Source organism: Aedes albopictus, chromosome 3, assembly GCF_035046485.1.
Source record: "Aedes albopictus strain Foshan chromosome 3, AalbF5, whole genome shotgun sequence".
NCBI lineage: Eukaryota > Metazoa > Arthropoda > Insecta > Diptera > Culicidae > Aedes > Aedes albopictus.
Genome location: NC_085138.1, coordinates 297,696,169 through 297,768,257, shown reverse-complemented (window position 1 = coordinate 297,768,257; position 72,089 = coordinate 297,696,169). Strand labels below are relative to the sequence as shown.

The 72,089-nt window shown below is 40.0% G+C and overlaps 3 protein-coding genes and 1 long non-coding RNA gene across 6 annotated transcripts; 1 reads left to right on the top strand and 3 right to left on the bottom strand.

Moving 5' to 3' along the window:
• Positions 1 to 21,644: 21,644 nt before the first annotated feature.
• LOC115260213 (superoxide dismutase [Mn], mitochondrial) lies at positions 21,645 to 22,890 on the bottom strand. 2 transcript variants are annotated; one of them, XM_029861145.2, is made up of 5 exons: positions 22,801 to 22,890; positions 22,661 to 22,725; positions 22,395 to 22,497; positions 21,954 to 22,329; positions 21,645 to 21,894 (listed from the first exon to the last, which is right to left on the bottom strand). In XM_029861145.2, the coding sequence occupies exons 2-5, from the start codon at positions 22,696 to 22,698 to the stop codon at positions 21,752 to 21,754; spliced, it is 660 nt and encodes a 219-aa protein (XP_029717005.2). In that variant the 5' UTR covers positions 22,699 to 22,725; positions 22,801 to 22,890; the 3' UTR covers positions 21,645 to 21,751. The 2 variants fall into 2 exon arrangements, with proteins under 2 accessions (XP_029717005.2, XP_062698192.1); XM_062842208.1 differs by lacking the exon at positions 22,801 to 22,890 and having other exon boundaries at positions 22,661 to 22,800.
• A 142-nt stretch (positions 22,891 to 23,032) lies between these two features.
• On the top strand, positions 23,033 to 45,934 carry LOC115260212 (zinc finger protein 664-like). The gene is made up of 3 exons (XM_029861144.2): positions 23,033 to 24,127; positions 24,194 to 24,230; positions 45,365 to 45,934. Exons 1-3 carry the CDS (start codon positions 23,155 to 23,157, stop codon positions 45,816 to 45,818), a joined length of 1,464 nt encoding a protein of 487 aa, XP_029717004.2. The 5' UTR covers positions 23,033 to 23,154; the 3' UTR covers positions 45,819 to 45,934.
• A 298-nt stretch (positions 45,935 to 46,232) lies between these two features.
• LOC109414791 (protein Son) lies at positions 46,233 to 49,434 on the bottom strand. The gene is made up of 3 exons (XM_029861143.2): positions 49,281 to 49,434; positions 48,467 to 49,221; positions 46,233 to 48,404 (listed from the first exon to the last, which is right to left on the bottom strand). Exons 2-3 carry the CDS (start codon positions 49,219 to 49,221, stop codon positions 46,430 to 46,432), a joined length of 2,730 nt encoding a protein of 909 aa, XP_029717003.1. The 5' UTR covers positions 49,281 to 49,434; the 3' UTR covers positions 46,233 to 46,429.
• Positions 49,435 to 61,256: 11,822 nt separating this feature from the next.
• On the bottom strand, positions 61,257 to 63,745 carry LOC134291386 (uncharacterized). Of its 2 annotated transcripts, XR_009999064.1 has the most exons (4): positions 63,309 to 63,349; positions 63,003 to 63,173; positions 62,829 to 62,946; positions 61,257 to 62,773 (listed from the first exon to the last, which is right to left on the bottom strand). It is a non-coding gene; the product is annotated as an uncharacterized LOC134291386 (long non-coding RNA). The 2 variants fall into 2 exon arrangements; XR_009999063.1 differs by having other exon boundaries at positions 63,003 to 63,745.
• Between the last annotated feature and the right edge of the window lie 8,344 nt (positions 63,746 to 72,089).

Here is a 72,089-nt window from a genome sequence, read left to right as displayed (position 1 = left end):
TAGTTCCACTTATGCTCCACCTGTGGGTTGAAACCATAAAAGCGAACCGGTTCAAACTGCTTGAAAACGAACGGTCACTCGAACATGACAGATTGCCGTGAGAGTGGAGATGCACTTTCTCAAACATCAAGTCACTGTATGAGTGCCGCTAACTCCATTGTTTTAGTGACTTATTTGGGATTTTGGCGTATTAGATTCGGGAGTGGGGAATCATGGATTTGTGGTGGAGCCACAAGCTAAATATGGAACCGACGGTTACAATACCCCGTCGTCCCACTTGAAAAATGAAAGAATTTTCATTTTTAGTCAAAGTCAAATCGGGTGAATTTACGAACTTATTAACAAAAATATAATTTTTGAACTATTTATCTTGAATAGGCCCTTTTGATATGGCTTGCACATCTTCTTCGCTCATGCGAGGAAGCAAAGCACTCATAAAGGTAACTCATTCTCTATTATGGACTGAACAAAATCGTCGACTCTCAACTATTGTTTACGTTTCGACACTGAACTAACGGCTCGCGATACCGCAATTCGTGTTTACTCGGAGCTATCGCGGACAATTTTCGGTTGGAAATCCGGCGCAAACTGGGACAAAATCGTGTCCGCCCGTAGGAAGTTCCCGGGATGTTAACGGGTCATCGATTCGCGGGTCACTTTTCGGTCGTACTTCACTCGGACTGTTATTGAATCGGATGGGTGAACTTTCTCCAGGGGAGGCAATTATGCATACCAGGTAAGAGTAATACATAATTTTGTAAACAAAAGTCTCGAAGTACTAAATTTGTTATTCTATTTTTAGCATCGTCACACCATTGATGGACATCCGCGTCCGGACATCTGAATGGGTGAGTAAATATTCAATTAACGACTGACTTGAAGAAATTTCATAATCAGTTTCGGTTTTAGGATCGGTCAATCAGCCGTCCACCGAATGAGGGCATCTACGATGGGATATTTTTCATCGCCAACTCACTTCGCTGAGCTGGTCCCGATCGCCGATGTGAATCGCCGGACATGACCGCTACTCGTCTTGAGTTTGGGCTGTCGGCTGCAAAGAAACTGGACGATTGACTCGTCTTGAAGGATAACTCTCAGGCCATTCGGGTGACCCGAGAAAAACTGAATCGTTTGATTACTCTCGCTGTTACGCTCAGGAGACAATGATTCAAAATAAAGAAGGGTTGGTCGGGGGTACTTTTATTGCTTTTCGGGAAGAAATTTTCCCAAGATTACGGGGGTGGTTGTGCCTCGGGGCTACAAATTATCAATGAGATAAGATGCTGTCGTAAAATCGCTTGAATGCTGAGGCAAAGGTTTGTATCGAGGTTTGTATGGACATTTCTATTCTGGTTCATTACCGATCGCGGTAATTGAACTTTCGCGAACCTTTATTCGGTATTCGATCCTTTTATCGTATCGTGATTGATTCGATCCTGCGATTGGATCTCTATTTCGCGTCTTTTCGGATCACTTACCAACGAATACGGGCGGGTTGATCATTCGGCCGCGGTTGCCGGACGATCGGTCTTCTACGAATTGAAGACTGGCAAATTACGATTTGTTCGGGTTTTCAACGGGTCGCGTTTTCTGCTGGTTTGAACCAACGAACCGGATCGTTGTCGGTCATTTCGATCAATCTTGCCGAGGAACGAACGAATCGATCTCGGGATTGCATTAGACTCCGACAGCGTTTCTCAATGGGTTCTATTACTGATCATTTCAATTTCGTAGACTATTCAAGATGACATGGGCAGACCGGAACTACCTTTAACTACGCGTACGCGGCGATTTTCTAAAATTTGTTATCCTAAACGGCGATTATCGAACAGAACTCGAAACGAAAATAAATTAAAAGCGACTATTTGTTGCAAGCGCATTTGAAAATTCCTACTATGAGCTCCAGCATTTCGTAATGCAAAATTTGTTATTCTAGGACAGGCTACGAACAGGCCTGGATGTTCAAAATCCAGTTCTGGACACATTCAAAGAAAATCTTCGTTAGGAGAACGAAGCAAATTACTAAAACAGGCCACTGTTTTTCTCGTTCCCTCCGGGGGGAAATGAAAGCTTTCTGTCATTTTTCGTTGGGCGCCAATTTGTAACTCGGTGGCTCAGGGATTGTGGATCTTAGGGTCGTTTATTATGACTTGGCTCTCACATCCTTCACTGAGGACGAACGTCTCAGCAGGACCGGTATAAATAGATAAACTTACTCACCAGTGTTTCACAAATGAACATACTACAGACATCAAATACCAGAAGCATTACTAAAAACACATATTTGGGTAAAATTCCAGAAAGGCGAGGCTTGGCAGCTCCTTTCGAGCCCGACAAAGCGGAAAATAACGAAAAGTGGTGGAAACGTTTCAACCCAGGGCAGTGCTCCATAAATAAGCTACCACTGTGTTTCTAACTACATTACAAGTTTATTCTTAGACGTCACATTTTCAAGGGGTCTACTTGCGGTTTTGTTTGGGGAACCTCTGGTTCTTTTAAGGATGAATCGTCCAGCGGATGCCGAACTTCCGTGCTGCAGTTTGAGGGAGATCTAATCGCGAAGATCACGACTGACGGTTGGATGCTCGGGGAAAGGATTCTGATCGCCAAGTACGAGCCGGAACGATGATGACGGAGCCACCCATATCGGTGGCCAAGATGGCGGCATCACACGTTCACTTGACGGTATCGTTTGGCCGTTTGCGATAGGATGCTTACGACCGGCTTGGTAACGGTGATTTGTCTTGGACACGGTGATTCACCCACAAAGGGGGGGGGGGGGGGGGGGTGCGCTGGCGATTGTGGCTGATTTCTCGGGAGAGGTACAATACCGTCTCGGTAGCCGTCGAGTGCCTGTTATTGGAGAAATTATCCAAATAAAAAGAAAAAGGCCCAATTCTCGGACCTAACCACTGATTAGCCCCTGTGACGTCACCTAACCACTACTTTAACTGCTTTGTTCACAATGTTACAATAATTTTACCTTTTTCTTGTAGCTTTTTACTTGTTTGTCGTCTAGTAGCATTTAAGTTCGGGTTTTTCGTTTTTATCTGTCGATTTTAACAATTAGTTTTAGGACAATTTTAACACCAACTAATATTGTACATACTTTTGCATGACTTCTAACCACTACTAACCACTTTTATCTTCGTACTAACAAAAACACATATAGTACGCCGAACTAACTTTTATCCTATTTTATAGAGAAAAAACACTGAATTAAAACAATTACACCACATGAGGTTTCTACAAACTCTAACCTCTAACAATTAACATAGAAACTATACACGCGCGCACTACTATTCCGTTCTGGAATCACCAGTCAAAGAGAGCTTCTGGGAGTCAGTTTTACCTTTTATAGAAAAATCTGAACTAATACTATAAAGGGATTTTATACTTTTTTGGAATGTAAAAACGAACCATGCCTGTACTAGTTCCACTTATGCTCCACCTGTGGGTTGAAACCATAAAAGCGAACCGGTTCAAACTGCTTGAAAACGAACGGTCACTCGAACATGACAGATTGCCGTGAGAGTGGAGATGCACTTTCTCAAACATCAAGTCACTGTATGAGTGCCGCTAACTCCATTGTTTAGTGACTTATTTGGGATTTTGGCGTATTAGATTCGGGAGTGGGGAATCATGGATTTGTGGTGGAGCCACAAGCTAAATATGGAACCGACGGTTACATTCTTGATTGGTAACATTGAGCTTGAAAACCTCAATCCAAGAGAGTTTTAAAATCGGAGATTGTGAATGGATGAATCTGAGTCAAGGAATTCAGAGCGATGCGAAGGTATATATTCTGCTTTTGATTCTTGATTGGTAACATTGAGCTTGAAAACCTCAATCCAAGAGAGTTTTAAAATCGGAGATTGTGAATGGATGAATCTGTGTCAAGGAATACAGAGCGATGCTATGGAATATTTTCTGGTTTTGGTTCTTGATTGGTAACATTGAGCTTGAAAACCTCAATCCAAGAAAGTTTTAAGATCGGAGATTATGAATGGATGAATTTGTGTCAAGGAATTCAGAGCGATGCGAAGGTTCTGGTTTTGATTCTTGATTGGTAACATTGAGCTTGAAAACCTCAATCCAAGAGAGTTTTAAGATCGGAGATTATGAATGGATGAATCTGTGTCAAGGAATTCAGAGCGATGCGAAGGTATATATTCTGGTTTTGATTCTTGATTGGTAACATTGAGCTTGAAAACCTCAATCCAAGAAAGTTTTTTAATCGGAGATTGTGAATGGATGAATCTGTGACAAGGAATTCAGAGCGATGCTATGGAATACTTTCTGGTTTTGATTCTTGATTGGTAACATTGAGCTTGAAAACCTCAATCCAAGAGAGTTTTAAGATCGGAGATTATGAATGGATGAATCTGTGTCAAGGAATTCAGAGCGATGCGAAGGTATATATTCTGGTTTTGATTCTTGATTGGTAACATTGAGCTTGAAAACCTCAATCCAAGAGAGTTTTAAAATCGGAGATTGTGAATGGATGAATCTGTGTCAAGGAATTCAGAGCGAAGCTATGGAATATTTTCTGGTTTTGGTTCTTGATTGGTAAGATTGAGCTTGAAAACCTCCATCCAAGAAAGTTTTAAGGTCGGAGATTATGAATGGATGAATCTGTGTCAAGGAATTCAGAGCGATGCGAAGGTATATATTCTGGTTTTGATTCTTGATTGGTAACATTGAGCTTGAAAACCTCAATCCAAGAGAGTTTTAAAATCGGAGATGGTAAATGGATTAATCTGTGTCAAGGAATTCAGAGCGATGCTAAGCAATATTTTCTGGTTTTGATTCTTGATTGGTAACATTGAGCTTGAAAACCTCAATCCAAGAGTTTTAAAATCGGAGATTGTGAATGGATGAATCTGTGTCAAGGAATACAGAGCGATGCTATGGAATATTTTCTGGTTTTGGTTCTTGATTGGTAACATTGAGCTTGAAAACCTCAATCCAAGAAAGTTTTAAGATCGGAGATTATGAATGGATGAATCTGTGTCAAGGAATTCAGAGCGATGCGAAGGTTTTGGTTTTGATTCTTGATTGGTAACATTGAGCTTGAAAACCTCAATCCAAGAGAGTTTTAAAATCGGAGATTGTGAATGGATGAATCTGTGTCAAGGAATACAGAGCGATGCTATGGAATATTTTCTGGTTTTGGTTCTTGATTGGTAACATTGAGCTTGAAAACCTCAATCCAAGAAAGTTTTAAGATCGGAGATTATGAATGGATGAATCTGTGTCAAGGAATTCAGAGCGATGCGAAGGTATATATTCTGCTTTTGATTCTTGATTGGTAACATTGAGCTTGAAAACCTCAATCCAAGAGAGTTTTAAAATCGGAGATTGTGAATGGATGAATCTGTGTCAAGGAATACAGAGCGATGCTATGGAATATTTTCTGGTTTTGGTTCTTGATTGGTAACATTGAGCTTGAAAACCTCAATCCAAGAAAGTTTTAAGATCGGAGATTATGAATGGATGAATTTGTGTCAAGGAATTCAGAGCGATGCGAAGGTTCTGGTTTTGATTCTTGATTGGTAACATTGAGCTTGAAAACCTCAATCCAAGAGAGTTTTAAGATCGGAGATTATGAATGGATGAATCTGTGTCAAGGAATTCAGAGCGATGCGAAGGTATATATTCTGGTTTTTATTCTTGATTGGTAACATTGAGCTTGAAAACCTCAATCCAAGAGAGTTTTAAAATCGGAGATTGTGAATGGATGAATCTGTGACAAGGAATTCAGAGCGATGCTATGGAATATTTTCTGGTTTTGATTCTTGATTGGTAACATTGAGCTTGAAAACCTCAATCCAAGAGAGTTTTAAAATCGGAGATTGTGAATGGATGAATCTGTGTCATGGAATTCAAAGAGATGCGAAGGCATATTTTCTGGTTTTGATTCTTGATTGGTAACATTGAGCTTGAAAACCTCAATCCAAGAGAGTTTTTTAATCGGAGATTGTGAATGGATGAATCTGTGACAAGGAATTCAGAGCGATGCTATGGAATATTGTCTGGTTTTGATTCTTGATTGGTAACATTGAGCTTGAAAACCTCAATCCAAGAGAGTTTTAAGATCGGAGATTATGAATGGATGAATCTGTGTCAAGGAATTCAGAGCGATGCGAAGGTATATATTCTGGTTTTGATTCTTGATTGGTAACATTGAGCTTGAAAACCTCAATCCAAGAGAGTTTTAAAATCGGAGATTGTGAATGGATGAATCTGTGTCAAGGAATACAGAGCGATGCTATGGAATATTTTCTGGTTTTGATTCTTGATTGGTAACATTGAGCTTGAAAACCTCAATCCAAGAGAGTTTTAAAATCGGAGATTGTGAATGGATGAATCTGTGACAAGGAATTCAGAGCGATGCTATGGAATATTTTCTGGTTTTGATTCTTGATTGGTAACATTGAGCTTGAAAACCTCAATCCAAGAGAGTTTTAAAATCGGAGATTGTGAATGGATGAATCTGTGTCAAGGAATTCAGAGCGATGCGAAGGTATATACAGTGAGGATTCGCTCGTTGGGTCACGACTGCGCCCCGATTAGCGAATCGTGTTCGTTCGTTGGGGCAACTGACAACTGATCAAAATGCTGTACACACACGCAAGTGACGAGAAATACGTCACGAAACACTCACATACTTGTACAAACGATCTGTATATAGGAGCTGCGATGCGACGGCGATCAGACGTCAAACTCGTTCTGACATCGATTTTGACATTGACAGTGCTTTTTAGTTGGGTTTTGCCCCAACCAGTGAACATTCAACTATCGAGACAGCCCATCTAACGAGCCGCCAACGAACGAATCGGGACTGTATTCTGGTTTTGATTCTTGATTGGTAACATTGAGCTTGAAAACCTCAATCCAAGAGAATTTTAAAATCGGAGCTTGTGAATGGATGAATCTGAGTCAAGGAATTCAGAGCGATGCTAAGGAATATTTTCTGGTTTTGATTCTTGATTGGTAACATTGAGCTTGAAAACCTCAATCCAAGAGAGTTTTAAAATCGGAGATTGTGAATGGATGAATCTGTGTCATGGAATTCAAAGAGATGCGAAGGCATATTTTCTGGTTTTGATTCTTGATTGGTAACATTGAGCTTGAAAACCTCAATCCAAGGGAGTTTTAAAATCGGAGATTGTGAATGGATGAATCTGAGTCAAGGAATTCAGAGCGATGCGAAGGTATATATTCTGGTTTTGATTCTTGATTGGTAACATTGAGCTTGAAAACCTCAATCCAAGAGAGTTTTAAAATCGGAGATTGTTTTGATTCTTGATTGGTAACATTGAGCTTGAAAACCTCAATCCAAGAGAGTTTTAAAATCGGAGATTGTGAATGGATGAATCTGTGTCATGGAATTCAAAGAGATGCGAAGGCATATTTTCTGGTTTTGATTCTTGATTGGTAACGTTGAGCTTGAAAACCTCAATCCAAGAGAGTTTTTAAATCGGAGATTGTGAATGGATGAATCTGTGTCAAGGAATTCAGAGTGATGCTAAGGAATATTTTCTGGTTTTGGTTCTTGATTGGTAACATTGAGCTTGAAAACCTCAATCCAAGAAAGTTTTAAGATCGGAGATTATGAATGGATGAATCTGTGTCAAGGAATTCAAAGAGATGCGAAGGCATATTGTCTGGTTTTGATTCTTGATCGGTCACATAGAGCTTGAAAACCTCAATCCAAGAGATTTTTAAACTCGGAGATTGTGAATGGATGAAACTGTGTAATGGAATTCAAAGAGATGCGAAGGCATATTGTCTGGTTTTGATTCTTGATTGGTAACATTGAGCTTGAAAGCCTCAATCCAAGAGAGTTTTAAAATCGGGGATTGTGAATGGATGAAGCTGAGTCTAGGAATTCAGAGCGATGCTAAGGAATATTTTCTGGTTTTGATTCTTGATTGGTAACATTGAGCTTGAAAACCTCAATCCAAGAGAGTCTTAAGATCGGAAATTGTGAATGAATGAATCTGTGACAAGGAATTTAGAGCCATGCGAAGGCATATTTTCTTGTGTTCATTTTTGATTGGTGACACGAAGCTTCAAAACCTCAATCCAAGAGAGTTTTTAGATCGGAGATTGTGAATGGATGAATCTGTATAATGGAATTCAAAGAGATGCGAAGGCATATTTTCAGGTTTTGATTATTGATTGGTAACATTGAGCTTGAAAACCTCAATTCAAGAGAGTTTTAAAATCGGATATTGTGAATGGATGAATCTGTGTCATGGTATTCAAAGATATGCGAAGGTATATTTTCTTGCTTTGATTCTTGATTGGTGACATTGAGCTCGAAAACCTTAATCCAAGAGAGTTTTATGATCGGAAATTGTGAATGGATGAATCTGTGACAAGGAAATTAGAGCGACGCGAAGGCATATTTTCTTGTTATCATTCTTGATTGGTGACATTGAGCTTTAAAACCTCAATCCAAGAGAGTTTTAAGATCGGAGATTATGAATGGATGAATCTGTGTCAACGTCAAGGAATTCAGAGCGGTGCGAAGAAATACTTTCTTTTGATTCTTGGCTGGTAACTTTGAGCTTGAAAACCTCAATCTAAGAAAGTGATGAGAATTTAGCGATAGAACCGTTCGAATGCATCTTGATTCTGATTTGATTTTTGAAAAAGTTAAATGGTGGAATGGAATCATTAGTAGAAAACGTTTAGAGTGTTTGAATATCTTCTGGTATTGACCCTTAGTTCAGCCCAATCAATAGAATGATGGTAATTTACAATTAGCATTGCGAATCTATCGGCTTGACCATGTCGCGCGTGAAGTTAAAACAATATTTATGATAGTGTGTTAGAGATCTGTAAGCAAGCATAGTTGGAAAGTGAGTTGTGATGAGAATTTAACGATTGAACCATTCGAATACATCTTGATTCTGATTTGATTTTTGAGAAAGTGAAATAATGCAATGAAATATTTAGTAGAAAACATTGAAGGCGTTTGAATAATTTCTGATTTGGACTCTAGATTGGACATATTGTGTCTGAGATTCTCATTCCATGATAGTGTGTTCAAGATCAGAAAATAAGCATAGTTAGAAAGTTAGTTTGTATTGAGAATTATGTAGGGATTATTGACGTGTGATGATTATAAAACTTGTATTCAGAGTAAATACAGAGTACTGTGTGTTGATTGAATGAATTGCCATCTGCATTTGTGTATAATTTGTGCATATGTAATCGTGGCGTAAGTATATTCCAACGGTTGATTTTTTTTATTTATGTGCTTCTTATTTTATTTTATTTTATTTTTTCATTCACAGACTTTAGTATCCTGCAAGTATAGAGGTCAAATGGATGAACTTGAGTTTAATCAGTTGTTTGTTTTTTTTCCAATGTTAGGTTCATTTAGGATCATAAGGACTATAGCCAAGTATCATAGATAATATTTTTGTTTCATACATATATTGAGGTAACTTTGGGAAGGAGTAGGGGAGGAGGAAGATGTAGGAAGAATAATTGATCTGAAGAAATAAAAATATATTGTGTTGAAATGTACCTGAAAATTTGTATCAGTGTACAGTTAGGAATAATCATGGAGGTGGATTCTAGAAAATGCACTGGAAGTCGACGACGGGTGACGCATCGGAAAACGCGTGTGGTTGGACGTAGCTGTAGTTGTGAATAGAATGGAAAGATGGGTGAAAGGGAAATGATTGGCAGTTCAGTTTTGAAATGGATTTGGTGAAAGAAAGACGTACCTACTTGAATTGTTCGGGAAGTGTAAAAAAAATGATGAAAAATACAATATTCAATAATGAAAATTATTTGTGTCTTGTGTGCATTTATTGTTTTAGTAGAAATCCTACACAGATAATAAAAAAATATATCGCTTAATGCAATACAAACTTAATATGCTTCGATTGATATTGAATCATATCCCTTTCGTGACGAACCAACGCAATTGTGCTGTTGAGCGGTAACAGTTTTGCATATTTTTTCATCTGTTTAAACTTTGTTTTATATGATGTAAATTGTTCCACTAATTCAGCCATTACTTATGCTTGTATGTGTGAAAACAAACTTTTGTTTACGTTGCCTGTAAAATTTACCACAACAAGGTAAACAAAAGGTGTTCAAAAATGGTAAAACATGAAAAAGTTTTATCTGTCGCATATTTTTTATTTCCGATTTATCTACGTAGTCAACGCTAGAAATCAAAAGATAAAGAGTAGTTCTTTCAAATGAGGAAAAATAATGATTGCTTTTTTGGGAAATCTAAGAGTTCTGGAGAGCCAAAGGTGAGCAATTTGTATGGAGATTTCACTTTTTTGCGCTCCGTCACGAAAGGGATATACCGTGGAGGGCCCATATTCTGCGCATCTAAGACTTTTCCAATTTCAATCAGATGTAACAAATTCCAAATCGAACCGATTTGGCTGAATTTTTGACTGCACATAGTTATTAGCCTTCTAAATGAGGGAAAAATATAATTCTTATACAAACCACTCAATTTATTTATTGATTTTACATATAAATCATGAAAATTCTAAAGTGTGTCTCTGTTCCTAATTCTGCGCACCCTTTTTTGGAATGTTCCTTATTCTGCGCACTAATGTTCCTAATTCTGCGCACATGGGAATAACTCTAAAAAGATAACATATTGTAATGAGAACATAATTCATAGATGAAATTCAATTGAATTCTTCATTTTCAACTTTTATACGACATTACGACCATATTGGAACTTTGCATGTCCTCAACATTGATACTACCTACATTGATTACTAAGCAAAGGGAATTTTAATCATAATACACAAACGGATTTTGTTGCATTATCGAATACTACTACGTAAATCTTTTTGGATATTCGCACATGCACATTTAAGTAAAATTTGCTTTCATTTCTAAAGGCAATATAAACTATTTCGCCATGACAAGGTGGCACAATCTTTGTTTGCAAACTGAGACCTCTTTCTTGTCTAACTCCTGGGTTTCCACTGTTTAAGAAAATTCCATGTAAACTTACATCATATATCGCATTTGACGAATGCTTGCATGAATACATAAAATTTCCCCCGAGGTTGATAGCAAATGTTTAAAACAAGGGGTTAGTCCGGTCGAACTATCATATCAAAAATTCAAAAATCGTAAATTAGCCTTCAAAGTTCATAAACTAACTTGTTGAGCCGTAATTACATTCACCGGATTGCTAGAAATATAGAATATCCTAGTTATAACTATGGTGGCATTTATATGATGTTTGTTTATTGATTATACAGTAAGGACGCGATTTTGTCAGCCCCATTTTGAGACAAACGTTTTGCTCTCACTATGTTACAGTCAAATTTAAAATAATTTATTATTGTTTATCATCAACCTACAACTGAGATGCAGAACATACAAGGATACAAAGTTTGAAAAACTGTTTAAGTTTTCGAAGAAAGCAAAACATGTGTTCCGGAAAGGGGCTGACAAAATCGGTCACTTATGTATGTTCAAAACTTAGTGTTGAAATGTCTGCACAGAATTAGGACCACCATTTAATACCGGTTCCTAATTCTGCGCACCTAAGAAGAACAAGAAGATTAAAAAAGAAGAAGAAAACTCAATTGTTTTTTGCCGATTCTGATTCCTCGAAGACAGCTGTACAGAATGCGCATGGAAAAGCAGACATTCTCTTCATTATTTATGTCGCAAAATGCTTCAGCTCATGAAGCAACTTTTTAGCAGTTTCGCTAACGGACACAGATTTCAGGCAATTTGCAGTACTTGCAACATTATTTTATTTTTTTACAAAATAATGATCGTTGATTTGAAAATTTTTTCTTCACAAACTTTTTCATTACTATTGAAGCAATATTCAAAAAATATATTTGAAGCTAATATTGAACTAGCGTCAGTGATTTTGTGGTATATTCGAGAAAGCGCGCCGAATTAGGGACTGCGCAGAATTAGGGCCGGTCACGGTAGTATCAACTTGAAGTATACAGAAAACACACTAATTTGAAAGTTATCTAAGGTATTTTTGTTGGCGTAGACGACCCTATTGCCAAATATACGCGAGTACACCCCTGTCCATATAACACTAAAAGAATGACATTTCTATTATTACGTTTTAAGATCTATACACCTTTATACAGGCTCCTGGCATCAATGAAATTTATCGTAGCCAACATCTAACTGCCTTATACTCATATTCATGCAAATTGAAACGAGCGTGTAATCAACAAACGCAGCTTTTGTTTGATGTTGTGAGCCACACTCGAAATCACATTCACAATGCGTGTTTGTTGGGTTGCCTTATTCAACTAATCGCATGCTCCTCTTACCGTACATTAATATTAAAGCGAGTTTGAAGTGTTTTGTGATCATAAGAGATGGAAAAAATGAATCCAAAAATTGATCAACAAACCAAAATAAACGTTAAACAAAAAATTGTTGATGTTTTCGCATTTGACAGTGGGCGCTATTTACACTGCGAATCCGGCATTACGCTTTAAGGAGTAAAAAGTACCCTTTTTTGCTGGTATATGAAACTGTCAAGATAAAGGGTACTTGTCAAATTTTTAAAATGAGTAATTTTTGCCCTTCTTAGAATTCCTACCGAGTACTCTTCAAAGAGTGAAAATGTTGTTGTAGTTTTTCGAGGTGCATCCAAGAGTGATGTTTTTCATTTTGCTGATTTTTGCGGGTAAGTAAAACTAAATATTTAACTAATATTCAATGAGAAACTGATTAGTGAATTATTTATTTCATTAGGATGTCAGAGGCGGCGAGCATGGTTCTGCTCGGTTCTGCCCTCCACCTGGATCAAAATTGGATCTGCAGGCTTCCTCCAACCAGTTGCGGTATAAAGGTCCGTGGTCCGACTTGCAAAACCCATAGGAATAATGTTAGTATTATAATTAATAAATATTTTGCATGAACAATCTTGTGTTGCTTATTTATTATTAATTTGTTGTATTAATAATCACTAAGTCCCCATAAAATAATAAATAGGGTAAATTTTACTCTTTTCATAATTTCAAATTATTCCAGAAAAAGGGTAAAAATCACTCGTTGATTTGACGTACAAGCGGTTTACCCTTTTGAGAGTAAAGGCCGTTTACTCTTTTTATGAGTTCACCTAGTTACTCTCGAAAAGGGTACTTTTTTACTCTTTAAAGAGTACTTTGATCTCTCAGTGTACTAGCGCCCAGGACATCCTGTCTACAATAATTCCAATGCATTGATATAGGCCGTGTCAGGGGCCTGCCTTTATATGTATGTATATAAGAATGACCATGAATTAAAAAAGACAAGTTGATTTCCGCACTTTAATAGCTCCATACTAATTCGTGTTCGGTTTCATGATAATATCGCTTTATTCCCGGGGTATTGTAGTTCTCGGATGTCCTGGCCACCCACAGGTTATGGGCCCAGCCGAGAGGCGGATCACTTCCAAAACAACTGAATCGAAAATGCGTTTTGATAGAAATGCGCTACAAAATTCTCCAATGCGTTGAAAAATGCATTTGAAAATGTAATGCGTTGAAAAATGCACCAAAATATCCAATGCGTTGAAAAATGCACAGGAAATGCATGACGAATTTTTGGAGTTTTAATACATAATTTGTTGAAAAATACGCCAATGCGTAGGAAAATGCGTGTTATTTATCAATGCGTATAAAAATACGAGCATTCCACCAATGCGCATAAAAATGCGTGTTTTCTATCAATGCGTAGAAAAATGCGTGTTTTCTATCAATGCGTAGAAAAATGCAAGTTTTTTTGTCAATGCGTATAAAAATACGAACAATTTTATCAATGCGTTGAAAAGTGCATGCTGTAAAATTTTGACAGGTGTTGTTCAATTTTAGAAATGCGTACCTTAATACGCTAATGCGTAACAAAATGCGCCAATGCGTATGTCAATACGCAAGGCTGAATCGAAAATGCGCTAGTGATTCGCCCCTCGGGCCCAGCGTAATATCGCGAAATTGTTAGTTTTCCGGTCGATAATATCGTGAAGATTCGATCAGTGATTTCCGTTAGTGGACGAGTACATGATGGCGGAACAGCAGCGTTTCGCAGGATTCCCACTTCCGAAGCTCAACAATCATAATTTCCAGTCATGGAAATTTAAAATGGAGATGATGTTAGTGCGTGATGAGCTATGGTACGTGATCGCGGATCCAACGCCTAATCCCATCACGGATGCCTGGAAGAAGGCGGACGCAAAGGCCCGTACTACGATCGGCCTTTGTATGGAAGATAACCAGACGAGTATGGTACGAAATTGTACGTACGCGAAAGATGCATGGAAGTCCTTGAAAGATTACCATGATAAAGGATCAGAAGTTTACCTTTTGAAAAAGCTCACTCGTCTCGAGCTGGCAGAAGATGGAGATATGGAGCAACATCTCCAGAGCTTCACGGATCTCGTCCAACGGATTGCGGATGTAGGTGATGAGGTACCACCAAAGCTGCAGGTTGCATTGTTACTATGCTCACTACCGGATTCAAATGATTCTTTGGCGACAGTTCTGGAGCAGAGACCAAGTAACGAGCTGACAATTGATTTGGTAAGATCTAAACTGCTTTCGGAAGCCGAGAAGCGTCGTGAGAGACTTGAACACACCGCTGGATCGAGTGAGAAAGCTCTTCGAACTGATTACTGGAAGCATCGTGGAGGTGATCGCGAATCCGGCAGGGATACACGGACTTGCTTCGATTGTAAAAGACTTGGTCACGTGAAGCGGAATTGCAGAATCCTTCAAAGAGAGATTTCGTCCGGCCAGGATACGAGTCGGAAGGACGAAGATTCAAGTGCAGGATCGTCGGTGCAGAAAGAAACTCCGAAGGCGAAACAGGCGCAAAGTGTAATGGAGGGGCCGATATGCTTCATGGCAAGTCAGGGAGAACCTTTTGACTGGTTTGTTGATAGTGCTGCATCTCGTCACATGACCAGTGATGAAAATTTCTTTGTCGAGTTGAAAACAACGTTCGGTGTAAGTGTACTGTTGGCCAATGGAAAGAAAGCTGAAGCCAAAGGAGTTGGTAGCAGTCGTATCGTCGCAATAGATGGATGTGGTGCTCCAGTTGAAATACAACTAAATGATGTGTTATTTGTTCCGAACCTAACCAGTGGACTGATTTCAGTCAGTACACTAGCGAAAAAGAAGTTCTCTGTCGATTTTAGTGAAAAGGGATGCATGATCAAGAACAGTGCTGGACATGTATTGGTTGTTGGCGATCGTTATGGTAGTCTGTATCGATTGTGTACCCCCGATCTAAATCTATGTGTTGAAGATTGTGTGACAAAAACAAACGCGAGAAATACGTTTGTTACGAATAAGGTTGAAAAGGCGCAGCAAAAAGTAGATGTAGTGCACATTGATTTGAGTGACTTGATGATAAACATACCCAGTGGAAACAATCATTATCTCATTATCGTTGATGACTTCACGAGAATGACTTTTGTTTACCTTCTTCGGAAGAAATCTGATGTTAGTGCCACGATCAAAAGTTTCATTGACTTTTGCAAGTCGGAGTGTGGTAGAACACCGAAGATTATACAACAAGACGGCGGAAAGACATTGCTAGATGCGAATCTAATGGATTTCTTGAGTAGTGAAGGGGTTTCGGTAGCATCCTCACCACACAGTTCGGTGGCGCGAAAGAAGAGCCGATATTTGAAGAAGATCGCGGAGTGTATGTTGGTCGATGCGTGCCTTGACCTGAAGTTTTGGGGTGAAGCAATATCGTCGGCTGTTTATATTGAGAATCGATCGATCTCAAAGTTCAAGGGCATCAGCTCTTTCGAAAGATGGTCCGGTCAGAAACCGGATGTGGGACACTTCAGAAGATTTGGTTCAAAGGCCTTAGTCGAAGCTGTTGCAGTTAAGGGGAAGCCAACCTTTAGGCAACAAGTGGCTATTTTTGTGGGATATTCCATCCTGAATCAAGCGTACAGATTTCTGGATCCTAAAAGTGAGTGCATTTTCGTCAGCAGCAGTGCCAAGTTCAGAGAGGAACCTGTCAAGCACGGACATCCTCCGGATACGCAGCTGTCAGAATCGATAATTGTATTGGAGCCTTTAGTTCGTCCTGAAGAGCGAGTAGCGGAACAGGAGGAGTTACCGCTGCAACAGGGAGATGACACGATTGGTTACGAATCATGCGACGAACTTTGCTACGGAGATGAACATATGCACAGTGAAGTTCAAAAGTAAGTCAACCAGCCCCCGGTATTGTCTCGATCTGAAAGATCAACAAGGGGAGTTCTACCGGCACGATACAAGGACTATGTCGTCAACATGACTACCGTTGAGCAGCAGCAATCTATCGAATCTTGTGACGTAATCACTCCATGCCCCGTGGAGGAAATCTGGCCTCCTACGATGCAGTAATACCACAGGGATGTTTTCGCGAGGAGGAGTGTTGGCGTAGACGACCCTATTGCCAAATATACGCGAGTACACCCCTGTCCATATAACACTAAAGGAATGACATTTCTATTATTACGTTTTAAGATCTATACACCTTTATATGTATGTATATAAGAATGACCAGGAATTAAAGAAGACAAGTTGATTTCCGCACTTTAATAGCTCCGTACTAATTCATGTTCGGTTTCTTGATAATATCGCTTTATTCCCGGGGTATTGTACTGCCTATGATCGCATAACTGTCTCATATGAATAGGAAACCCAACAAATATGGGACTGATATGCGATCATAGGCAGTGTAGTTCTCGGATGTCCTGGCCGCCCACAATTTTAACAAGAGAAGTCTTGTGAGGTGTTTTTGTTCAGCCCTCGTCGGGGTAATTTGGCCAACAATTTCAAATTTTATTTTTCTAATTTACTATGAGACTAAATTACTTCGTTCTAATGTTTTAATCGCTCCAATATCAGGCCAGTATTGGAGCCCTTTGGTGGATTTTCAAAAATTACTTCATTTTAGGTGATTTGCCAGTGGTGCTCAAATTGCCCCATTGGCCAAATTACCCCGACTACCCCTATACAGTCAGGTTTTTTTTACGCGGGGGATACATACCGCGTAAAAAAAAACCGCGTAAAAATAAACCGCGTTAATTCAAAAATCCGCATAAAAATAAACCGCGTTAATTCAAAAATCCGCGTAAAAATAAACCGCGTTAATTCAAAAATCCGCGTAAAAAAAACCGCGTTAATTCAAAAATCCGCGTAAATGAAAACCATATTTTATAAATTTAACTCAATAATTTCCTTCTTAATTTTCTATTAAAAAATGAACTCAACGAATTATTTTAAGACAACATTTTAAGATTTTTGCCTGTCACTCAAAATTTCTACAAGTTACACAAACTGCCAAGCTATTGTTTAAAGGTTCAAAGCTTTTACCATCATTGATGACGTCAAACCCGACATCAACCTATCATTCACCTATTTTTATTTTGGCCATCAAACCCAACATGGACCCAATACTTGGTCGATGTTGGTCCAATAGTGGCTAAACATTCGATAAAAATTGACCCACTTTTGACCCGACATTCGATACTTTTTCAGTCTGGCGGAATTTTGCAGGGTTTTCTCGTGTTTCGTGCCCAGCTACTCATTCGAGTGACAATGTATTCAATTGACAAGGATTCTCTTCTCATTTGATAGGTGTCTTGATTGAATGAAACCGTTTTGAACATGAATAGAAGGAACAATGTTTGAAAAGATTTGTTGGTTAATGTTGTTACGTTTGTAAATTAGTTGTGACGTATGTAAAGTAGATTTAGGAACTTTCCATGAATTGCATTCTCCAATTCATGGAAAATTCTTCGATTGTTGCATGGAGTGTGTTACGTTTGTAAATTGTTGTGAACATTTTGTCTGTTTATTTTGTATGTTATACTAAGGTTTGTATATTTGTTCCTGAAATTTAATGTGCATTTGTAGCGCTCCAAAAATTTCAGGAGCGATCCAGTACAAAACACACAAGCCGTCCCCTAGCACGGACATCAAATTGTAGACGGTCTTGTGTTGTTGCCCGAATCTAAATGCCCCCTTAGGATTAAAAATTCCTAGACCAAAACAAGCTATGTAAGCAAGTAACGCTGCAAACAACAGGCAATCCGCCAGAAGAAATACGATTACAGGATTGACTGATGGACCAAGAACAAAAATGAAACCTCGTCATCCTGGGATTGGACTACGTTATCTATTTGGATAACTGGGCACAATTTATGTTATGTGTTGCATGTTTGTGTTTTGTGCATTTGTAATGTTCCATTTTATTTTGCGTATCTAAGTTCCCAGACGTGGGGCCTGATACGGAAAATAAAATGTGCATTTATGAGGTTCCAATGTACTATTCGTTACATTGGCGCCCAACTAAAAAACCCACGTTCATGTTAAAGTTTAGTGTTTCTTTGTTGATCCATCTGGATTAGGTTACGTAAACTTAGAGTAGATCAGATATGAGTGTCCGCAACAGTAAAGATAGATAAAGGATAAGTGCTTGGTTGATGTCAGTTCTTTGGCCGTTGGTTAATGGCGTTAGATCATACCCTTTGCTAGGATTCGCTGGCGTTATTAGTTTTAAGTTAGCCTGGTGGCAATTAGTTTTAAGTTAGCCTGGTGGCAATTTTATTCGCGGAGTTATCTGGTAAGCGTTTGGCTTACGTAATATGGTTAGTCTGGTGACAATTTCACGCTGAGGTCTGCTCAGCACCAAACAAAATAATCATCGCTGCCATCAACTGACCACTTGAAAGGATAGTAAATATGACTGTTTGAGAATTTTTCAAGAATCGCGATTTCGGTTCTTGAAAAATTCTCCCGCTGTTGCTGGTATTGTGTTACGTTTGTAAGATAGTTGATACGTTGTAAAGTAGATTTAGGAACTTTCCATGAATTGCATTCTCCAATTCATGGAAAATTCTTCGATTGTTGCATGGAGTGTGTTACGTTTGTAAATTGTTGTGAACATTTTGTCTGTTTATTTTGTATGTTATACTAAGGTTTGTATATTTGTCCCTGAAATTTAATGTGCATTTGTAGCGCTCCAAAAATTTCAGGAGCGATCCAGTACAAAACACACAAGCCGTCCCCTAGCACGGACATCAAATTGTAGACGGTCTTGTGTTGTTGCCCGAATCTGGATGCCCCCTTAGGATTAAAAATTCCTAGACCAAAACAAGCTATGTAAGCAAGTAACGCTGCAAACAACAGGCAATCCGCCAGAAGAAATACGATTACAGGATTGACTGATGGACCAAGAACAAAAATGAAACCTCGTCATCCTGGGTTCGGACTTAGTTATCTATTTGGATAACTGGGCACAATTTATGTTATGTTTTGCATGTTTGTGTTTTGTGCATTTGTAATGTTCCATTTTAATTTGCGTATCTAAGTTCCCAGACGTGGGGCCCGATACGGAAAATAAAATGTGCATTTGTAAGGTTCCAATGTATTCGTTATATTTTACTTTTCGTATCCCACTAGCTTCAAAATATGGGGCTCGATGCGGATAATAAAATGCGCATTTGTAGGGTTCTTTTAGCAGTTGTCTACATTGTGGTATCCATCGGGAGCACAATGCATTTGTAGTGTTTCGCAAAACTTTTTTTCCGTTACAATGTTCAAATGAATGAGATGAAGTTTTGCAACACTGGTTGTTAAGACTCCATCTCACAGTTGTCGCATAAGTGTCGAAGTACAGGCAGTAAATCATGTTCACTTAACCTTCCGTAACTCGCGTGGTTGCCCACCACCGTCAACACCACGCTAATTACTGAACACGAAAAGCGAGATTATTTCAACATGTTGTACAAAATACAACAGCGCGATTGCTCGAGGGTTGATACTTAAAGGTCACAAAGCATTCTTAGAAAAAATTGGGATATTCCAGGTAATCCTAAGTGTTCTGGAACTCAGTTTTTAAAGTCTATGGCTATGACAGTAGTTTCTCAAGCTAAAAATAGTAACTATACATAATTAGAAAGGGTTTAAATCAATAATTATTCCAAAATAGTTTTAAAATATTTCAAATCAGCCAATTGAACAGCCAGAAATAGACATAATAGACATAATTATCTGATAGATAGATACAATAATAGATATAATAATAATCTCTGGGCATAATAGATTACAAATCGTAGATTTGTACAATGAAAAAAGTTCATGTAATCTCAAGAACGGTTTGGATGTCCTTAGACATCTCAACAGATCTGATGCTGTCTATTAAACTTTGAGATGTTCAGTAAGTCATGAAAGATTACAAGTCGTAGCTTTGTATTATGAATGAAGTTACCGGTACACCCGTAGACTTTAGGATCTAAACTCCAGAATATTTTGGATGACCTAGGATATCCCGACTGATTTGAAACTGTCTATTGAACTTTCAAAAGACTTACTGAGCATAATAGATTACAAATCGTTGATTTGTATGATGCAAGAAGCTACCGCTGCACCCGTTGACTTTAGGATCTAAACTCCAGAATAGTTGGGATGACCTAGGATATCCCGACTGATCTGAAACTGTCTATTGAACTTTCAAAAGACTTACTGGGCTTAATAGATTACAAATCGTTGCTTTGTATAATGCAAGAAGTTACCGTTACAGACGTAGACTTTAGGATCTAAACTCAGAACAGTTTGGATGTCCCTGGATATCCAGAAAATTACTCTGCATCATATTCTACCTTTTTAATGCTGTTAAGCACCAAAACTACAGAAACATGTAAAAAAAAACTCTATAATAACGCTTGGAAAAATTCCGGCTTAAAATTAAAAATCCACGTAAATGAAAACCGCGTTAATTCAAAAAACCGCGTAAAAATAAACCGCGTTAATTCAAAAATCCGCGTAAAAATAAACCGCGTTAATTCAAAAATCCGCGTTAATTCAAAAATCCGCGTAAAAAAAACCTCGTAAATGAAAACCGCGTAAAAAAAACCTGACTGTATGCTGCAACATATCTGATTAACCGATCGATGGAGATCGATCTCCAACAAAAGGATCAAAATCAGACAAAACACTTTATGAAATGTGGTTGAAAAGACGGCCCAATTCGAATCATTTAAGAATCTTTGGATGTAGAGCTTTCAAACAAATTCCAAAAAAAGCGTCAGAAACTAGATTCCAAGACCAACTCATTGATATTTGTGGGACCAACGCAAACAATGGATTTGTGTTTTTTTTATTTAGAATAATGTATTGATTTTTTTTATTTTTACGAAAGAGCACCCTTTTCTGAGCCACGACAAATCGCTCCCATACCAACTTCAAACTGATTTTTAAATAGGTTCCTGGGCATCACAATTTATTAAAATTTGGATTACGGTTCAGTTTAGCATGTAGATTCAAAATATGGAATTATCTCACCACTAAAGAAGCCAATTAAAATTAACAAAAACGTTGTGTTTGATGATTCTAACCACAGTGTAAAAAGTTCGAAGATTGAAAATGAAAATTGACATTCTCATATTTTCATTCGTGTTTGGGGAAGATTCAAATATTACGTCCATCATTATTCAGGATTTCTAGACCACCACCCCTCCCCCCTCTGACACGCTATTTTCCTATACTTAATGCACGTACTGTCACACTTTCGTAGACCACCCCATCGATTCGACTCGACCTTACAAAATTGATTTAAAAACTTGGGACTTATTTCTCACAAACTTGTGTGCCAGTTCATTTGCAACTAATCACTTTATTCCGATGCTCTCAAAAGCATGATAAATTCAGAAGATATAATCGCAACTTTTACGAACATTTATTCGAGCACAAGCTTACCCTGTTTTTTATTGTGCCTTGGCCAAACGCTCGGAGACATCCTTCCAGTTGACGACATCCCAAATGGCATCGACGTAGTTCGGTCTCAGATTTTTGTATTGCAAATAGTACGCATGCTCCCAAACGTCGATTCCGAACAGCGGGACCAGGCCTGAGGAAGCATAAATGCGCTTAGCACGATTGGCAAACAAATGTCGTGTTTCATCTTACCGGTAGTGGCTTCCAGAGGGTCCTGGTTCGGACAGGCAGCAACCTGCAGAGCTTTGGTCTTCTTGTTATAGCCCAGCCAAGCCCAGCCCGATCCCTGCACGGCCACCGCAGCCGCTTTCATTTCCTTCTTGAAGTTGTCCAATCCCTGCAAGTCGCGATCCAGCAGTTTCTTCAACTCGGCCGACGGATCCGACCGATCCGGCGAGAGATTCTTCCAGAAAATGGAATGGTTGATGTGGCCACCGCCGTTGAACTTGAGGGCACTACCCAGCTGAATGATCTTGGAAGCGTCATTCTTGGCGACGGCTTCCTTCAGCTGCTCCTCGGCGGCGTTCAGATTCGTAACGTAGGCATTGTGGTGCTTCTGGTGGTGAACCTGTAAGGGATGGTATTCTGTAGATTTGAAGCAGAACAGCTACGTATAATTGATCTGGATCTAACCTCCATAATTTCGCGGCAGATGACCGGCTCCAGAGCGCCGAAGTCATATGGCAGATCTGGCAGGGTGTGCTTGTTGCGGCATCCCAGAACGGCCGCAACATTTCTGCAAATCCAATGTATACAAACATATCAATCATTTTGCAAGGGAAAGAGAGACTTATGAATAGTCTCGGCGTTTATGTAACCAATATTATTTCCGATAACAGATTATCAACTAGCAGTTCAATTCGGAAAACGGAAGTGGCGTACTTCAGAAAAAAGCTTACCTGGAAGATCCCAGAACAACACTTCGAAGAGCCAACATTGTAAACTGCACAAAAAGTCACACAAACTGTAATAAAGAAAAGATTCACCGAGCAAAAATTGTATTTTTAGCAATCGAATTAGCAGCTGATGATGTACATACCTGATTACAACAACGACGTTCCTCACCCTAGTCCAAGCAAAAGATGCACAAGAAGATGGTGAGCACAGGCTATCGAAAACTGTCAAGGATCGGGGCATTGGGCTAGCGGGCTAGCCAACCGACGATCCTGTGGCTGCGTTCTACTTTAGATCTGTCATTAACATTGTTTTACTCCGCTTTCTTCACTGAAGAATCTTCAGTCCAAAACAAGTTTTTGTTCGTGTCGTGAGTGTTTACGTTTACAATCTACGAATATACGAGTAAAATAAAATTATTTTACACTAACCGTATAATAATCAGTCCAACCGAAAACAAAACGACTTCCGGCAACCATCGCCCCAGCAGGCAATCGAAATGAACTTTAAAATACACACAGACGTATCGCGTCTGTGTCGTATTTGTTTGAAGGAAGCCAAAACCATGGAATACATCTACAAGTCTTCGGATCCGGATCGCCCCAGTCTGCACCGAATGCTGAGTGCCGTATGTGCTCCGGTTTTCGACAGCGAAGACGTTCACGAGCAGATAGCCAGGGAATCGTTCGGAATGCCCAAATCAGTATGTCGCATTTGTAAGCTCAAGGTTTTGGCGGCATACGAACTCTACGAGGCATGCATCGAAGGCGATCGTAAACTGTGGGAGATGGTTATCATCCAAAAGGAGCTCATAGGCGATGAAGGAGCAACAGATGAGCAGCCCAATACGACGGAAGCACAGAACGAAATTAGCAAAGGCGTGTCTACCAGAGAGCTACCGGAAACTGCCAATGATGACAGCTCAGAGAAAGACCCTGCTTCGGCAAATACAGAGGAGTTCTACCGTAATAAAACCATTTTTACGTGTGATGTGTGCTCGGTCAATTTTATATCTAAAAAGCGCCTTCGAATACACATACTAGAATTTCATCCCGAGTCGGTAAAACAATGCCAAGAGTGCGATGACATATTTGTCAGTGAAGTTCAAATGGAGGATCACAAGCTGTACCATCGAACCGGGAAGCGATTTTCCTGCGATGTTTGCAAAAAACGCTTCAGTACCACCACGGGTCATCGTTTGCATGCTCGCAGTCACGTTAAATTTACTCCGTTCCAGTGCGATAAATGCGACAAAAGCTTTTCGACAATGGGCATCCTGAAGTCGCACGTGATGCGGCATAACGGCCAGCGAGATATTGCTTGTGAGATCTGTCCGTTGAGGTTCTACACCAAGGGATCGCTCAAGCTGCACATGATAACCCACACTAATGAGCAAAAATTTGCGTGCGACATTTGCGATTCGCGATTCAAGAACCGGGACTCGTTAATAAAGCACACCCAGAAACACTCTGGTATGGAATAATTTGAGACTTTCTCTGGGAAGGATGAAGTTTAATATAGAAATTTTCTTGTTTCAGGAGAGCGACCGCATCAATGTACCGAATGCACAATGAAGTAAGTAACTCGATAACGCAGGGACCGTTGTAATGCCGGAACAAACAAATTTTTATTCACTTTTAACGCAAAACTTCAAAATTTCAAATCTAATGGTCCAATGCTTTTTACATTTTACATTTACAAACTGACGCAAGGAGAAATGTCATGAAATTTTTCAGTTCCATCATTTCCTGTGAAAAGTTTTATCTCTGAGCATAAACCTTTACTAATGCTGCTTATAGATGAATAATGCTGTCGATCAGTTACCACAACAAACCACTTGCGCGAACATCATGCAAACATGCAATATAGGTTATTTTAACCAATAGTGGACCCCTTAGTAGCTGAAATTTGTTCTGATCGTAAAAATATGAAATCCTAATTTAATTGCCTTTACCAGTGGTTGCACAACAAGTTCTATATGTTTCTTACATATCGCACACAAAAAACCGAGCGAAAACACCTTATATGTAGGTATTTCTCATAAAATAATTATTTGAAATCTCTATCAAATTATCCTATAACTAGCTGACCCGACGTGGCTAGCTACGTTAGCTAGGGAAAAATTGTTTTTAAAGTTCCAGTTACACTTCTTCACTGCAACACTTTTTCACATAAACGTATATAGTAGAAAGGAGAGTTCCAGAGATTTCTAGAATGTTCAGTTATTTCTGCAAAATTCTCGAAAACATTCCAGAATCTCTCTCCAAAATGCTTCTCTCTTGAACGTTTACTAATCTCCAGAAAGTTCTCGCCCAAGCGTTTTTCGGCAAACGCCACCCATCCACCACCCACTTGCATCGTCCTCCTTAGTCGTCGGAGCTGGATTCACCCGGCGTCGTCCTCCCACATCCCGGAAAATCTTCACCACCCGACCCAACACGACGCGACGCTGCTACGACTGCCGGCCGGAGCCGGTGGGAATGATAAAAGACTAAATTTGATTAGCAACTCCTCATTGCAATTCAACATAAATTAGCATTCATTTTCGATGTTTCTCCGGAATTCCCTCTGCGCTGCGCTGCGCTACGTCCGGGAGTTCCCTCGGTGACATCCACAATTTTTCCCGCCATTTATGACATTTAGGTCGGAACGGTGAATGGTGGTGTCGTCGTCGTCGTCGGCGACAACGGTGATGACGACGAAACGACGTTGATGATGGTGGACTTTTGCCATCATCAGACGTGCGCCGGTTTTAGGCGGGAATCGGTGACGCGACGACACAGCGGAAGCAGACGACAAAAGGCGAGGCGACTGTCAACTACCTATTGCTTTTGTGGGTCACTTTTGCGAGGCCCATAGTGCCTCGGTGTGTATACATCATTTTGTTGCTCCCGAAAAGTTTTTCTATTACCTAGTGTTCCCGGTGTGCCGCTAACGCCCTGGGTAAGGAGAGGTCAACTAAGCCGCCGCCGCGGCCAGGCGATGGACACGGGTCATCGCAGATCGTGGTTCGGATGAACTACGGTTCGAAAAAGATCCGCAAACAGCAGAAGGAAACAGTGGTGAAACCCCCGCTTGCAGATCAAGCGACAAAACGTCGTCGCAGAAATTCCTTCGGTGGAATGCCATCATCCGCTGACCAGCTCAACATCCAGCTGCCACTAACCCAGCAGGGGAGTCCATCCGGAGCGTTATTAGCATCGAACCAATTTGCTTTGCTCTCTGACGACGATGATGAAGATGTCAACAATGGCGGCGGTGATGATAGTGCTGCCGCTACACAGTGGTCAAAAACGTGTGAAGGTGGTGGAAAAAAGTCGGGTCCCGCTGCCACTAAAATAAGGTGTCCGCCGATTTTTGTGTACGGCTCCAGTGTTCCCGCGCTCAACCGAATGATTGCTGCGACATCGGTGACGAAAAGTGATTACCACCTACGGGTGAGTAAAAGCCACATCCAAATCAGTGCGAAATCCAAACCGCATTTTTCTGATATCGTGAGTACACTGGAAGCTTCGAACATCCAGTTCTACACACATGGAACTAGTGATGAAATTCCGGTGAGAATCGTTCTCTCCGGGCTGCCGGTGTTTCCCGTGGAAGAAGTGACGCAGGAGCTTGCGTCGGTGAATGTACATCCGAGCAGTGTCCGCCAGCTATCGACATCGAAACACGGCGATTACGCGCTGTATCTGCTGCAGTTTCCGCATGGTGCCGTCAAACTGCAGGACCTGCAGAAAATAGATGCGTTGTTCAACGTCATTGTTTGGTGGAGGCATTATTCCAAGAAGAAGTCCGACATCGTCCAGTGCTTTCGATGCCAACAGTTCGGCCACGGAATGAGGAATTGCCACCTGGAGGCGAAGTGTGTGAAATGCGGTGAACGACACCAGACATCGGAGTGCATCTTACCAGCAAGAGGCGACACTGCTGTCAACGAGGACCGTTCGCAAATCCGCTGTGCCAACTGCAGCCAAAACCATACTGCGAACTACAAAGGTTGCCCTGCTCGCCTCAAGCATCTGCAGGATCTGAAGGCTAAAAGGAGAATGAGACCGAACCAGAGGAACAGCCCAACTAGAGTCGGCAGCACAGTGAAAGTTTCAACAGTGCCTGTACTCGCCCACAGTCGGCCGGGTGGTGATTTGAGCCATCTGCTGGCCAGCATCACGAAGCCCAATCTTTCGTATTCCCAAGTCGTCCAGGGGAACCCTCAGCCAGGGATGTCAAACAACCTGTTCACCGTTGAGGAGTTCATGTGCCTCGCCAATGAGCTCTTCGTCAGCCTCTCGAACTGCCAATCGAAGGCAATGCAATTCCTCGCTCTCAGCGAGCTTATCATCAAGTATGTCTACAATGGCCAATCTTAGCTCACTCAAGGTGCTGAATTGGAACTGCCGTTCTATCCGAAACAAGGCTGAGGAATTTTTCCACTTTCTTGGGAACCACGAAATCGACATAGCTGTGATCACGGAAACCTGGCTCCAACTCAACAACTCAATGTACCACGAAAACTACACTATTGTGAGAGCGGATCGAGACTCGCCGGAAGCCACCCGTGGGGGAGGAGTAGCGATTCTGGTGAGGAACGGAATATCTTACTCCAAGCGGGAAACCTCGACACGGACCATCGAAACTGTCGGCATTACTGTGGTAGCAGATCCAACACCAGTTAACATCATCGCTGCCTACTATCCCGGCTCGAATCACAGGGCAACGCTCTGCCAGTTCAGACGGGATATTCGCCAACTGTGCAGCATTGACGAACCGTTCTTTTTGGTGGGCGATATGAACGCGCGGCACAGGATGTGGTACTGCAGCAAATCCAACAAAGCAGGACGAATCCTGCACCAAGAGTATGAGTCCACGGACTTCTACATACACGCTCCGGAGACTCCCACCCGCATTCCTACTGGACGAGGGAGGCCTTCTACGCTGGACTTGGTGATCTCCAACAACCTGGTGCAGATGTCGAGGCCAATAACGCATGTCGAACTTTCATCGGACCACCTGCCAGTTACGTTCACAATCGACGCTGAGATTCCAGTTGCCCCGGCGGGAAAAAACATTCGCTGCTTCGACAAAGCGAACTGGACCACATTCGCTCGAAAAGTCGATCAGGAAGTCGACCTTACGGCAGTTTGGGTGAACGATCTGGATCGGCCGGAGAAAATCGACTATGCAATCGGCAGAATCACCACGATCGTCAAGGCGGCTGAAGAGGCTGCTGTCCCGACGCGTAGGATCCTTCCGAAAAAGAAGGAAATCCCCGACGAGCTGAAGCTGCTGATACGTTTGAGAAATGTGCGGCGCAGGCAGTTTATTCGAAGACGGGACCCGCTGGTTGGTGCGGTTGTAAAGCATCTGAACAACGTTATCAGCACCAAAAGTGCAGAGATCCGATACAGGAACTTTGGTTCGATGCTGAAGAACCTGGATAACGGCAGCAACAAATTCTGGAAGTTAACGCGCAGCCTCCGGAACACGGTCAAGTACAGCCCCCCGCTGAACGTCAACGGTAATCTCGTAGTGAGTCCATCACAGAAAGCCGAAGCGTTCGCTGCCTCGTTCGCTGCCGCTCATAACAACGAAGAGCCAGGTGATCCGGAAACTTCGGCGGCGGTGGATATCACCATCGACCAAATTCGCGGTGCAAGCCCTCCCGTTCCTAACGCTGCCCTGGTAAAGCCGAAAGAGGTGAAATCAATCATCAGCAGGCTGAAAAATCGAAAATCTCCCGGACAGGATGGAATCGGGAACACCTGCCTCAAGCACCTGCCAAGAAAAGGATTGGTCGTTCTGACCAAAGTTTTCAACGCATGCCTGGCCTTAGGGTACTTTCCTACCGGTTGGAAACACGCCAACGTGATAGCCATCCCGAAGGCAAACAAGGACATCACCAATCCAGGTAATTACCGACCGATAAGTCTGCTGAGCAGCCTAAGCAAAGTTTTCGAAAGGGTAATCCTCGCACGACTGAACCGTCACCTGGAAACGGAAGAAGTCATTCCAGCGGAGCAGTTCGGTTTCAGAACGGGACACTCAACGGTGCACCAACTCGCTCGCATCACGCAAAAGGTAAAACACGGATTTCGAACCGGCAAATCGACTGGCATGATTCTTCTCGACGTGGAAAAAGCCTACGACTCCGTGTGGCAAGACGCTGTTGTGTACAAGCTCTTCCGCTCGAATCTCCAACTCTACCTGGTCAAGATTGTGCAATCGTTCCTTTCTAATCGTACCTTCACGGTTGCCGTGAATGGTGAAAATTCCAGCACCCACAACATCCCCTTTGGCGTGCCTCAAGGATCAGTCCTGAGTCCGATTCTCTACAACGTCCTCACTTCTGACGTACTGATGGTAGACGGTGTATCATACGCATTCTTTGCGGATGACACGGCTTTCCTAGCGTCGGACAAAGATCCGGAAATAGTCGTTACTCACCTCCAAGCGGCGATGAACAATCTCCAGGAGTTCCAACGGAAGTGGCGAATCAAATTGAACGCAGGAAAAACGCAGTCGATTTTCTTCACGAAGAGGCGTGCTGCTCGACACCTTCCCCGCAGGTCGATTACGGTCAATGGTCAGCTAACTACATGGGACGATGAAGTCACATATCTTGGAGTGCTGTTCGACAAGAAGCTGAAGTTCGACAAACATGTGAACTACGTCGCCGGAAAGGTTGATCGGTCTACCAAAGCGCTGTACTCCCTGCTGAATCGACGGTCGAAGCTGCACATTAAGAACAAGCTGCTGGTGGTCAAGTGCGTCATCCGACCAATGATCACCTACGCATCGGCGGTTTGGGGAAACTGTGCTAAATCTCACCGCAAAAGGCTGCAGGTGAAACAGAACAAGCTGCTCAAGATGGTTCACAACTTAAACCCTCGGTATCCGACCGATGATCTCCACAAGCTGGCCGGAGTCGACACCGTCGATGCAAGCATTGAACGAGCCAAGAGATCCTTCAGGACTTCCTGTGAGATGTCAGCGAATCCGCTCATCGGAGCACTCTTTCCTCAACATCTGTGATACTAGTTTTAAGATAATCTGAGATCTAGGGTTTTTCGCATTCTTTTCCCTAAAATAGCCGAAAGTAGCTAGTAATTTTTGTTCTGTGTATTTATGTCTCATAATATGAATTGAATTATTCTCTCAGTTGAAAGGTAAACCAAATCTCTGAAGTGTAAATGTGAATAGTAGATATAAGAAAGTTGAATTCTGGACAAATAAATTAAATTGAAATTGAAATTGATGTTCCAGAACTGTTTAGAAGGTTCATTTAATATTTTTCATGAACGCTCACGAACTCCCCGAACATTCTCGGCATTAAAAAATATGTTCCAGGAAATTCCAGAAGGTTCGTTTTCTTATTCTTTCTGCTGCTTTTAATGTTTCAGCAGCTTCTTGAAAGGCTGGCCTGATCTAGAATATACCCGTAGTTTATTATTCTTCTTTTTTAAACATTCAATAATCTTCAGAAAGTTCTCGAAACTTTATGTAATTTGATGTTCGAAACATTCCAAAAGGTTCTTTATTCTTTCTTGAACGATTAGTAACTTCCAGAAAGTTTTCGAAATTAGAAAAAAAGTGTAACAGAACATTCCATAAGGTTCTTCTCATTTTAGAAGCTTACAGAAAGTTTTCCGTATTTAAGAAAGTGTGATATTCCAGAATATCTCAAATTGTTGTTTTATTTTTGGAACATTCAGTAACTTCTAGGAGGTTTCTGGAAATTTTATAGATTTACAGGGGATAGACAAAATGATCGGGACAAGCAAAATTTTCACTTTTCAAAAAAATGTTCAACTAGCTGTAACTTTTCGAAAAGTGCATCAAATATTCTCAAATTTTTACAGTGAGTGCATCAACTAGTTGTGCATCAGTGGTTCAAATTTGAAAAAGATCGGGCCATTCTTCACGAAGTTATAAAGATTCTTGAAATAGGTAAAATTATCCGATAGCCAAATTTGAGCTGTTATATCTCCGCATTCAATGAACCGATTGAAATGAAATTTTGACCATTTATGACTTACATAATGAATTCTGAAAAACATTTGACATAATTTGAAATTTTTAACAAGAGACAAAATTATAGCGATTTTAATTTTTTCACGGTTTTTTAGTAAATTGGTCCATTTTTAATATGCGTTCTATAACTTTTTTAATTTATTGGTAGCTATGTTGTTACTTTCCTTCAAAACACATTTATATATAAGTCAATTAGAGGGAAATTAAATGAACTATAATTTGCATTTTGAATTTTGAAACGATCTTGATATTTTGGAAAATTTGGCGTTTTGTAAGAAAAATAATCTAATCGTTATAATTTTCTTCCGTGTTTAAAATTTTAAGTTAAGTCAATGGTTTTTCATAGCTCATTATCCTTCCGAAGGTGCTCAAAAAAAGTTACGTTTAAGGTGTTCGGGTCATATTGACCCGGATTTGGTACAATGATTTCAAAGTCATTTCTCAATAAAATAATAAAGTTTTTGTACTCAAAAATATCGTTTAGGCTTAAATTTTGTGGATCCGGCTCTAAACTAAGGTTCGGTTGGATGTGGCCACTTGGAACCGACGCCAGAGGGACAATGGTTTGGCCATTTTCGCAGGAGGGTATTTTTCGCAATAAGTTATGCGAAATGCAACTGATTTGAATGTTCAGAGTGCTAAATGCACCGGAAAAAGCAGCATCAAACTGCCCCAACCACTAAGCTAACTGACCAGATGAGTTTTGGCTATCAGGTGGCCACGGGACTAAATCTTGAGACCTCGGAACGGCTTCCCGGAGACCCCCGATAGGTGACCATTTTACAAATATGGTGAATCCATGCCGTGCGACACATCAAAAGTTGCAGAATTTTATGGAGAATACATCAGTGACCATGTCAGAAGCCAGAAGCAAGATTGGCCACTTGGTGGTCCCGGAACCTATTCCCGGGAACCCGGAAATGTGGCCAATTCTCGCAGTTTATATGAGCTTGCCGTATGGCACATCAAAATTCGCAGAATTTCATTGATAATTCACCAGTCATCAAACCAGCAACTGCAGACAACATTGTCCGCTTGGTGATCTCGGAACCGGTTCCCAGGGCCGGTTCTGAGGCCCCCGGAAATGTGGTCAATTCTCGATTTTTTTTACTATGCCGTGCGACATATCTAAATTTGCAGAATTTTGTTGCGAATATATCAGTGGCCACATCAGATACGAAAAGCAGGATTGGCCACTTAGTGGTCCTGGAACAGGTTCCCGGTAACCGGTTCCAAGGACTCCGAAAATGTGGCCAATTCTCGCAGTTTGTATGACCTTGCCGTATGGCACATCAAAATTCTCAGAACATCATGTGTAGGTAATTCATCAGTCATCAAACAAGCAACAGGAACAACATTGTCCACTTGGTGGTCCCGGAGCCGGTTCCCAGGACCGGTTCCCAGGACCGGTTCCAAGGACCCCCAAAGTGTGATCAATTCTCGAATTTTTTACCATGCCGTGCGAAATTTTCAGAATTTTGATGCGAATGTATCAGTGGCCACATCAGGCACGAAAAGCAGGATTGGCCACTTAGTGGTCCCGGAACAGGTTCCCGGGACCGGTTTTCAAAACCTCGGAAATGTGGTCAATTCTTGAATTTTCTATAATCATGTTGTCTGATGCATCGAAATTTGCAGAATTTTGATGCGAATCCATCAGTGCTCACATCAGATATCAGAGGCAGGATTAGCCCCTTGGTGGTCCCGGAACCGGTTCCAGGACCCCGGAAATGTGGTCAATTCTCGCAGTTTGTATGACCTTGCATATGGCACATCGAAATTTTCAGAATATCATAGATAATTCACCAGTCATCAAACCAGCAACGGAAAACATCATTGTTCGCTAGGCGGTCCCGGAACCGGTTCCCAGGGCCGGTTCCGAGGACCCCGGAAATGAGGTGAATTTTCGTTTTTTTTTAGCATGCCGTGCGATGCATCTACATTTGCAGAATTTTGTCGCGAATATATTAGTGGCCACATCAGATACGAAAAGCAAGATAGACCACTTGGAGGTCACGGACCTGGTTCCGGAGGCTCCGGAAATGGTGCCAACTCTCACATTTTGTACGACCATCCCATGTGGCACATCAAAATTCGCAGAATTTCATAGATAATTCATCAGTTATCAAACCAGCAACTGAAGATAACGTTGTCCACCTGGTGGTTCCTGAACAGGTTCCCGGGATCGGTTTTCAAAATCCCGGAAATGTGATCAATTGATGCACTTTCTATGATCATGTTGTCTGATGTATCAAAATTTGCAGAATTTTGATGTTCACATCAGATATCAGAGGCAGGATTAGCCACTTGGTGGTCCCGGAACCGGTTCCCAGGACCCCGGAATTGTGGCCAATTTTCGCAGTTTGTATAACCTTACCGTATGGAACAACAAAATTCGCAGAATTTCAAAGATTATGCATCAGTTATCAAATCAGCAACTGGAACCAACATTGCCCATTTGATGGTCCCGGAACCGGTTCCCAGTACCAATAACCATGCCGTCCGATATACCACAATTTCCAGACTCTTTGGAGAATGCATAAGTTTTCGAGCCAGCTACGGGAAGCAACATTGTTCACTTGGTAGTCCCAGAATATGAGGACCCCGGATATGTAATAAATTATTTTATTGACTATGGTAATACCACAGACAAACAGACGTAACACCTTGAACGATTTTCATGGAAATCCATCGCCCAGTTCACACTATCATCACCTGGTGGAAAAGTTGCACGAATCACTGTGTTGTGCAATATCGTCAACAGAAGGCGCTAATGTGAAACGTCAAACGCATAGAAAAACGATGCGCGCGCCTCTGGTTGTGAAAGCCACAACTATGAAAATTTGCCTATGTTCCCCTCGTTCTCCACATTGACCTGCAACCTGAGGCGCCATTCTCGCCAAAAAATAGGACACTACCAACACTGAATATCCCGAGCAGCTATCTCATTGGTTCCTTGTGTGAGTGAAGCTGATTTGGCGATACTGGTGTAGCAACTGCCGGCGATTAATCAAGCTCAAGCTCATGGCACATCAAAATTTTCAGACTTTCATCAATATTCAGAATGTAAAAGAAAGTTAGCATGTTAATACTACATGGAAATATTCGCCACCTAGCGGCGTAGGACCCAGTTTCCGGAAAGTGGGAAATGCAGCAAATTTGCACATTGCACATAAATGTGGGTTTCAGGTGAACTATCCATTCATTCAAATTTCGCTGGGAACTGCGACAAGGTGACGGACATTCGCCTGAAACACGAAGCTGCAAAGGTCGCAGTGGTAGTGAATGCGGCACAAACAAAGTACATGCTAGTAGGCAGAACGGAACACGACCGGATCCGTCTAGACAGTAATGTAACGAAATACAGGGATACCTTCGAGGAGGTGGATAAATTCGTCTACATCGGATCTTTACTGACAGCTGTCAACAAAATTAGTCGTGCAATTCGAACGCGTACCATCAGTGTAAGTAGCTGCGGTCTAAAAGGTTCACTCACGCACCAAATGTACCATGAACAAAACACCAATAAGACCGGTGGTACTCTATGGACACGAGACACGGACCATGCTTGAGTGGAACCTGCAAGTATTTGGAGTTTCGACCGTTGCGTACTAATCTTCGGCGATGTGAAGTAGAAGGGTGAGTGGCGGTAAAGAATGAATCACGAGCTCGTTGCATTGTACGGCGAACCCAGTATTCAGAAGGTGGACAAAGCCGGAAGTATACGATGAGCAGGGCATATTGCAAGAATGCTGGACAACAACCCTGCAAATTTGGTGATCGGGTTAGCACAAAAATTGACAACATTTCTCCGAGAACCGGTTCCGGGACCATCAGGTGGACAATGATGTTTCCAGTTGTTCGATAATTGATGAACTATCTATGAAATTCTATGAATTTTGATAAGTCTCACGGCACATTCCAGGTGTCCAGGGAACCGGGTTTCGAACCATCTAGTGGCCAATCCTGTTTGTGGCATTCAACTTGGCCACTGATGTATTTGCATCAAAATTCTGCAACTCTTGATAGATCGGACAGCGTGATCAAAGACATTGCGGGAATTGAGCACTTTTCCGGGGCCCTGGTAATCGCTTCCGCGACTACTAGGTGGACAATGTTGTTTCCCGTAGTTGGCTTGAAAACTGATGAATTCATTATAAAATTCTGAGAATTTCGATGTGCCGCACAAGATGGTCATACAAAATGCGAGAATTGGCCACATTCTCGGGGTCCTGGGAACAGGTTCCAGGACCACTAAGTGGCTAATTCTGCCTCTGATACCTGATGTGAGCATCAAAATTCTGCACATTTCGATGCATTGGACAGCATGATCATAGAAAATGCGAGAATTGACCTCATTGCCGAGGTCTTGAGAACCGGTCCCGGGAACCTGTTCCGGAACCACCAGGTAGATAATGTTGTCTTCAGTTGCTGGTTTGATAACTGATGAATTATCTATGAAATTCTGCGAATTTTGATGTGCCACATGAGATGGTCATACACAATGCGAGAACTGGCCACATTTCCGGGGCCTCCGGATCCGGGTCCGGGACCTCCAAGTTGCCATTCCTGCTTTTCGTATCTGATGTGGCCACTGATATATTCGCATCAAAATTCTGAAAAATTCGCACGGCATGGTAAAAGAATTCGAGAATTGATCACACTTTGGGGGTCCTTGGAACCGGTCCTGGAAACCGACTCGGGGACCACCAAGTGGACAATGTTGTTTCCTGTTGCTTGTTTGATGACTGATGAATTACCTACACGAGAATTGGCCACATTTTCGGAGTCCTTGGAACCGGTTACCGGGAACCTGTCCCAGGACCACTAAGTGGCCAATCCTGCTTTTCGTATCTGATGTGGCCACTGATATATTCGCAACAAAATTCTGCAAATTTAGATATGTCGCACGGCATAGTAAAAAAAATCGAGAATTGACCACATTTCCGGGGGCCTCGGAACCGGCCCTGAGAACCGGTTCCGAGATCACCAAGCGGACAATGTTGTCTGCAGTTGCTGGTTTGATGACTGGTGAATTGTCAATGAAATTCTGCGAATTTCGATATGCCATACGGCAAGCTCATATAAACTGCGAGAATTGGCCACATTTCCGGGGTCCCGGGAATAGGTTCCGGAACCACCAAGTGGCCAATCTTGCTTCTGGCTTCTGACATGGTCACTGATGTATTCTCCATAAAATTCTGCAACTTTTGATGTGTCGCACGGCATGGATTCACCATATTTGTAAAATGGTCACCTATCGGAAGTCTCCGGGAAGCCGTTCCGAGGCCTCAAGATTTAGTCCCGTGGCCACCTGATAGCCAAGGTTAGTCAGTTAGCTTAGTGGTTGGGGCAGTTTGATGCTGCTTTTTCCGGTGCATTTAGCACTCCAAACATTCAAATCAGCTGCATTTCGCATAACTTATTGCGAAAAATACCCTCCTGCGAAAATGGCCAAACCATGGTCCCTCTGGCGTCGGTTCCAAGTGGCCACATCCAACCGAACCTTAGTTTTGAGCCGGATCCACAAAATTTAAGCCCTAACGATAATTTTGAGTACAAAAACTTTATTATTTTATTGAGAAATGACTGTGAAATCGTTGTACCAAATCCGGGTCAATATGACCCGAACACCTTAAACGTAACTTTTTTTGTCCAGCCCTTCAGAAACGACCAAAATTATCGGTCAAAATTTTAAAAATAAGTTTTTGGCAAAAGATTTAAAGTCACAAAGTTTCAAAGCTATAGCAAATCAGGATCAAAAGATATTGCGCCTGAAAAGTGCGATCCGGGTCATATTGACCCGAACACCGTAGGAAGGTTATATAAGTCATAAATGGTCAAAATTTCATTTCAATCGGTTCATTTAATCCGGAGATATAACAGCTCAAATTTGGCTATCGGATAATTTTACCTTTTTCAAGAATCTTTATTACTTCGTGGAGAATGGCCCGATCTTTTCTAATTTTGAACCACTGATACACATCTAGTTGATGAACTTACAGTAAAAATTTGAGAATATTTGATGCACTTTTCGAAAAGTTACAGCTAGTTGAACACTTTTTGAAAAGTGAAAATTTAGCTTGTCCCGATCATTTTGTCTATCCCCTGTATATGTTCCAGAACATTCCAGAAGCTTTTTTTTGCTTTTTTTGCTTGTTTCTTAACTTCCATAAAGTTTTCTAAATTTTATTAGGTTTGATGTGGAGAACATTCTAGAAGGTTCTTTTCTAAAAAGTTTAACAACTGAGAAGTGGTCATTAGAAGAAGAAGTTCTCAGTTAATAACTGTGGTAGAGCTCATAGCTGAGAAGCAGGCTTTGTTCCAGTTGAGATGTTACTCCAAGAAAAAGAAGAAGAAAATGTTCCATAATGCTGCAGAAGATTTTTCCCCTGCTGTTAACCCTTTCAGGACGGTTGGGTCATTTGCACATCGCTGACGCGTTCTACAGCGGCGAGGTTGGTGTAAAAACACCGACGAACCGACGTGACAGTGGTGATTTAAAACTGTCCCCCCCCCCCAAATTCAACGGCTGACCAGCGAAGCGAGCGAACGCTTCTGTGAAATCAGCGCAGACGCGAACCTCTTCCTATATGAATACACGGGGGTTTGGAATCATGCTATCAAAACAACGCGAACCGTTATAGAGGAGGCGGTAGTCGGTGGTATAAAGTCGTCCCGAAGGGTTTAAAGCGTCCAGAATCTTCAAGAAGATCCTCTAAACTTTAAGAAGTTCAATACTCCAGAACATTCTAGAACGTTCTTTTTTTTCTGGAACCTTCAGCAACTTCCAGAAAGTTCATGGAATCTTTGGAATATTGATGTTCTGGAACCACATTCCAGACGGTTCTTCTTATTATTTCTGGAAAGTCAAAACACATTCTGAAGTTCTTGTAATTTTTATAAATTTGATACAACTATGGTGAAACATTTCAACGACACATTTCAAAGCGTTACGGATAGACAGACAGACAACGCTGGGTTTTTATATATATGATGCATATGTGAAATATTTCACAGCATTGAGCATCTCATCGGGAAGCGCCAGAAGGTATAATTCCAAAGGTCTGTTCCAATTGCAGAATTAAAATTAATTTTCACTTAAACTTGACAGTTCGATCCTTAAGTGTTTAAGTTTAAGTGTCGAACTGTCAAATTTAAGTAAAAATTAATTTTAATTCACCAATTGGAACAGACCCCAAGTATCCACCTTTTGATTGGCAATGACTGTTGTAGGGTTCTGATCCATAGAAAGGAGAGAAAATTCTAGAAATTGCTGAATTGATTTAATAAAACAATGCTTTAAAAATCCTACGATGCATTGATGTACGACCAATGCAACGATGCATAAATGTAGCGATGTACCTATGCAATGATGCGCCAATGCAATGCTGCACTAATTCAACGATGCAAAAATGCAACGATGCAACGACGCAATAATGCAACGATGCATCAGTGCAGCGATGCACCAATACAACGATGCACCAATGCAACGATGTACTAATTCAAATATGCACCAATGCAACGATGCACGAATACAATGATGCATCAATTCAATGATGCATCAATGCAATGGTGCACCAATTCAACGATGTACCTATGCAATGAGGCACCAATGCAAGGATGCATCAAGTTAACACACACGCAGAAAAATATATATTAAAGTCTAAAATAAAAGACTTTGAAACAAATAAAATATTTCATTGATCCACGGCCTAAGTGCGATTTTCATTGAATCAAATACATTGCGTATTAGCTTCAAAGCATTTTTGTTTTTTTTTTTTCGTTTTTGAACGTATGTTGGAGGCACGGCAAATCAAGCGTATAAATCTAATGCAATAGGCAATGGTATGATTACTAGGATTCGATTTTAGTTTAATTTAATAAAATTATGCGATAACTCTAAACCGAAATATTTCTATACACTATTCCATTTACTATTTTACTAATTTTCATTACTATATTTAATCTATCTTACTTCTCAAGAACTATAAAGACTAAAAAATGCAAAACCTGCGAACGAATTAAGTACAAATTATTAAAATCGATTTTTACTATCTGACGACGCTTGATAAACCATCGTCAATCCCATCACTCTTAGACAGGGAGTTTCCGTGAGCCTAAACGTAAATTCAAAAACAAAAAAAAATGATTCTAATATTTAATTTCGTTGAAACAAAAGTCCTTCTACTTTGTTTCAAAAATACTTATTAAAAAAAATATTTTAGCTATAAAAAAGCTTTGTTTATTGTTCAAAATATATTTAAAATAAATTCAGTATTTATGAGTTGATCTGCAGTTGTTGCTACATACAGGCAGCGTGGAGATTATCTAAACTTTGTTTCAAAAAACGATGCAGCAATGCAACGATGCACCAAGTCAACATCAGATACAATGCTACGGTGCAATGATTATTGTTGCTTTCATTCTGTGAAACATTTCAATGAAACATTTTGAAGCGTCACAAAAGGACAGACAACTCTGGGATTTTATATATACATATATATATATATATATATATATATGATGGACCCCGCGGGGTCCACTATTGGGTTGTTGGGGTCCACTATTGGGTAGATCAGGCCTGCCCAACCTTTTACGGCCGCGGGCCACAGCTAATACTCCATACCAGTTGACGGGCCAGAAATTGAAATTCGACAATGAAACACAATGCTAGTCAAGATAATGGCTTCAACCCAAAAGAAATATTATAATTCTTTAGATGAGAATAAAACTATTCTGTTCTAAAGCTATGTTCACTTAGAATCCGGAATCATGTCACATTTTCTAGTGGCGCTCTCAATAAACATAATCATCATTCTTTTGCAGCCCTCTGGGGCCTGTAGCATAATGAAAATTTTACTAATAATATTAGTCTTGTAGCTTGTAACTTATAATTTTCTGTTGCATAAAAATACTACAAGTACAAGTTACAAGTCCAATACTACAAGTCAGATGGACTAATATTATTAGTAGAATTTACAAGTGTATGTTGCATAAACAAACTAGAAGTATAAAATATTAGCTATGACTTGTACTTTTGATTACAAGTCTCAAAGGTCTTGTAAAATAATTAACAAGTTAGATTTAAAGTATTGCAGAAGTCATATTTAGTTTTGAATATATCGATTTACCATTTTGATGAACTCAAAAAATATTATTTATCTAACATGTCAACCTTAATTCCAGTTTTCGACGATTAAATTTGGCAGTATGTATTCGAAACTCATTGAAGAGAAAATTGCGTTGATGTACACTTTGTATCCAAAATATAATTTCTGCTGAGTCTCTCAAGTTCTCCAAAGTTTCTACAATACTCATCTTTGATTGGAGGTTCTTGGTAAAGTTATGGTTATTATGGTCACTGCATAAGCACAGGTAAAGTTGCAGATGCGAAATAAATTTGAATCAATTGCTTGTATTGCGCATCATTAAGTTAATCAAGAGCTACAAAGTAGATAAAAGCTCAATTTTTGCATCCCAGATCACTTGGGATTTCAACAAGAAGCATAATACATGTTGCTAAATCTTTATACATTATTTTTCAACCATTACTATTAAATCTTTGGGACATTTTACTAAAAATCTAGGTACTTGTAGTGCCATACTTTGTAAAAAAATATTTCGTCAGAGCGGCCGAAAATTATCCAAACAGCATATGCTTTTCTTCATCTATCGTATAAAGAATGCAAAACTTCCGGATGTTACGCGGAAAATGCAGAATATAAACAAACATCAACTGCCATTTCAAATTAATAGTAAACTGTCGGATGAATTTTGACAGGTAAATGAACCAAAACAACTTGTATTTTCATGGTCACTAATATTACAAGTGCTAATAATATTAGTGGAAAATTGAGCCTTTATGCAACACAAATTATTAGCACTTGTAATATTAGTACTTGTAACTTGTAACTTGTAGCTAATATTATTAGCCCGATTATGCTACAGGGCCCTGATCATACACTAATCCTCTTTAAATGGTGAAAATTTCATCGATTTCCTTGCAACGACTGAAAAGTTATTTCAGATTGAAGACAAGAGGAGGAAAAAAATCTTGCACAAGCACGTTGAAAATTTAGCGTGGTCAGGTGACAGTCGCGAAAAATGTTAATATCGTCAAAACCATTATGTGTTATGTGCACAGATGTTGTTAACCATGGCACAAGGAAGTGTCCTCGGAAGAAAAAGGCTTGGGTTCATTGATAAATCTGCTTTGAATTTGATGATTTGGCAAGAAGTTCGAACTCTGGGCATGGTTTTTTCGCAACAAGATGATGAGAACCAATTCATACAAGGATGACAGCCTCAAGAATCGCGTGCTGCTTTTCAAAAACGCACACAAGGGATATGTAGAGGTTTTACCTATTTTGATGAGCTGCCATGACAGCCGGAGACGTTCAGTGGTATCGTCACAGATTGGTAGTGTTTATCAACGAAAAAAAAAACACTCAAATTTCGCGTTTTCCCAATTCACTGAATTGCCCCTCATTTCGCAATAAAAAAAGTATGGCAATTTTTCTTCGGAATCCTAGTCAGACTAGTCAAGGCACTCAGGACACTGCATAGATGACCTGATTGTTGAACAAACCTGCGGAAGGGTTTGCTGCTAAAATTTACCACCGTTGTGCAGATTTTTAGAGAGGTCAACACTGAAAAAGTAAGAAAATGTGTGAAAAATAAAAATAAAAAATTTCAATGATATTTTTCCATGAAAGTACAATAAATAACCTTTGTTTTGAGGGCTTCACCTTTTATGTTTGTTATTCCATCCCTAAGATATACGTGATTTTGTCATTCCGGATTCTAAATGAACATAGCTTTAATGGAATTTCAAACTTTTCGGTATCTAAAGGAATTTCAGTGCTTACTGAATACATTCTTGTACAATTTTGGAGATCATTTCAGTATAAACCCTCCTAGGATGTTAGGCTAGGCACACCACGCTGGCATACTGCACGTCCAGCATGTTTGGTTGGCATTCATAAAGTAGGATCCCACGCTGGATACCTACTACGACAAATAGAATCTTAAAATTCTCGTAGAATTAAATTCGGATTCGTTTGATTTTTTTTACAGTGTCAAAGGGTTCTCAAAAGTTTACAGCAACTTTCAGATTACCATTATCTGATGATTCCTCACAATCTGTAAATTAAACTAAGTATTCATACATTCATAAATACGCACTAAAATATCCTATTAGTTTTAATTACAATTCACTTGAAAAAGAAAAAATACTTAAAAATATTACTTGAAAGGCCAAATATTATAACTTTTCTTCATTCGTGCCGCGGGCCGCACAAAATATCTTTGCTGGCCGGATTCGGCCCGCGGGCCGTATGTTGGCCAGCCCTGGGGTAGATCGTAATCTCTTACCATGTTAAATCGGTGATAATAGATTTAACCTATAGTGGACCCCCAGACTTGTTTACATTTACACATTTGTTCAAATAATCGAATTATCGCTTTCCAGACTAGTTTCATCGCATGGAACTGATGTCTAGGGACTAGAGCCATGGTCTCCCGGTGCAATTGTTAAGTTTACCGGTAGAAGCAGATTGGAGTGGGAAATTTGAGAATAATTGCCAGGTCCACTATAGGTTAAGGGTCCACTATTGGATAAAATACCCTAACCCAATTTCTCATTATTTGAGGAATCGAAATTATTGGGTTATTAACCCTTTATAAGGCCGTGAAAACTAGAAGAGTTGTCAATGCATACTATTATGGAAATGATTATAAACATGATTACATGTACAAAACAATTTTTGTTTAAAAGAAACTCTCAAAAATCTAGGTGGCAATATAGTTGCCACTGCCCGTTAAGCCTAAAAACGCTGGTGCCAATTAAGTTGCCACTGCCCGTTTACCCCAAAAACGAGCTTTTGAGGTGGCAATATACTGCCCCCACTAGCATAACAGTCCCATTTGACTTTTCATGACTTTTGAGTTAACGTTATGAATAGTCATCATTTTTGATGTACTTCCAAAAACAACAATAAAAATTACGAATTTTTATGTCAATGTGTGAAAAAAATACCAAGTTATGAGCGTCCCATATCAAAAGTACCCGCATAACAGTCCCATCATGGATTTTTGTGTTACGTAACACAAAACTGAACAACTTTGTAGTGATTGTAATATTTTTTTTTGCAATTCCTCATCGTAATAGGCTATTTTACCTCACGCAAATCTGACAGGAAAAGGCCTACTTTCCCACACCAAATTAACAGTGCTGTAATGGTTCATTACAGCACTGATTTGCGTTGCGTAATGAATCATTACAGCACTGTTTTCAGTTTTGATCAACTTCTTGATGCTTTCTGGATGCAATTTTGAAAAATTGTGACAACTGCACAGTATAACCTGCTATGATCAGATTTTCTTAAACATGGCTATGAGCATCAGTATGCAGTTTGATGAAAAATTTTGTTCAAGCGGTGATTTATGAACTTGCAAAAAACGTTGTACGCAACTCGGTGCAGAACTCGATTTTTACATCACTCGTCGTAATTATCCAACTCGGCAAGCCTCGTTGGATAAATGTACAACTCGTGCTGTAAAAATCGTCATTCTGCACCTTGTTGCGTAAACTACTATTACAGTTATGTATTCATGTGCAAAGCAATCTGTGAAAGTTTCGAGATGATCGAGATATTTTTCTAATTTTGGCGATTTTTCAAAGTTTTATATGGAAACAAGTTTTCAAACTTCAAATGCCGTTTTCTCAATTCCTACTTTTTGCAAATGGGACTGTTATGCGAGTGGGGGCAGTATAGTTGCCACTGCCCGTTTAGGCCACCAGCACTGGTGGCAATATTCTTGCCACTGCCCGTTTAGGGTACTTTTCTTCTTTTGACTTCGACAAAAAGCCGGAAAAGAGACTTTAGAGTGGATTAGGGCTTAACCCATAATATAAACTGTGTAGTTCAGCTCATGTCAACCCATAATTTGATTATTTCTTAAAATATTTACCAAATCTATAATTTTTCAATAAATTTGAGCTAATTTTCTTCATGCGATCAAATTTAGCCATTTTTAGACTACAAATGGCTCCCAAATTGTTGATAAAGCTTTGTTTAGTACCCAAAAACTACCAGACGTTGTTAGTAATCCCAATTTTACGTAAACCAAAAAAAAAGTTCGAAATACATGGTTATAAAACAGAAAAAAATACAAACAGTAGGTGGCAATATAGTTGCCACTGCCTTATAAAGGGTTAACTGATGATCGACGTAGGAAATCATGGGACGAGATGGTCAGGAAGGAGGGAAAACGGCTATAAAGTTGTAGGAAACAATTATAGCTAATTAACAGCCATGATGATAAGCTATCTACGAGATATTTGGCCATATGAATAAAGTTGACCAAATACTCTTTACCAAATCTACCTGAAGCCGTGGAGCAATTATTTGTGAAACTTTGTCTATTTCAGCGCACTACCTAATATCGAAATATCATTGCCAAACTAGGCACATGACACAGGCGAAACAACAACAAAAATTTTCTCATTTGAAGAACAATCATGGGCATTAGATAAAGCTGGTAGGAAATCTCCAGGAATTTACAATATGTGTAGTCCTTGCCTTTGAAAAAGAAGAAACAGATAAACTTTATTTTTCCTTTTCCAACTTAGTAGGTACCGTATTACCCCGCTAATACGACACCGACTGTTGTCGTATAACCGGGGTGTACTTTTAATTCGACAAACTAGTCACCCTACACCACCATGCTCATTTAAATTTGGCAACTCTATTTTTGTTTTTGTTTTGATTTCCGGATTTGTTATGAATATTGCTGTGGCGCGAATGAAAAGCTCGTTCTTTCTACGATTGTTGCCACCCTCAGTTCATTCCGGTTGGTCTCCAGGCGGTTTGGGTGTTGAATAGCACCAACTCAGAACTTCCGAAATTTGCGGCTGCAAGAGGAGTTGCTGCGGGTGCGAGTATAAGCGCAATATCAAACTGTTTTGCATTTACAGTGTACATCGCTGTGACATTTGAACACTTTTTAATTCGACATGTGTCGTATAAGCGGGGTACGAATTAAAAAGTGTCGTATTAAAACGTGTCGAACCAGAGGGGTAAGACGGTAATAGGATCAATGATTGAAGTTAAATCCTCAATCAAACAAAAAAAAACGTTTGCGCTCTTGAGGAGCAACTTAGTGACTCGACGTTATCTTTCCTCTACGTTTATTATGCCTCTCAAGAAAAATCAGAATATGGCGATTATCTGCCTCTGGCTGCTGATATCAGCGCGACAGTCACTAATCATAACAGCGTCACCAGATTTAAAAGTATATAATTCCACTATATGGGGTTTGACAGCAAGAACACTCATTCCACTGAGCTACTCTTGCCGTTCGTCACAAATACATTCAAAAACATCTGTCACTTCGCGAAACCCACGTGCTTTTGTTTTTGGCGGGAACACTTTTTCTTTTGTTTTGCCTTGCGACTGTCATGCGGCGGTATGCCTTGCGAGCGTACGACCGCCGCAGGACTCTAATAAAAGATAAGCGCGACAATACCAAATTTGCCTCACGATTTCGAAGATGCAAATCGACAACGATTTTCCAATCGGGCTTAACTGACATTATCGATTTTAGACGATTTAACTATCGTTCCGTTAGGTCTTACCAACTACTAAACATATTCTTCTTTCAACCTCTTTCAACAGATTCTTCACAACGAGCCAACTGAAATGCCACATCCGAACGCACACCGGAGAAAGACCGTACAAGTGCGCCTATTGTGATCGCGCGTTCAAGCAGTCGACCGATTTGCTGCGACACAGTCGTAATCATGTCGGAGACAAGCCCTACCAATGTGATATCTGTACCGATTCGTTCAGATTGGTAACCGAACTGCGGAACCACTACGCGGTGCACTTTAAACCGGGCGCCAAGGGGGCCGCCGAAATGATCGATAAGCTGAAAACGAAATACACCAGTAACGGCGTTAAGGAATATTTTTCCATTACGACTTTATTGAATAGGCGCTTCGAGCAGGAAAAAGTCGAGGAGGACATGGACACCGAGGAGGGGGGAAGTAGCGAACAAGTCGATACCGGAAATACTAACGAATATGATAGTGCGGATGCTGAAGAGAAAAATGAGGTTGAAAATGAATAAGGTAAGGAAGTTGAACTTCCGAGGAAATGGTAATTGTTACGTCTATGGACATTGCAGGCTTCAAATTTCGTGGACTACAAGTAGTGTTATAAAGAATAAATTATTAAAAATTTTAACATTTTTTTTTAGTTTTGTTGATAAATATCACACAAGCACTGTATCTATTTATAGGTGTAGCGCTTCAGTTTTGTGCGACGTGACCAGCCTAATGTAATGGCAAGTAGGTCATAATGAGCAGCGTCAGCATTTTATCATAAAACCTGGTAACAATCACATCATTACACATGTTATAAGAATTTCAAGATACACAGTTTCTTTTATGTAGTACCTACTAAGCATTTTTCTATACGATAAATCATACCAATTTCAATGAATTTTCTCGTATTCTCTAAGAAGTCATAATTCAATTTGATGTCAATGATGATTAACACTAGCTTAGTTTATTAAGGAGTTGTGAAAACTTTACGCAATACCTGTTTCACATAGTGACATCACTTAGGCTTGGTAGGACAACTCACAAATCATTTCCACGTACGAGAGCCATCCGGCGAAAAGGAAGTTCAACACCGAAGACAGGTGGCTGAAAAGAAAGTCAAATATCACTTACCCTTTTACGACTGCAAAATGCCCAGCTGTTGTAGGCAAAACTTGGCCGCCGTTGCCTTGGCTTCCTTCTTCGTGTTGTTGGCAATGGCCGGTTGATACTCCAATCCGTTTACGATCACTTTGAATACGAAGTTCTTCGCATGTCCAGGGCCACTTTCGTGCACCAGATCGTACCGCGGAGGCATCCATTTTCGCTTGCTGCAGTACTCGCCCAGGATCGACACGGGATGCTTCCCATCGGTATTGATTTTTACGCTCATAAACCGTGCCCGTCGGCCACTGTGCTGCTGTTGGATTTGGAACTGCACCTGTCGCTGGTGATCTTCCGCGCTGGCCACCAGGCCACGTTTGTCCAGTTTGACATCTAGGAGAAGCGGCTCGAGCGAGCCATTCTTCTCCTTACCGAGACCTTCGCCGGGAACCCAGCCCATCTTCTGCAGAAGGTGCATTCCCATTCCGCCGGAAACCGGGGCGGTCTGTTTCATTGAGTCTCGTTTAGCCCACGGTTGGTATCCTTCGGCGAGCTCTCGGGGCGTTAAACACTGAACACCGGTAGATCCGCAGAATTGCCCTGGGGTGAATTTGGAGGATGCCCAGGCGGACATGTCCTTTTGGGTATTGTACAGCAGTTTGATGGCTTCAGCGTCGGCTGGATTGTCTTGCAGTTTGCGCATGGCATTCAAACGATTGGATATGATGGTTGAAACATCTAACTTGTTAGCTTCCGCATTGGTGGGAAATACAGTTGGAGCATCCGTGGAGGGACCTGGAGCTGGCATTATTGCCGGTATTGATGTATCAATGGCTGGCACAGCTGGTACCGGAACGGGTGGTACAACTGGAGCGGTTGATGGACCAGGCTGTGTTAATTCCGGAGGCAGAGCCTGCGGCCCCGGAGGTGGATTAACCGGTGTGTACGCTGGTTGTTGTTTCTCGGACGCTGCAACAAACGAAGCGGATGTTGGTGGGAATTTAGACACCGGTTTTTCGGGCCGGACGACTGCAACCGGTGCCGCAGGTTTTGGTTCCACAGGCATCCAATCACTTTCCATCTTTTTGTGTTGTGCACCAGAAGAAACTGGAAACTGCAGCATGAGAGCTTTCGATTGTTCTGCCGTTTTCGGCTGTAACGGAACCGAGTTTTTAATGTTCATCACAATCGGACCAGGATCCTTGATCTGGAAGGGATGGTGGAATGCTTTCGATCCCCCTTCTGCATCGTGATCACTATCATCAGAGGAGACACTCGATAGCTCGTTCAAATTTTCTTTGTCAGAAATCTTTTTACAATACTCAGTCAGCTCCTCGATACTCTTGCCGCTTGTTTTCATCTTCATAATTAACTTCTCTTTAGATTCTTTATCAAGCCCCTGAGCACCAGGAAGTGTCCCCTTCTTAAGCATCGATATCGCATTTTTCCTGGCAATTTCCAACAACTTCTGCTTATCGAACTGCGGAGAACGTGATCTCGATTTGGATCTGTGCCGTTGTCTATCCCGTTCCTCGCTTCTTCTCCTCTTCCGGTCTCTGTAGTGATCTTCCTCCTTATAACTAGCGTAGAATGAATTGTACTTCTTCTGATAGAAATCATAATACCGACCCTGCCGGTACGGTTCTTCATCCGACAACGAAAGTTCTGATTCCGAACGCCTTTTCCTCATTTCCTTCGAATCGGAACGGCCATTCCGCCTCTCCCTGTCTCTGTCCCGCATTCTTTCTCGTTCCTTTTCCTTCTCGCGTTCCTTTTCTTTCTCACGGGAAGCTGCCTCCTTGAATACAGCACTATCCTTCAGACTCTTGATTTGAATTTTGTTTCTCGATGATTTGAGATCCTCTTTCTCGCGTTCTTTTTCTCGGTTACGCTCCCTTTCGCGTTCACGTTCCCGCTCCCGATCGCGTTCCTTGTCGTAGATCGTTGCATCTCTGTAGGAACGATCTTCTTTTTCCTGCTTAATCCGCGGATAATAATCGTCACGTGAACTGGAATGAAATTTAAAATTTAGTGAAAACTATCCATAAGCATATTCCTATAAATTACCCACCTGTAGCGTTGCTGCTCATGGTGGTGGTGGTGATGGTGAGAATCCTTAGACACCCTAGAAGATTCCCGGCTATCTCGCGAGCTATACCAGTCGTCCTTGGGTTCCTTCTTGACCACCACGGATGACATTTCCGATTTTACCACCACTTTCTCCTCCTTTCGTTCCGTCTTTTCCTTATGTTTCTCCTTCGTCTTGCTCTTCTTGTGCTTCTCCTTTTCCTTTTCTTTGTCCTTATCCTTTTCCTTTTTGATCTTTTTTATTTTTCGTTTAATCTCTCCTTCCTCCTGGGTATCCGAAGCGGAAGAAGATCCCTTGTCGCTTCCGCCCTTTTTCTTCTTCTTGGACTTTTTCTTATGTTTCTTCTTCTTTTTCTTCTCCTCGCCATCGTCGTTGGAATCGTCATCGATTATTTCCGGCGGAGCAGCATTGAAAACCTTGAACAGTTCCGTCAATATCTCGTTGGATGATTTGAGCGGTTCTACCGATTTGACTTCCTTCTCATCCGATGGGTCCGACGAAGGAGCCGTTGATGCCGCAGCCGCCGCTTTGGTCGTCGTCGTCGTTGCCGAAAATATGTTCGACAAGTTCAAATCGATGGACAGCTTATCTACGGTTTCCGACTTACTTGAATCATCGTAGCTGGTTGTTTTCTCCTGTTTGATCTTGATGTTCAGCGGGAACATTTCCGCCGTAGTTGTCGCCGAACTTGTTGTTGTGGAGGGAGGTTTCTCTTCTTTAGCCTCGGTGTCATTCATCTGCAATTAAATTCACGGTTATTATATTGATTTGTCTTAAACACATTGAAAACTATTACTTTTAGCACAAAACAAGTATTTCTTGCACAATATTTCCATAAAATTTGTAAACTTATCACGGCTTTTGCAGCATTTTTTTCCAGAACTTCTCGGCTGTCAAAAATGACAATCTGCGAAATTTGATGTTTGTTATGCTGTCAGAGCTACGTTTGATGCCAAAATGTATGTGCCCAAAACTTTGCACTGAAAAAGAATTCGACACTGTTTTTTTCCACGTGACATCCACAGATAAACAGACGTCTCACTCTATTGAATTTTGCAAGGTGACGTCACGAATGAACGTTCGGTTCATTCTCGTTCGTCCCTTCCTTTTCCCTCTTACGCGAATTTTGACATTTTCCGGTGGTTTGTTTTGATTCCCATTCGTTGCCGTTCTTTTCTCTCTCGGAGAGAAAATTGAGGTTAAATTTCGATGCAAAATTCTATTCACTTCTCATCGTAACGGTTTAACGGTTAGTTCAAGTATTTTGTAGTTCGCAAATCACTCGGTCACGGCGCTCGCATCGTCGCATCGTTTTTGCTTCTGTTTGACGTTTGCTCACTACCGCCACCTACTGAGTGGTTTGCGTAAACAGCTTGTTTAGCATTGGGCGATGTGTGGTGTGGTTCAGCCTATGGTTTGGGCCAGCCTATTATATCATTGCCATTATGTATTGGTGACAGTCCATCGTGTACGTTAGGCAGTTCTAGAGAGACGAGCTAGGCAACCAGTCGTGTGCGGCATGCTGGGTGATTGCTTGGAGCCGTCGGCGATTTCCACATTGGCGAACCTGCCAGGTTTTGATAGTTTAATTTTCCTGCAAAGCAAATCACCCAGTATGTCGCTTCAATTTCCGGGAGTGTGTAAATTTTAAAGTATTAAATGTGCAGTGAGAAAAAAAAAAAATGCAAACGGATCCGAATAGAAAGTGACGCAAAACTTCGGCTGTGATACGTGTGTTTGTCGTGTGTTCGCTCGCGTGTGTCGACCTGCGGGAACGAGCAGTAATCTTCCTTTTCGACAAGGTATTTTGCGGAGTCACTAATCGAAACACGACGATTCGGAAGCATCTTTCTTTAAATCGTTGTGCAAATCTCCGTGCGGAGGAGGAGCCAGATGGTAGGCAAGTTAAAACATTCGTTTGGCAAATGCACCGTTGCTTTTTCTTCTTTCTTCTCCAAACCTTTCTGCCAGCTCGTATTTCGAGCCAGTGACTAGAATATATGCCCTAATGCACCGTTGCAACACGTGCGGGGTACTCTCTCTTGCGGTTGGTGTCGTTTGTTTTGATCCAGTTTGACATTTCTTTTTTGCTGTATATGCAATAAGACAATATTGAAGGTGCGGAAGAAGAGATGGTTATGCATTAATAAGGAGAAAAAATGTAAACAAAACAAGTGACGTCATTGTTTAACATGGGTTTTTATGGGAGCTCGCTTTGCTTGTAGTTGTGGTTATATGATTTATACCATGTACGGGTGACACGAAGTGTCTTCTTCCACACTCCTATTAAACACCCTCTCATTGCTGTATATGCTGTAAGCTTATGCTGTCAGCTGAATGAAAAGTATAGCCGTGGGTGTCCTGATTAATTATCGATAAATTTCACAGAAATTGGAAGTTATCGTTGAAAGGATTGGCCTCCTAAATCTGGTTTGCATTGGGCAGTAGGGTTTTTTGACCCCATTCCTGGAACTGCAGGTAAACGAAATTGTTCAATACCTCAATTCACAATGAAACGACCGTTTTCGTCCAGTTCTTTCACTTGCGTGAACTTGTTGTTAACAGTGATTGTTGTGAAGATTTTCTGCCGAAAGGTTGATTTTGAACGAGTTTGTTGCACCTGGTCTAGCACCAGTTCTCAGCACCAGTGCCGAACTTCCAGCACAATCAAATGGGAAATCACTTCGGCACCCATCTTTGTGCTGCCGAGGTGCACCCGTCTGCGTGTAAAGGTTGTTTTGAGCACTTGTGTGGTTTCGGAGTGAACGTGTGGCTTGTTGACTGTGGATCTCGTTGCGGAAATGTTGCGGGAGATGGAAAACATGCAGCGAGTGATATTTTGACATGTTTTGCTGGTAACGTGCCGGGAATTGATGCGGGTGCGCAAGTAGTTCGAAACACTAATTGTTGGAGCTCTCCCGGTTCAATGGAAATATTTTGACAGCGATGCATTTCATGACATCCGTTTTAACGCTATTCATGGAATTATTACAATTTGTTTCGACTTAAGTATCCAAACATGATGTATCCTGTATGCTATGGGAAGTTATTTTTTTTATCGTTTGGTTTAGTGCAGCGACGATCATAATATCATTGAAATATTAAAGACTTTTGTCAAAATGGCTTACATTAGATAGTCGTGCCATCGGGGCACTAATATACAAGACGTGTGCGCAAGTATATGAGAATTTCGTGACGTTGCTCTTCACTGCGTCACATTGAACATGTTGGTCAGTTGTCAGTTAGCTCATCGTACAAATGTTATTTGCTAATCAGAACAAAATTATCGACCATCATGGTTAAAACTGAAACAAAACCTAATGTATTCATAGCTGCAACTAAGCCTAGCACACAGGATAAGGCACAGGATTAACAGCATGGTAGAGGTATAATTTATTTTCCGTTCATGTTGTGCATAACGGCCATGCTTTGTATGGATTTATTCTATGAATAAGATGAATTTGCGTGTTGTTCGGGATGACCACGCTTTGGAAACTTGCATGTTGTTCGGGATGACCATGCTATAATGAATTCAGTCTTAGCAAAATATGAATTCGCGTGTTGCTCGGGATGACCACGCATTGGAGACTTGCATGTTGTTCGGGATGACCATGCTATAATGAATTCAGTCTAAGGAAAGAATGAATTCGCGTGTTGCTCGGGATGACCACGCATTGGAAACTTGCATGTTGTTCGGGATGACCATGCTATAATGAATTCAGTCTAAGGAAAAGATGAATTCGCGTGTTGCTCGGGATGACCACGCATTGTAAACTTGCATGTTGTTCGGGATGACCATGCTATAATAAATTCATTCTAAGGAAAAGATGAATTCGCGTATTGCTCGGGATGACCACGCATTGAAGACTTGCATGTTGTTCGGGATGACCATGCTATAATGAATTCAGTCTAAGGAAAAGATTAATTCGCGTGTTGCTCGGGATGACCACGCATTGGAGACTTGCATGTTATTCGGGATGACCATGCTATAATGAATTCAGTCTAAGGGAAAGATGAATTCGCGTGTTGCTCGGGATGACCACGCATTAATAACTTGCATATGAGGAAATCATAAATATATTGAATGATAAAGGATAATGGACTAGTCTTATCAAAACAATAAACCAATTGATTTGTTCTGATGTGCGGTCAGCGGCGTAAGTCGTTTAGGTGAACGGATATACGCTAGAACTCTAATGGCGTTTTGTGTTGTGAATGTTTTGTTTTGGTCATATAAATTTGAAACACCAGTACAGTTTATGTGAGGACGTGGCGTACCAGTTGGTAACACGATCGTTCCATCGACATTGTTGGGTTACTTTTTTATAATTTCAGGTGTATGGTGTTTGAAACCTGCGGAGGTGACCCGAAGTGGGGATTCGATCACCACTGCAGCCGGGGAAACATTTTTTATCGAGCAAAAAAAAAACAAATCCACTGAACGTTTCTTGTATCGTCTGATATGTACAAGCTAGTGTGTGTTCAGTTTGTACAACGTTTAGTTGAAGGCAGTGCATTATAATATAGTGTAAAACAAATATCAATGTCATTGCTTCACATTTTTATTTTTCCTGTTTTTTTAGAGAAGGGGGAAGATGTGTGGTGTGGTTCAGCCTATGGTTTGGGCCAGCCTATTATATCATTGCCATTATGTATTGGTGACAGTCCATCGTGTACGTTAGGCAGTTCTAGAGAGACGAGCTAGGCAACCAGTCGTGTGCGGCATGCTGGGTGATTGCTTGGAGCCGTCGGCGATTTCCACAGGCGATTACCGTATTACCCCGCTAATACGACACCACAGACAAACAGACGTAACACTTTGAACATCTTTCGATTCAAATCATAGTCATGGTAACACATTCGCCCAATGCTAAAAAAAACTGTTTGGCCGACCATCAACTAGATGGCGGTAGTGTGCAAACGTCAAACTCGAACAAAAACTATGCGAGCGCCACGGTTGGGCAGTTGGCCAACTATCACATTTTGAAAAAGATCGTTAAATCGGTGTACGATGGGAATTATCAGAGTGTTACGTCTGTTTGTCTGTGACGACACCGACTGTTGTCGAATAACCGGAGTAAACTTTTAATTCGACAAACTGGTCATCCTACACCACGTTGCTCATTGAATTTTGGCAACTCTATTTTTGTTTTTGTTTTGATTTCCGGATTTGTTATGAAACATGATTTCAACAGATATTGCGGTGGTGCGAATGAAAAGCTCGTTCTTTTTATGATTGTTGCCATCCTCAGTCGATTCCGGTTGATCTTCAGGCGGTTTGGGCGTCAAATAGCACCAAAACTGAACTTCCGGAATTAGCGTCTGCAAGAGGAGCTGCTGCGGGTGCGAGTATAAGCGCAATATAAAACTGTTTTGCATTTACAGTGTACATCGCTGTGACATTCCAACACTTTTTAATTCGTCATGTGTCGAATAAGCGGGGTACGAATTAAAAAGTGTCGAATTAAAACGTGTCGAAAGAGCGGGGTAAGACCAAGGGTAAGACCTTGGGTAAGACGGTATGTTTCTGTGACGATGAATTTTAACGCAATTTGTTCCAAGTGATATGTCTGTTTGTCTGGGTGACATCCCTATAGGGCACTGCATGAAATTCTCTCCTTCTCTTTCACTCTTACAGAAATTTTGTAAACAACAAGGCCAAGAAATGTCAAAATCCCATACAAAACCAAAACAATGCAGTGCCCTATTCCCACCCAATAGGATTGTTTGCAGCCAACATCAATTGAGTTCCCCGGAGTTCCCCCATTGACAATGCATTTGGGTTCCCTAAACATTAATACGAGATGCGGGAATCGAAAACGTGACGTCATCGCACCCTGGTGGATTTTTTTATTTTACAGTGAAGTGGCATCCCTATCCCACCAATGCAATACTCCATTGCACGGTGACGTCATCAAGGAATCGCTCTCTTCCTCTCCTACAGGAAAGAGTCTGTCTATAAACTACGTAGACTCTAAGGGGGGGGCGGGGGGGGGGGGGGGGGGGGGGTCTAGCCAAAGTCTACGCTCCATACAAATTTCGAAAATTTTGTATGAACAAAAGTCTACGGAGGGGGAGGGGGGGGGGGGTCTGCGATGGCCACAATCAGTCTACGTAGTTTATGGACAGCGCCAAATTTGAAAACAACAGGACCAACAACTGTCAAATTTGACAGGTACTGGTTCTGTTGTTTTCAAACTCTCTGAAAGAGCGAAAGAGATAGAATTTCGTCGTTAGGTGGTCTATGTTTTCGTAGCTAAAAATAGGTGTTTTAGTTCTCAGTAACTGAATTAGCGTAACATTTGAAAAGGGCCTATCTGCAAAATATAAACATTGGGCCTATCTGCAAATCGAATCAAATCGCACAAGAAGGTTCCCTTCCAGAATGGTTGTTCCTGTTCCTATTTAATTTATTTCTCAGTGTTTTATGCCATCCATTGAAACACATGGAGGTCTGCTTCATGATTCTGGGCATTATTTGGCACAAATTTCCCAAATGGAGGAGAACGTGCCTCTTGAGCCGACCTACTGATACCTGGGCATTATTTGCATCAAACTGTAGCGAAACTCTCAAAAATATCGATTTTTAACATACACGGCAGGTAGGCCCTTTTACGAATCTCAAAATCAGCTAGGCCCTACAAGTTTGGCCCTTTTATGGATTCATTTTCAGTTAGGTCCTAGAAATTGCGCCCTTTTATTGTGGAATGTTAAAGTTAGGCCCTTCATTTTTTTGAAGATCAGCTAATTTTTATTATATTGAATATATTTATATCAATAATACAAGGAACTTTGAAGATCTATTCAAAGTTAATACAAAATGCGAAAAATAACCTATATTCACAAAAAGGAAATTTTCAGTTAGGCCCTTTTGAAGGCAGTTAGGTATCAAAAATATTCGATTTCAGATAGGCTCTTTCAAAATTTATCTTAAAATATAGGAAAAGTTGCTTTTGATGCATTGATGAAGGTATACTGGGGTAAGTTAGGTCTCGGGTTATACCCCGGACAGACATGTGATACGAGTGTGATTCCTGTACAACGGTACGCAGTGTCAAGAAAATTTTGGCAAGACTGACTTGAACTGAGAGAATTTTCAGTATGGCACTCATTTCAAGCGCAATTGTACAGTGATTCTTGTATCACATGTGTGTCATAAGTATTAGGTCGAGTATTAGGTAGATATGGATAGGAATAGGGGAACGTTCAAAAATTACGTCCAACATTTGGGGGAGGGGGGGGGGGGTCTAGAAAAGTGTGACAGTACGTGTATTGGGTATAGGGAAATTGCGTGACAGAGGGGGGAGGGGGGGTCTAAAAATCCCGAAAAACGATGGACGTAATTTTTGAATCTTCCCTAGTCGAAAATCGGCTTGTTTACATTTTGCAGATGGGCCCTTTTCAAAAGTATCGCGACGGCACTTTGTGCCCATTTTTTTGACGTCTCTCTCGGAGATGATGGTCAGGCAACTGACAGCACAACAAACTGACAGCACAATGTTTGTGTTTTCATTTCCTCGGCTTGTGATTGGGCGAAGAAAAGTGATAACAGAGAGCGGACGGACGGTGGTGGGCCTTTGTCATCACTCAGATCGGATCCTGTCGGGCTGTGGGAGGCGCGGCGCGCGAAGGCAGGAAAAATCGAATTTTCCCAATAGTTTGCAAAGGACTACACCGTTCTTTCGAAATCAGTGCGTAATCATTCAAAATCAGAATAATTTGAGACTCGTTTGTGGTGCAATTGAAAGCGGATAGCCTCTGGTGGGGAAGAGTATTGATTGTGATAGTGTTGAGACATCGCAAGGACGTTTTATTATCAAGTGTAAAATTTTTCATATCTTCCCATTTCAAGGTGAGTAAGATGGCAATATGGTTTTCTATCTGTAATCGATCCTGACCAGATTCTGTAATTTAGGAACAAAGGCTTTCCTTAACGGTCGGTCGGTTCCTATCTTGTCGATTTGCCTAAGCAAAATCTTGCCTGAAGATAAGCTGAAAAATGCCTATGTGTATTATGTGAGATCTGCTTGCATTGTATACACAAATCGATTGATCTCTTTCACAGTACCGTACAAAAGTATTACGTACTTCACCTCAAATTGGACTGCCACAATTGGGTTTTTAAATTTTGAAAAAAATATTGGATTTTTTAAATTTTACCCGAAAAAGCACCATTTTCTGAGCCACTATGATTTTTTTTCAGATTTTTTCACCCAGGAACCTATTTAAAAATCAATGCAATACATGCTCTTTCATGTAAAAAAATGAAAACAATGAATTTTGCAAAAATTTTGACCTGATTTTGTACACTGACAGGCTTTTGTATAAATAAACTTATAAATTACAAATAAAAAAAAACAATGTGCACTGCACATTTTTCTCAGTGTGATAGGGAACTACGAAGTAAGCAAAAGTAAGTTACCGTTCCGTCACAGAACAGATGTGTATCTTCGAACAAATTACATGTTTCGAGGTGGAAGTCGTAAAATTTTCACTTGGAGTACTAGATTGGAATGAATTTCCTTGGGGAAATAAAAAAACATCAAAGCATGCCTCGCTCCCGCCCTATGCTCGCTGTACAAAAAAGCTTGCTTTCCACCACCAAGTTCGCTAGTGTCCAGCAATCAAACGAGCGGCTGTTTTCGTGATAAAGATTCACCCCCGTGGTTCCGTAGTTGATAGGGATAGACAGAGCATAATAAGCAGGTGGCATAAGACCACATGTAACTAGATTAGCTTTTCCAATGTATTTTTAATTGTTTTTTTTCCTTGACCCGATGTAAAGCTTAAGCTAATAGGTTATCGTATTGCTAATAAATTACAATTACAATTACAATTACCATGTATGTCTTTTTAATTGCCAATGAGCCATTTTACGAAGTGACATCAATGTTGATGATATTGATTTTCGTGGGTTAGGAAGCTACTTCCTGTCAAAATTTCATTCATGAAATCGGCTCGTAAAATGGACTATTTTTGAATGGGCCTTTTCATTTGACGTCTTAAATCAGCTGACTGTTCGGGCGTTTGACAGTTCTTCTATGAAGATGACACGTTCTTGTTAGCAGCTGTTGTTCAAGCTTTGTAAACAAATGCATGCACGGATCTGTCACATGAAAAGGCCTATATTCAGCTCAAGTTGATCCATTGTACCACAGACAAACAGACGTAACTCTAAGACCCATAATGGATTTCGATTTGACGTTTGTCTAACACGCACACTACTATGGTCCACTGCACGAATTTATGATGGGGGTGATACACAAATTATGTCACGCAAAATTCGACCTTTTTTCAGCCCCAATCCCCCCTATGTCACACTTTTTGTATGGGACCTCATTTTTTTTTGTATGGGTTGTCACGTTTTGCAGAAGTCCCTATTTAGGTGATAGATTGTGTGTTGATTACTTTGAAGGAAGAGCAACACAATTTACTTGGTTGCCTTACTTGAAAGCGTTATATGAAAGATTGACACTGTGCTGTGTAAGGAAGGGAAACTGATTTTTAGTTCGTTTCTGTTCTAGCGATAGCTTTGAACTTATGAATATACATGAGTTGTATATTAGTAAGGGACACGCTCGTATGGAAAAAATAAATCCTCGCTCCAATCAACTTTTTGGATTCCATTTAGGTCCCATATGAACTGTGCAAAATTTCAGCGCAATCGGTGGAACTATAATTTAGCGCAAGCGGTTCAAAGTTTTCATAGGATTTACTATGAAAAAAGTTACACTTTCAAACAAAAAATCCCAAAGGTCGCCCTGTGTCTCCTTAATTAAAATCAATCAACGGTTCTTGTAGAAAAATCATTTATGAAACTTTCCTTCGAAGATGCTTGTGGAAAAAGTTATTGATTTAAATCCGATTAGTGATCCAACAAAGATTTTGTTTGTAGATATGTGAAGATCATCTGTATGGAATTTAAGTTGTGAAACAGCTGCCAGCTTTTTACGCTAGCCTGCCATAAATTTTGAATCACCCCTTTCTGACATATCTTGCCGACACAGGCCGACACTATAAAAACCATTATGGATCAGTCAAAGCAAGCCTGATGCTAATACTGAAACTGAATATTTTCAATGTTGACGATGTCAAGCGTCAATTTTTTCACTTTTGTTAAAAATGAATCAAGTTTATACCTTATCCAATTTTCTTGATATTTTAGGTCGAGAAGGAGTAAAATCCGGTAACTGGAAGATGGGAACTTGGTTGAGAATTTACAGAGAGACTTTAAAGGCCAAATCTATGAAATTATACCCCAAATTGCACAACCACAAGCACAACCGTCTCAGACCACTACATGACCTGAGCTCAGGAATTTTGTTACCTGGATCGCGGTTTTGATGGTTTTTTGCTGTTTTTAGCTGATGGTGTTATGGTGGCATTCCATATGAGTCTCTTGGTGAGATCAGATGTAAGAGAGATAGAGAGATTTATACTAATTTTACTACACTGAAATAGAGGAGGTCAAACCGGGTCCCAACTAAAGCTTGATAAGGATTCTTTGTCCAAATAAAACAGGGTATTCGCTAAGCTCGATCGGGACTCGTACCAACCGCCGATATGACGTAGTGAAAACTGCATTGAAATAGTTTAATGTGGCCAGAATCTGGCCTGACCTTGCACAATGAATGTCCCGTATATTGGGAATAGCCTATATCCTAGGCTTATATCACTCTGCGAATAGTATCTGCTCATTGTCCAATTTTCCTGCCTCCAAAGGGTACAATTTCAAACAGACTAGGTGTAGAACATTTGCGGTGCCTTCTCTCTTGTAATGTTCCTACTTATATCATATTTATGAGGATTTGGAAATAAATAATTCGACCTGCCCATTTTCTTGACATAAAATGTATAAAGTACTCATTATTCACTCGGGTTTGTGAGGATACAGCTCATAAAAAATGCAATTTTGGCTACGAAGAATTCATAGCTTCCAAACAAACTCCGTGAAAATTTTTGACATTCAAATAAACAAGCATATATTCCCGCCTTCTAAGACCAAATGACCAAACTATAAAATCGGTCGGCAAGAATTGTCAAAATCGAATCACCCCTCATAGTTTTATAGCCAGCGTAAAAAGCTGGATACTTCGATATTCTTGAAAATTACCCGTGTTTGATTTAAAATTGATCTAAAACTTTAGTAGGGTGCGTGCGCCAGCGGTTGTGTGATTTTGTGAGCCTAAAACTTAGATTTCGTGATTTTCATATGTTTTTGAAGGGTGTTGAGTAATAGGTTTCAGGCTTTTGTTCAGCAGCGCACCACTAAGATAAACACGAAAATATGGCTCAACTTTTTGTGGAGAATAGCTTTAAAAAATCAATACACACTATTTTTATTTTGCTGGTAATCAGCAAAATTTTGCTGGTTTTTGACATGCTGTAAATTCAGCAATGAATCCAGCAAAACAATATTTGCTGGTTGACCAGTAAAACGCAATTTCAAATATTTGACAGCAGCAATGCTGTGAATCAGCAAACACCATTTTATTTTGCTGGAGTTCCAGCAAGCTTCAAGTGTATATGAATTGCTGTATATTCAGCTTATTTAAGTATTTTTATTGATCGCGCTCAGTAAAACTGAATTAAAACATCTGATTGAGGAAAATTATCTCGGAATTTAAAGATAATCACCATAAAGGCCGACTAGCAATACACAGAGGCCTTTATGATGAATATCTTTAGAATCCGAGATGTTTCTTGTAAAATAAAGGATTATAAAAATGCAATTACAACGTGCAAACCACGAATACATTATAATATCATTGTATTTAGAACTTGCATATTGAAATTGCACCTTTAATTATTCAACATATACAACTTTTTATTGAGTATAAACCTTGGTAAAAACAATAAACAATGCGTGAACATTTAAAAATTCTGAGCGCTTCACTTCAGTTGAAGCAAAAAAGCGGTTACTGTAGTCGATGGTTTCGATACATTCATAATCGATGCCGTAAAAAACGAATAAAAATTTGAAAGCGACGGTTCAAATTTACAGTTGAAGTAGAAATGTGTCATAATCATTGTGAAAAAACCTCGTTCGATTTCGGACCCTGTTCCAAAACATTGTTTTCCGACTCGGATGTATGTCTCCCTTCTTCTTCTTCTTGGCGTAACGTCCTCACTGGGACAAAGCCTGCTTCTCAGCTTAGTGTTCTATGAGCACTTCCACAGTTATTAACTGAGAGCTTCCTCTGCCAATGACCATTTTGCATGTGTATATCGTGTGGCAGGCACGAAGATACTCTATGCCCAAGGAAGTCAAGGAAATTTCCTTTTCGAAAAGATCCTGGACCGACCGGGAATCGAACCCGTCACCCTCAGCATGGTCATGCTGAATACCCGTGCGTTTACCGCCTCGGCTATATGGGCCTCGGCTGTATGTCTCCCCTGCCGTGTATAATGGGGCCTTGATAACCATGATGGGATTCCTGGTGCCTCGGTATGAAGCTGCGAACTGCTCGATATCATTCTCAACCTGTAAGTAAGAAAATGTAGAAAATGTAGTTCAACAACAATAGAACCTATAATATTGAAATCGATTTTTTCAAAATCTTTATCAAACTATAACACTTGGTAGCAGATCTGATCAGCTTCAACTACAAGTAGGATGGGGTGGGGCAAGATGGGTCGCGGGGCAGGATGGGTCAGTGCCATTTTCGGGCGCATTACTTATGTTTTGATTATGTTAATAATTTTGTTAGATGACCAGCATGAATAAGGTACACCGGGGCAAGTTGAAACGGGTGGGGCAAGATGAAACGCGAAGTTTTGAAATAGATTTCAATATAATTTGGAAATTTACCCTTCGTTAAAAGATTGTTTGAATCAAAAACTATGTGCAATCAAATTGTTTATTATCATTTGAAAACATCATGTTCACCCGCTGTTTCATCTTGCCCCACCCGTTTCAACTTGCCCCGGTGTACCTTATACAAAAGTTTGGGGCATTGATTGAAAAATTATTCTCTCTCATTGGAAATAAACAATAAAATGGTTTTTAGCCATTTTTCTTATGCGATATATTCTATATAATCTCCATATAAACGGCCGCGGGACAAGATGGGTCACCTTCAATTTTGAACGTATTTTTGGAGCATTAAAAAGTTATTTTTTTTAGTACGAGACTATCTCACAAATGACTTCAATCAAGCGGAATGAACGCTCAAAATTAGAACATAAAATTATGATAATTTTTAATGAAAACATCGATTTTCAAGTCGCCTTAGGACCACTCAAATCTTAAAGTTTTTTTATATTCCAAATAAATTTATAAAATGTTTACTACTAGTACTTGTTCACTCACTATGGATATGGAGAATATGAATGTGGAACAAATATTATATTTTGACGTTTTTCGTTGAGAAAATGTGTATTACTTACAACGTGACCCATCTTGTCCCGCACTTTTTTTCAAGGCGCAAAATCGATCACTTTTGAAAACTGCTTGTTTAACATCATATTTTGTATTTAATGAACTTTTAACCGACTTTTAGCATAGCTAGCTAGTGTATTAAAGAGAAGCAGATGAATACAAACCAATACGACTTGTATTTACAAAGTTATGGTGATCCATCCTTAGGTGACCCATCTTGCCCCGCCCCACCCTACAACGATGATTTTTGTTTTAGTACGGGTTGAAGTATGAAGTTTGGCCAACCCAAAACACCCCAGTTTTTTTTTATTTCATCAATAGTGTTGAACTTACTAACAATTTGTATTGAATAGCTGAAAATTCATGATGATAATGTAGGGTGCTAACTATATTCCGCTTATTATATTGTGCATATCCCACCCCACTGGATCCTGTCCAGTTTGTATAAGTTATAATACAAAACTTATAATGCATAAGTGCGCAGAAGACTCCATCACGATTCAATGCGAATGTACAGTTTTATCCACGATTCCGCACTTATAATAACTACGAAAGGGGCCGGTGAGGTGGGAAATGCGCAATATAAATCACAGACAAACAGATGTAAGCTCAGAACAAATTGCGAAAAATCATCATCACGAAAACTCTATCGGTTATTTCTAATCAAGTTTCGCAAATACAAACAATAAAAAAGAAGAGTGTTACATTTGTTTGCCTGTGGAACAAACTATAAAATAAATTGTTGTTCTGCGAACAAACAAAAACTAAATAAACCTAAATTATACATACATTTATCCACTCGACGATTCTTTCAAGCATGTTCGAGATTTTTTGTGGACCTTTGATTGCCCGTTTTGCGCCTCGTGAGGGATTTCTGTCCTTGATTACGAGCAGCGACCGGATGAACTCTGCAAAGAATACTTTATGCATTCTACATAATTGTTTAACATTGTAGTTTTATACTATTGCCAACGGTTGGGTAAAGATGTTTGAATTTCTCGAGAATTGTTTCCTCCATCGCATTCCATTTTTCCATGGGACATGTCTGCTCAGGGAACATAGCAGCAAAATCCATTTCAATCTAAAATAGATAACTAGCTATAGCTGTTAAAGGGATACTCAGGCATGTATAATTACCAAACAACCATCAAACGCAGTAGATAGTGTAAACGTCTCTAGAATCGCCTGTACGATATCATCCGGTGTCGATTTTCGCAAAACGTTTCGGGTTTCGAATGTTTTTACCCAATCGCTTTTGATCATTTCAAACGATGCATCCGACGGTACGATGAATTTCAATTTGGCGACCTAAAACACAGAATAGAAAGTAGACATTCATTTTATTTTTTGTTTCGAGTAGATGAACTTATGCTATTTTCGGCAGCGAGTTTGGCAATTATTATACACGATTATTACTGGGACTGGGCCATTTGGGCAGAGGACCTATTTTTGCACTTTCAGCTATAACTCGGCCAGCTTCATAGTAATTAATTACACCCGATTGTTTTTTTTTGCACGGGTCTGGTTTTTGCTATAACTCAGTCAATTTTCGAGCGATTCTCATGAAATTTTGTACACGAATAGTACTTATGGTGCCTACATGTGTACAAAGTTTCATGAAAATCGGCTGAAAATTGACTAAGTTATAGCAAAAGCCAAACCCGCCAGACATGGGTATTTACAGACAAATACTATTCGTTGCACACCGTGCAACAAATTAAGTAAATTTTCATGTAGGGTGCCCAAAATGAGTCTCCCTGTCAAAATGGTTCCAGGTCCTATGTCCTTGAACATATGATTACTTTCAATAACTAAAGCTTCATTGTACCATGTACGACTGAGCGTTACAAAAATATAGTATGGTGTATTCAAAAAAAAGTAATGTGCCGTGAGGTCGCCTTTCACCGTTCATGCTCCATTCACCGCTCGTTTCATACAATTTATATTCAAATCGTATGAAACGGGCGGTGAATGGAGCATGAGCGGTGAATAGTTCCGGGATGCATTCAATACGGTTTAAGGCGTCAATAATCGTTCAAAATATTTGTCTATTGAGGGTCTGTTCCAATTAAATTAATTTTCACTTAAACTTGACAGTTCGATAATTATTTCCTTAGGAGAACTGTCAAGTTCAAGTGTCGAACTATCAAATTTAAGTGAAAATTAATTTTAATTCGCCAAGATGTTTGAGCACTTTTTTTTGACAAATATCTGACCCTGTGTACTAACAGCTTAAGTTTGCTAAACGCTCTTCCAAAGCAGCAGCGTGAATAACAAAAGAAGTAGTAGTTCAAAGACACTTCTAAATGTAATAACTGAACAGCTACCGATAAGTAAAAAAGCAGGTTGTCAAATAAAAAAAACGCTCTGTGGGCTCCTTAAAAGTAGCCTCATTATGAATGCACTAAGAGCTAAATTTATAATCATTAACGTTTGCATATTGTTTGTTAAATAAAAGTAAAAACAAAAAGAATGTGTAAATGATTACTTACAAGGTCGTTCAGTTCGTCATCAGTCAGTTCAGTTTCAGAATTCGCTAGCGGATCCGATTCGGTTACTTCTTTCGAGCAGCGCATCTGTTGTTTTTCCTTCTTTACTAGGTACTCGATGTGGTAATGCAACTTGCCACTATGTCTACCGAAGCCCCGTCCATTTGGATAGAACCAAAGTGCCTGAAATTATAACATGAATTAGTTGAAAAGTGAAGTTCCTCAAAAACTCGATGGACTTTAGACACAATCAAATACGCGTAAAGTTAAATAGGAAAACCTGGTGAACATGTTGAATAACACACCTTTTTGCTTCGGAGCAAAGCAGAAAGACGTGAAGTATCAGTACAGTTAGTCTTCGATATATTGTCTATCCGGTTGGAATCAAGACCGACATTCAATCAAAAATTGCAATTTTCTTGGCCCACAAGTGTCGCAACTGTTTCGCATCTAGTGCGCTGTGTTGCTGACAGCAACGGGAAGGATGCGCACTACTTTTGACATGATTAAAAAACGTCGCGAGTTGGGTCGCGTCGCGACTTGATTGTGCGAAGTCCGGTTTGGTGGCGGCCCGACAATAACGTACATTGTGGGTTGATAACGATAGGGCAAAATAGTCGAAACATAAAATCAGTTAGTTGTTTTTTTCTAAATTATGTTTGAAATCGAAGCAGGACTTAAAAATTTAGGTGACATTAAACACAATAGACAAACAGACGTAACTATTGAAATATTTAAAATAAAGTCATTGTATGGAAGTTATGGGAATTGACGACAAAATGCAAAACGAAATTAATAAAAACATGGGTAAAAAAAAACAAACAAATAAAAAAAATTAGGAAATAGATTCAAAAAGTTCTTGACAAAAACACATAACATGTTTCTAACAATTTTTATGTTAATAAACCTACCTGTGGCACATCCGCACACTCGGATCGCAGCATATCGTACTTTTTAACCAATGATTTTGCAATCACATTCTTGTAATGGACACTTGGATGGCTGTAAAAAACGGTCTTTCATTATTATAATATTTTTCTTGCTTTGAATCTTCAAATTTCATAAGTTTCATTATGAAACATTATTTATATTAGGATTTGCCAAGGGATTTGCAGCTAATATAGTATTCATATTCATATCCATATTCATTCGTGGATGCGAATATGGACTGAGTACAATTATTGAGTGATTTACATACTTCAAGAAGCATAAATTATGTTACACTGAAGTTTTTTTACGCGGTCTGTCCTAAAAAAAACGCGTTACTTCAAAACACACGTAAAATAGTCAGGTCCACATCTACCGTGACTTGACTTTTTTACAACGTTTTTTTTATTTGTTTTATTTATTTTTTTACGACGGTTACGTTTTTTATTACCGTCGTAAAAAAATCTTAAGTGTATGTATATGAAAGAACGTGCCTCTGGAGCCCACCTACTGATACAATATACTTACTATCCAAAGTGTTCGACAAGATATTGGCTCAGGACTTTCGTAATATCCTTGATCAGTTGATTGTTGACCGGTGCTCCGTCTCGCAGCAATTCCATCACTTTCCGTCCTTCTGTAGTAAGTTCAAACACACGGTCAATATCGAATTCCTTAGAAGTATAGTAGAAGAAGTAGATAAATATCATGGTATTGCACAAGGTCAAACGAGTGGCATAACGATTTATTTGTGTAAAGTAGATTTTAGTTTTAGTACATAGTTACCTTTTCCAGGGCAATATGAGATGGACCCGCTGCACCTTCCTGCTCAATGAACTCGTATTCTTCGTAAGATTCATCAGCTTTCGCCGTAGCCGGTTCGTTTTTCACATCGCCTGATTCCAGTTGAATATCTCGTTGGATTTTGATGATTTTTTTTCTTTGGTCGGTATTCAAGTTCAGTCGGTTAAAGTCAATTTCTTCGAGCATCATGAAAGCTTCTACGTCCAGAATTCCTTCGTGAACTGTCGAGGTTCGGAATTGTTTTCAAAATAATGTAATCTTTAAAAATCTCCGTTGAAGAATCGCTTTGAGATATAATGAGTGTTGTCGTTATACTTTTTCCAGAACGCAAAAGTCGTATGACAATAAATATTATCTAGAAAGATTAGTTGAAGTTGATTTGTAGTTTCAACTTGGTACGCCTGCAGGAAATCATCAAAGTCAATCGCGTCCCACAAAACTAACAGCATTCTTGGTGTGTTGTCTAATACAACTATTTCCTGAATTTCCCCGAAGACGGGCAAGTTCTGACCTGAGTCTTTGACTGCTACTATACAGTTGATCCGGAATTGTACTCCGTTGAAAACCATTTCCTTTGGGCTGAAGCAACGATCCTCTATGTTGTGATTGAGCATGTTAGCAGATTTTAAATTTTTGATCAATTCTATTTTGCCAGACTGGTAGCTCAAACGATCTTTCAATGGACGCTCTGCTATAGTAACGGCTTGAGCGAATGTTTGTCGTTTAGCCAAACTAAGGCAAATATTTTTGTAGTTTTTGGCAACGTTCATCTGAGATTTTATAGTTTTATTTGTTTCTTCGAATACACGGCAGTCGAAGTGTTGCAGTGGTCCAATTTTTTTTATGCATTCTGCATAGTGTGAAAGGTGATGTATTTTGTTTGGACGACGTTTGAACTGATCGAAATACATGTTGTAAAATGCTTTAATACTGAATTCCAGTTCAGCTATTAAAAAATCAGGAACCGTTGGTGAAAAAGAAATGCGAGTAATATTAATTAACGCACTTATGATGGCCATGTACTTGCAGTCATGCGGTACTTTATGACCAAAAAGAAATGGAAATGCGCGAAGAAACAGTAAATACTGAGAAGCTGTTTGTCTCATCCTATGTGCTTTTGGCTGAAGCAACATCTGTTTAGTTATATTTGCCGAAGGCTTATTCTTTCTATCACGGTATCCGTAAATGAACGTCCTGAGTCGATAGTTTATGAAATCTACAGTGAACCCATGCAGTTTGTTTCGATAATAACGCAGGGTGGCCAGTGAATTTCAGATTTTGATTTCCCGATTTTCTCCCGGTTTTTTCCCGAAATTTTCCATTTTTTCCCGGTTTTACTTGTTTGTTTACTTGTGTTGAATAAAACAATCCCTATCGGTTCAGGAGCTGTTCCAGGATAAATTTCAGAACTAACATCTGTTTGAATTTTCAATTAAACTCCTGGGTGAACTTCAAGAGATTCTTTTGGGTAAAATTCAGAAATAATCTCTTAACAATTTTAATTCCTGATGACATTTTTTTTGCAATGCCAATGAAACATAGGTTTCTGTAAAAACTGTACATGTACATTTGTGCAACTGTAAAGTACTTTCACATTTCTTCTCATTTTTAGTTTGAACGTCAAAACATCATTTTCACTAGAATTGATACAGTATGCCTGATACTTGTGTTAAAATTTTGAAGATGTTTCATATCAACTTAATTTAAACAACATGTTCAGATTCAGCCATTTTTTGGCACACAGGCTTCTTTGAAAAATATTCAAACTTTTGATGGAAAGCAATTATATTACAGAAATTCTTGCATGAATCGCCCAAGAAACCGTTTTTCTTCGCAGTACGCAGTTGCGAAGGACTGACAATTCAAATGGCTGTCACTGTGGAATTTTTATTCCAGGAATTGGTCTAAAACTTTCTTGAGCGATTCCTTTTGAACACGAAACTGGCCTTATTGCTGAATTCCTTTGAGCAATCGTTAATTCCTTTTAACAATTTTACATTTTATTTCAGAAAGCCTATAGGCTTTATTGTTTTGTGTTCGTCTCTCATGTTCCATATAATAACATTATTTGTTTTAGTAACACTTGCCAAAAAAACTGCTTAGAATTACGTTTGGCCTAGTAAAAATACTGATTCTAGGTTTCAGTTTAGTTGCACATAACTGTTGTTAAAATTTGGCCAACGACAACGTCCTATTTATTCCATTTAGTCTGTCTTTCATCAATTCCTTGTTGCTGTTGTTAAAATACATTTCCCACAATTTCAATTTGATGTAGACAAGTGAAAAGAAACATGTGAGTGCCCTTGTTAGTTTTTGTAGCATTATTGTATTTTGGTGACATCGATACAAGACTAATTCAGAGGAAGATTGCCCTTTACTAAAGTTTACTGAAACTCTTTACATTATTACGCAGGAATTATAAATTATTGTTTCTTCTTGATTTGCTGAAGACTAAGAATAAAAACAGTTATAACTTTTAAAATGACTTAACAGATCGACTTCAGCAACCGATATTATGATTTTAAAATTCTCAACATCTAAATATAACGCAAGTCGTATTTTCAATAAAATATATCGAAATATGGCAACTTCTGTTAAACCAGCAACAAGCTTGGCATTACAGATTATTTTCATGGATGATAAAAAAGTGATTAATAATTAGAAATAATAGAGCAGTAAGGAATTATTCCTGGAAATGCAAAATTTTCCCGGTGGCAATCTGAATTCCCGAATATTTCCCGGTTTTTTCCCGGTGATTCCGAATTCCCGGCTTTTTCCCGGTTCTCCCGGTTTTCCCGGTTCGCTGGCCACCCTGATAACGGGAAAGGACTAACTGTATCGTCAATGGTATTACTCCCTCTGCTAAATCGTGCATGGTGTCGAACGCGTGGTTATTGGTCAAATGATATAGCTGTAGATCATTCAAAGCGCATCCTGTAGATTTGAGGCCACAATCCGAAGCTGTTATTTTCTTTTTTCGAAGTAGTCCCAAATGTTTGTCATACCATTGTCGATCTTTCGGTGGGTAACTGTTGGTATAGGGATCATCGTGGAATTCGCTTCGAGTAATAGTGCACTCACGACAGAAAAACTTGGCAGAAGGCCCCAAAAATCCAAATAACTCATGAACGGCCAGCGTATCTCCAGCTACTACAATCACTGCAGCTCGTAAAATATATTTTTCTCTACCAAAGAAAATCGTGACGCCTTTCTCCAACTTTTTAAGGTCTTCAATAAGCGGCGCAAGAATCGCATTGTACCCAAAACGCTTGGCATCAGCAGATTTCGCGTATATCAAAGGGAATACCGTCTTTGGTGATGAATTATACTTTTGAGGAAGGTTATCGATTTTGAAGTACATAGCAGACACCTTATTATTGCCAGATCTTGAGCTTAGAGCATTGCATGTTTCCACATCATCTTCATATATGACTATCCTGCAAGCACCGGGGTACGCTTTGAAAAAATCATTCGATCTGTAAGATTCTCCATCAGTAAACGAACGATAAGTTTTTCCAATTGTTTCGCCAATTTCCCACTGCATGATAGAATTTGTCTGCTCTGGTAGAGCAGAACGATTTTCTGGATTCCTAAGAATCATTTTTAAGGATTGTATGATGGGAATGTACTGGAATGTATTTTGAACCTGTAAAGGGTATTATGTTATTTTAAGATATAATGTTGTTCCAAGGAATGTACATTAATTACGTAAACATATTTTTTTGTAGAATGGACAGGAGATCCACCGACAAACCGACAATTTAACAGTCAGGTCTTTTTTTACGCGGTTCCATACTCCATACAAAAAAATTTCATCGTATTATTATTGCATGATTCGTCGAGAAATGGTGAGACTTTTTCTACGCGGTTTTTCGAATTTTGAACTGAATTTTTTTTTACGCGGTACGTATCCCCCGCGTAAAAAAACCTGACACGGGGGTTTGGGATCAAACTATCAAATCATGACGAACCGTTATAGAGGTGGCAGTAGTGTTCGGTTATTTTTCAACATGGTGTCGGGGACAATAAATTTGAATTTATTTGTTATAGCCGAGGGGGTCGACAGTAATCAATTGGCTTCAGTTACCGTGCGATAAGCCGTAATTTTGTTTGATTTTCTGAATTATTCATAATTGTTTTCATTATACTGAACATCGGTTCGATTTTATCGGATTTTTTCTCATTTTCTGCCATTTTCCAAGATAAAATCGATTTTATGCTATTTATTTTCAGCAAAATGGTAAAAATGGAACATCTGAAAAATCGAATAAAATGAAAAAAATCGTTTGAAAATCGTCGAAAATCGGCGCTGAAAACGGCTAACATCTCTTAAAATGCTACGACGTTGCGACGCCACGTCGAAAATTTTGACAACCCTTCCCGGTAAACAATCAGCAGCGTCGACCGAGGCGTCGACCATCAACTGGTCGCTCAGCAGTTGGAATTGCTGGAATTAGCGAATGGTACAACGAATAACCTCAGAAATATGGGAAATGCATGCTATTGAGAAGATATATTTGCTACATAATGGCATACTGAGGGTTAAAACAATGCGTAGACTATGTAAACAACAGCCACATCCGTGATCAGCTGTTGTTTATAAACAAGTTCCATCCGGAAGAACAGAGCGAACAAAACAAAAACGAGAAAATTTGACATTTTTGTTCAGGGATGTGCATCGATTTTGTTCGATTTTATGTGGATAAGCCAACATTTTAATCGATTTTATCGGATATTTCGGATATGGTTGATTTTGATCGATTTTCTGTTAATTTCTTCAGTTTTGTTGAAATTATGAAAAAAATATGTGATTCCTTGTAGGTTTTGGCCAAAAATCTAGGATATCGGGAAGAGTCATCCCCCTCGGTTATAGCTGTCATGTCAGTTCGTCGGTGGAAGATCTGAATCTGCTTGTGCTTATACTCAGATTCTTTAATGTGACGAGATGAGATAAAAAAAGTAAAAATAAATTACGTAATTGATGCACAGAAAACGTTCGATAACTGCCAGGTTATTGCCTACATTTTTTTACTGCCAGGTCCAATATGTGTAACAACTTTGTTGTTATTGCACCGCTATCTGTCAAATAATAGAATTCAATGATTTGTGATCGCAGATCACATATGACTGTGGATTAATTATTATATGAATTATGTGATCTTTTTCTTTCTTCTTCTCTTCTTCTTCTCATGACTTTACGTTCCCACTGGAACTTGGTCAGACTCTCTTCAACTTAGTGTTCTTTGAACACATATACAGCCAGTGCATGAATTTCTATATTGTGAGGCAACAAGCACAATGATACACTTGTCGAGATACACACTAGTCGTGATACACAGGTAGTCGAGAACATTTTCCCGGCCTGAACGGAAATCGAACCCGCCGTCTCCGGTTTGGCGATCCATAACCTTAACCATTAGGGTAACTGGCGACCCCTGGAACTGTATGTTATAAACGCAAATTAGCGAATAATTAAAATCGCCTGGTTAATTAATCTTAATCATATCCTGATTTGTCCCGTTTCAATGCGGGACACAAGTTGGAAACTCAACAAAACATAAATCGCTGTCCAAAAACAGAAGTGGATAGTGTTAATAATGTCATTTAAAAAACAAATTTGCTATTGAAGTTTTTATAAAATTTGAGATTGTTCGTCTCGAAATCTTATGCTTAATATAAGGGGAGTTTTATAGATTAGGGTCAATCCTTATATTAAAATCTTGTAAAATCAAACTATCATCAAATAACGTTAACCTTCTATTGGTCGCGCGTTTGGCCACCATGGACACCTGTGTTGTACAGCACAAAATTCGATCCGACTTTCGAAAGGTATTTGAAGTAAAGATTTATTGGAATTGTATGTTGGTAGAACTCCACATCATAGTTTAAGTTTTCGAAAATGTGTTTTGAGAGACATGTTTAGGATGCATTTTTATTTTAAATAGGTGCCGCTTCATGAATTATACAAGTGAACCCTTCAGGACACGCGCTGTTGTAAAAAGTA

Excerpts from the sequence above, each read along its gene's own strand:
- LOC115260213 (XM_029861145.2), bottom strand. The coding sequence starts at position 22,698 with ATGTTGGCTCTTCGAAGTGTTGTTCTGGGATCTTCCAG. Across the intron at positions 22,498-22,660 it reads GTTGTTCTGGGATCTTCCAG|AAATGTTGCGGCCGTTCTGG; the intron begins GTAAGCTTTTTT and ends TTGGATTTGCAG. Across the intron at positions 22,330-22,394 it reads TCTGCCGCGAAATTATGGAG|GTTCACCACCAGAAGCACCA; the intron begins GTTAGATCCAGA and ends CATCCCTTACAG.
- LOC109414791 (XM_029861143.2), bottom strand. The coding sequence starts at position 49,221 with ATGAATGACACCGAGGCTAAAGAAGAGAAACCTCCCTCCACAACAACA. Across the intron at positions 48,405-48,466 it reads CATGAGCAGCAACGCTACAG|TTCACGTGACGATTATTATC; the intron begins GTGGGTAATTTA and ends ATTTCATTCCAG.
- LOC115260212 (XM_029861144.2), top strand. The coding sequence starts at position 23,155 with ATGAACTTTAAAATACACACAGACGTATCGCGTCTGTGTCGTATTTGT. Across the intron at positions 24,128-24,193 it reads GCACACCCAGAAACACTCTG|GAGAGCGACCGCATCAATGT; the intron begins GTATGGAATAAT and ends TTCTTGTTTCAG. Across the intron at positions 24,231-45,364 it reads TGTACCGAATGCACAATGAA|ATTCTTCACAACGAGCCAAC; the intron begins GTAAGTAACTCG and ends CTCTTTCAACAG.